The sequence below is a fragment of the Prosopis cineraria genome, unplaced genomic scaffold, assembly GCF_029017545.1.
Source record: "Prosopis cineraria cultivar Desert tree isolate PC_DT_omini unplaced genomic scaffold, ASM2901754v1 PC4, whole genome shotgun sequence".
NCBI classification, from domain to species: domain Eukaryota; kingdom Viridiplantae; phylum Streptophyta; class Magnoliopsida; order Fabales; family Fabaceae; genus Prosopis; species Prosopis cineraria.
The window spans coordinates 5067831-5135628 of NW_026555335.1; the positions used below are offsets into that span (position 1 = coordinate 5067831).

Below are 67798 nucleotides of genomic sequence, written 5' to 3' on the forward strand. Positions count from 1 at the left end.
GTTTGGTTCAAGGTTTTATGTCTAGAAACTTAACAAAACTAAAACAATTTTTATTATATACTCTCTCCATTAAAAAAAAATTTTAAGGGGTTAATGTTAAAAATATAAAAAAATTAATTTTTTTTATTTTTTAGGGTGTAATCATTATTTTGGTTTAAGTGCCGTATTAAATAAATCACTTTATATTTATGCTAGGATAAAACATTCTATTAATATATGAGTAAATATGAAAAGATAAGTTTAGTTTGAAAACAAATAAACTACTTTATTAGAGGTGAGATTCAATTAAAAACTATCTTATATTTTTAAATGAGGGAGTATATTATAGTATATTTTTATAAATTTGGCTAAGTTTAATTGGTTTCCCTTTTCTAAGCTTAGGCCTGTAAATTCTTAGCAAAAAATATAGGACAATTAGCTGATTGCTATCTATAATTGTTTATAATGATTTAATCATCAAGTATTTGAAGATGATATATTGCTTTTTAATAGTTTAAAATGCTAAGGAATTGTTAAAAATATTCTTTTGTATTGAAGAGATTTTTTTTCATACAAATAATAATTAATAGTTAAAAATTATCAATAAAATAAATAATATATTGATGATCATGAATAATATCTCATAAAAAAATTCATACTTAACCCAAATCTTAACTAAATTGAACCAAATTGATTAAAAGAAAAAACTGAATAGCACTCAAGTTACAGCGAATCGATTGGTTTAATTTGGATTGATTCTTTTTCAAAGCCAAACCAATCAAACGTATAAATACCCTTATTTACAACGTCAATATTAATGTATGAAGTTAGACGTCTCCCATGCTAGCAAAATGGCTCTCATCGTCAAGTCAGTACTCAGTAGTACCTCGTTCTTCATATTACAAATCGTTTGTATATAATAAAAATATCATAATTAAATTTTATTATTTTTCAAATTATTTTATATTTTGGAACCATAAAATAATTCTAAGTTTTTATTTTTAATTACATATATCTTTTATTGAAAGTAATTCTTTTCAAGATATTTTGGTCCACTGATTTGTAGACATTTCAAAACTCTCTGTAATTTATGATTCACTAGGCCTGTTTTCTAGTCAGAGAATTATGTCCTGGGGTATTCACTTCCCCATCGATCGCGATATGCCAAAAAACGAAAAACGTTTACTGACACATCACCTCTCCAACGAGAAATCTAGAATCTTAGTTTTTTTAGTTCCTCCCGCAACAATTATCAGCCCGTATCAGCATTGATTGGGCCTTTAATGGGCTTGTTGTCAAGTGAAACAACCCTTTCATTTCCAAAAACATTTATTATGTCTAAAACGAAAAAAACAAAAACACTACACTCACATGTGTGACATGGGGAAAAAATCTACAATAAGTCGTTCCAACATATTCTAGCTATAATCATAAATCATGATATACTTTTATCAATATTGTTTCCATCTAATTTTCAGTGATTCACTATCATTATATTTTGTCTGTATTTCGCAAAGTATGCTATTAATCTTACAATATTATTCATGTTTGTAGCTTTTTTGTGGGCATGAATCGTATTTATATTCATCGCAGCAAAGCAACATAAATCTGTCTAGCACAGTTTAACAAGTAGGTTAAAATCACAATTTGACAAAACTAGAATAGTTAGGTTCGTAAAGGACCTTTTTGCGCCTAATCGACATATTGAAGTTTTGATGTCATTAACTGTGCTCTTGCTAAAACTTTTGCGACTATCATTTCCCCAAAAGTTCCCATACCTTCAAAAAAGAATATACTCCAATAAATAAATAAGATTGTATAAGATCTAACCATTAAAAATTCAAATAATCATCATCTGTGTCCAATATTAATAGTCATCATTAATGTTAATTAAATAAAACAATATAAAAAACTGCATTAAATGCTGTAATTGGTTCTCCTTGCACATGAGCTTTTATTATTTAGCCCATCTAAATTTGTTTAGTAAAAGGTATGATTTGTTTTCATTAAAAAAAGGGTATGGTTTGTTCTTCAAAGTGTCTAGAACTAGAATACGCGGTAGCACTTTAATATTGCATTAAAAATGGAGAGAAAAATACATTGATGTTGTTTACTTTTATTAAGATTAGTTAGAATTCTTTTTTATTTTCAATTTTTATATTTTATTCTAAATAAAATAAAGAGAAAATTAATTTAATGGCCTCAAAAAATATAACTTTCATTAATTATGGATGAGGTTTTTAAATATTTCAGAATATGATACTAATTAGACGTGTTTTTCCTTTTTTATCCTCAAAATAAATTTATTATTAAAATATAATATATCTGATTTAACTATTCTTTAACTGATTAAATCTCTTATTTTTTAGCATAAAAAATCATATTGTACATGTTTCCTATCTAATTTATCATCTTTGAATTTTTTATCACCTTTTTTAATTTGATTTTTCTATATTTTTATATTCATCTTTTGTACAGTACTTTTCTTTATCAAAATTTTTGATATGATTGCTCAGATCACCATCTTTATTTTAGAGCTTTTCCTCTCTCTCCCTCTTTGTTTTTCTTATATATTACGAAGAGAAACTCCATTATTAATCCATGATACAACATCATTAATATATGATTATATATCAATGATAAATAAATTAACAAATTTTCGCTGATATGACTTATATATCAATGATATACATAGTATATCACTAATATACTATCATAAATCAATATAACTAGACAATCAGATATAAACTTATTTATAATTGATATATAGTCATATATCAATAATATAGTTGTGTAGATTAGTAACACAAAAAATATATAATCATTTACTTAAAACAGATTAAATATAGTCCATAAAAAATTTTAAACTCTTAACTTATCGCAGAGAATCAAACACTTAAATTGATAAAATAAAAAATTATGAATCCGTAGCCTTGTTTTCTCGCCGACATGCACAATTCTGTTGAGCACCGCCGATGTATCTCTCCTCAAATTTTGTCTCTTGCCATCATAATTGTGGCTCATTCACACTGTTCTACTATCTCGCTTTCGTCTCTCTCAAGTCGAGTTCAGTCTTCTCTTTCACTTGTCTCTTTCGTTCTATAGATTTTTTACATTTTGACTCTCTTGATATTTGAAAAAAGTAGATATTAAAAAGGACACATTTTTAATTAATTATAATATAAATATTAAAAAAGTTATTTTTAAAATTTAAAAAAATAAATTATTTTTTATTTAATTTTATAATATGAGTTATTTGTGTAAAAGTTTTTAAAATAAAATATCAAAAAGTTCAAGTAAAAAAGAAACGTACAAATATAAGAGCACACGTGGACGCTTGACAGCGATGGCCTCAGTGTGATGAAACGAGTCGGTACTACCTGGGGTGACCTGAATTTGGCACCAGACGATCCGCAGTAGGGATAGGGGCGGTCCAACCTCTTTATCAGAAAAAACAAAACGACGCTCCTCTCCCTTCCGTCTCACTCCTCTCCTCTCCTTCCTTTCCTCTTTTTCTACTCCTCTCATTATTCTCTCCTCCAATGTTTTTTCCTTTTTTTTTTTATCTCAATAATTTCTCTCTCTTATTTTGATTTTTAATCTTCTATCATTCTCTTCTCGCTGGTTGTTAACTCGCTGGTGGTCTCTGTAGCTATGGCGTTCCGAGGAGGGGTATGCTTCCTTTGCTTTTTTGCTCTTCTGATTCTCGTTCTTCTAATTTTGATGAAGATCTTGAAATGCGCTTCCATTATTTTAGTTTGCCTTAAGTTATTGTGCTTTCCGCTTGATTTCCGATTTCCTCTTGTGTGGATTTGTTTTTCCTTTCTTGGTCTCATATAGACATGTTCGCTGACTGATTTTCATGAACTTACTACCGGAATTTCCGGTCTCAATTTTTGTTTCTTCTAGCTCAGTAGTTCTGACACGATTCTTGTACTGGAGTGAAGTTTTCCCTTTCTTCGTGATACTTGCTTAATTAAATACATAGCTCTCCGCGCTAGCTGACTTGGCTTCAAATCGATGTTGGTCTTAGTAGAAAACTTCAAATATATCGCAGAAACTGGATTTATCGATGCTTCTTGTAGGCTTTGATAGCACGCTGTGACTGACAAGCTTTCTACAAATTTTATTATTGATATCGGGCTATGGGGGTAGTGGATTTTCTGGTTTTCACTATCTGGTCTGGCTGCCTTTTTCTCTGCAACTTCATTTCAGTTTTCCTGATGCAATTCTAATGTAAGCTGCTGGAATTTGTTGGCTTTTATTCACGCGCTGGAGCTGGGATCTGCTCATGGTTTGGTGTTCTCCTTGTTAAAATTGAAATATTTTGGTTGGTTCATATCTAAGTGGGTTCACGACGCTGAAGTTTTAAGAAATCATTTGAATATTGTATCAGATTTAGTTGTATCCTATCACATGAAAGATTGGTGCTGCTGTATGCTTTATTCCTACCTAATGCACTACAACGATTTTTTTCCCGTTGAGTTGCAATTAAGTTTGGTTATATCTTGATGCGATTACTATGAATTAACAGAAAGAACCTTCAGTTTCATTTTCTAATTCCCTTGATTTTCATATTTGGTTTTAATAAAAAAAATTCTGCCCTTAATGGGATACAGTATTTAACACTTGACTTCATTTTAGGGAAATGCCTCTTCTGGCATGGGGGTTGCTGAGCATAGTGTAAGCACATACTTGGAACTGCAGAGGAAGAAAGTTCACCGCTACGTCATTTTTAAGATTGATGAGAAAAAGAAAGAAGTTGTGGTTGAGAAGACAGGGGGCCCTGCTGAGAGCTATGATGATTTCACTGCTTCCTTACCTGAGAATGATTGCCGATATGCCGTCTATGACTTCGATTTTGTAACTTCTGAGAACTGTCAAAAGAGCAAAATCTTTTTTATCGCATGGTTAGTTACTTGATTTCTTCAAAAATAATGGAAAACGCATTTTTATTCACCTGGAGAAAAAATATTAACCTTGATTTGGATATATACTGCTTTAAATCAGTGCGTTTTTCTATTTCATGACTCGCGTTGAAGACTTATAATACAGATGTCTCTTAAAAAGAAAGCAAGAGACAAAAATATTTGAGAATGAAAGGGCAAGCGTCAAAATCACTTTAGTCACCTGAAAGATGGTTTGATGGGTAATGGGTGGAAGATGACAGTATCGAACTCCTCTATGAAGCTCCTATTATGTCATGTCATTACTTGCTCACTATCTCATCATCAGTAATATTCTAATCTTAGAAATACAACTTAATCTAGTTTTCCAATGGTGAAGGATGAACTGATGAAAAGTTTTGACAAATCTGAATTACAAATTGTTTGATGCATTTCAGATCCTGCTTACTTCATCCTGATATGTTTGTTTTACTTATTGTCTTTGGTTAGCATCTAAAGTTGAATTAGGTAAAGATGTTCATATTCTCTGTCAATGAGGCAATTGAGTTCATGTGGACGGGTGATGTCTATACGAATTATTATATTATTATATTCTTGCTATTTCCAGTACTTTTTATATTCCTTTGCTGCAAGGTTATAAAAGACTTTCTGTACAATTTTCTGTTGCTATGCTATGAATGCTCCCTTTCTAGATTATGGTTTATTTAGTGCATAAATGTTAGACCTTTATCATTCACAAATTCTTACGCGCGGAGAATAGTGCATGAGTTTGACTGGCTGAACCATTATTTTGTGACACTGAAATTACAAAATTTTGCTCAATTCACAGAATCTGGAGTGTCACTATGGCATAGCTATTATGGTTCTACTTGTTTACGATTTGGACACAAAGTATATAGTGTAAATAACAAGTAGAGTGATTGGTGGATTCAATATGCGATTTACTAATTTTGAAGAGGAATGCTGAAGCACGGATTGTAATTTTCTTGTTTGCTGTGTGACTTGTATTTGAATTGGAAAGACGATCTGCATTTATTCTAAAGGCAGCTTATTGTATGTGCTAATTTCACTAGATGAAATAAATATATTGCTCTGATGTATACCAAGTAGAATTTTCATATTGAGTGGAAGCAAGTTGATGGAATCATATGATCAAGCAAAATTAAATTTGATTGTATTTATAGTAAATTTTATTAGATACAGCAATTCTAAGATAGATAAATGGTATGGAAGTTCTTTTCTCAATACTATCTACTGTATTAATTAATGAAGATTCCAAGTTTCTGACTCTGTTGTTGAACTCTAATAGCTCTCATTTCACATCCATATTTGATAAAGATGCTCAATTTTAATTTGAAGCACCCTTTCTATCTGGGTGCTCAATATTGGACTGACAAGTGTATTGGAAACAGTGATTTTGCTCTATTGACCAACCGTTCTGTTCCCCTCGTGTTTCAGACCCTTTTGTTTGGTTAGTAGAGTCTTTTCTCATCTTCCCACTACTTGAATCCTGCTTTTTTTTAAAAATTTTTTATTCAACCTTCTTTTGATTGAATGCTAATCCTGAAATGCAATATGTATCGGAAACAGATTTAACAGCTGGTATGTGCCTCTTTTGTGCTTGAGATTTCTTGTTTTATTTGTTTGTTGTTTTCTCCTCTTCCCACAGCCTGAGTCCTGATTCGTGTTACAGTTTTTTCACCCTTCCCTGCACGTTAACTGTTGTGTCATGTTTTCATTTAAGATCACAAACCATCTTATCAATCACATCTCAATTTGGCATTTGAGTCGTCCTTTGGTAATGTGAATATTTTGGGTTTTATTCACTAGGTACTGCTGTTATAGTAATACAAATTTTAGATCTTGCACTTGTTGCTGTTGTTTAGGGAAGAGGGAAAACAAATGTTTGAGTTTGAATCTTCATTATTGACTGACAATCTAGGAATGTTGCCCCTCGCAGTAGTTTTTGTTGGTTTTTACTATTTCTTTCGTTTAATGTTTGGGGAAGTAGGGAGGGCGTGGTTTATTACTTGCAGATGGCAAGTTAATCTCATGATGGAATATTTTGGTGCAAGCTTCCATGCATGTTGGCAATGGCATAATTTTATGTTTAAACCAGAGCAGGTTAAAGCCTTATATAAGTTGGCTCATTCATGATCTATTTGTTGCCTTGGTTGTGGGTTTTTTTTAATTCAATTTTTACAGGTCTCCTTCTGTATCCCGAATTCGTGCAAAAATGCTGTATGCAACATCCAAGGACAGGTTCAGACGGGAGCTGGAGGGTATCCATTATGAGATTCAGGCAACAGACCCTACAGAGATGGATCTTGAAGTCCTCAGGGACCGTGCAAACTGAGAATAACTTCGCTTTAAAGGCTTTCTAGATGATGTCCTTAGGATATTTCTGAAAAGACCTGAAGGAATGCCTCTTTACTCGGCTAATTCCTTGAACTTTTAGTTTACTGTGTTCTCTGTTTGTTTTTAATGCATTAATGAATAGCTTACGTATCAAGTAAATAACCTACACCTGTGAAGGCTGATTAGGGGCTCCTGGGCCTACTAACCCCACAGCTGGGGAATGGGAGCTCTTCCTTACTGTGATGCTTCTCAGGTGCACATTCGTATTTTGAATATTGAAAATTTGACTTTTATTCTATGGAATCAATGTTACGTTGATGAAGACTGCGAGCTGCGAGAGTAGGTGGAAGCTTGATGCTGCATTTGTTTTTTTTTTTTTTGGGGGGGGGGGGTGGGTATAGAGCTTGATGCTAAATTTGATATTGTGGAGTGTTAGATAGATAAAGGGGGAAAGGGTGGCGAGCACCTAAATCAGCCTGTGATGGGGCAGCTGGTACGTGCTTTGTTAAGTTGTTCATGGGTACAATGATTAGAAATTTTTTTTTTTTTTGGGATTAAAACTGAATACCATTTATAAAAGAAAACTTGGAAAAGACAAACAGACTACAAGAGAGTCCAAATCAATCATCATACACCCCTTACAAAAGTTTAAGGTGGTGGATTATTGAAGGGGCAAAAATAACTCTTCTCAAAATGAGCTTTCTTAGCTGGCTGATGAGCTGCGCTAATAATATCTCTATAAATAAAGCTAATGGAAACGGGCCAATTTTCATTCAAAATGCTAATAGCATAGGATAAAATATCATGGAAGGGGTGCTTATCATTATGGTCTCTATTTATGATGTTAATGGTTTCCACACAATCAGAATAGACTTCTACCGTTTTGAATCCTTTCAACTAGCAAATTTCTAAACTTGTTATGATTCCCATAATTTTCGCTAACAGAAGGGAGTTGCCCAATTCTACTACAAAACCTTGTAGCCCAGTTGCCATTCTCATCTATTACCATTCCACTATAAGTGGTAAGACTGTTTACGTATATTGATCCATCGACATCAAGTCTGACAAAATTTTTTGTTGGAGGGTGCCACTTGTCAATTGGCTTGAGAGTGGATTTTTCCATCTTCATTCTTCCTATCAGATTAAAATTTGTTACAACTTTCCAGATGCATTTATTTGTATCAATTTGCATTTTTGGCTCTTCATTTCCAAATAAATTTGTGTATTTGTTGGTCCATAGTTCCCAACATACATGTGTAAAGGTAGTGGAACATGGTACCTTTTTTGCAAAATCTATTCCAAGATCATTCTTAGCATTCCATTGAATCCAATCAAGACAGTGTTGTTGCATAACATTGCTCTGGTGTTCTATTTTAATAATTTGTCTCCATGCATCCCTGGCAACTCTACAGTCTCTAACAATGTGCATTGCTGTCTCCTCCTCGTTGCATCCAAAAGGACATGTGCTCAAGTTTGAAAGACCTCTTCTTTCTCTAAGTTTTTCTGAATGCACTCTGTTGTTTCCCAAGAGGCAAATGAAATTTTTCATCTTCTTCGATATGCTCCATCTCCAGATTTTTGTCCAAAGTTTTTCTCTATAATCTCTAATACCTACAAAAAGAAAATCATACGCAGATTTAATTTTAAAAACACCATCAGTAGATGGCTTCTGCACAAATTTCTCACTCCTTATTATTATGAGTGGGCTAAAGCTAGTAATTTGATTAATAATGAAGGAAGTAAGCCAGTTCACCATTTTATCTTTGTCCCATGCACCACTAGGAGTAATAAAGTCTTCAACAGTGGCTTCTATATCTAGTAGGAGAGTATTACTCATAGCATACTTGATTAATGGTTCATTCATTAAGGACCAGTTATCATACCAGAATTTAGAGGATTTACCCGACGGGTATCTTTTCTCTAGGCCCTCTTTGAAGGTATCCCATACTTTAATGATACTTTTTAAAGTTTTTGAGGCATTTTTCCTTTTAGAGATTGAAGGCATATTAGCTTCACCACACTTGTATTTAGATCTTAGGACTTGAACCCATAATGCTTCCTGATTAGTGACCATGTTCCAGTATAGTTTCAAGATGAAGGCATGATTTTAAGTTTGTAGATCCTTTACCCCTAAATCACTCGACTCCTTCTTATGTTTCATATTATCCCAAGAGACAAGGTGGAGTATCTTCTCGCCATCTCTGCTGCCCTATAGAAAAGCATTACTTTCTTTTTCAATTTCCTGCAATATTTTCTTTGGAAGGAGCATGGTTTGCATATGGTAGTTTAAGATCATTGTGAGCACTGATTGAATGAAGACTAATCTTCTTGCAAATGAGAGTAATTTGCCCTTCCATCCAAATAGCTTTGTTTTAACCCTACCCAAGATGGGTCTGAAATTTGAGTAACTAGCTCTTTTGTGCAGTAGTGGGATACCTAGATATTTTCCAAGCTCTCCCATGAGGCTAACTCCCAGTTGTTTGCTTAAAGCCATAGCTCTGGAGAAATGAATTGAATTAGAAACAGACATTTTGGGTTTGCTCTTATTAACCATCTGAGTTGAACATTTGTAAAACATCTCCAAGCAACTATTTATAACTTCTATTTGGTCCAATGAAGCTTCGCCAAAAAGATAAGATCATCAGTAAAGAAAAGATGAGAAATTGATGGTCCATTCTTGTTCAAATAAATTGGTTTCCAATTGCCTAGATTAATATCATCCTCAATCATGTGGCTGAGTTTTTTCATGCGAAGTGTAAAGATGTAAGGAGAGATAAGGTCTTCTTAACGAACCCTTCTCGAAGGCTTGAATTCTTTTGTTAGTTCCCCATTCCAAATGATTTTCATTGTTGGGCTCTTAATGCAAAATTGTATTAGTTTAAGAACTTTACCTTTGAATCCCACCTATTTTAGGCATCATTTGACAAATCTCTAATTCAACCTGTCATAGGCTTTTTCAAGATCCACCTTGATGGTTATTAGGCCCTTTCTTGATTTGTTGTTTATCATAGTATTCAATACTTCTTGGGCAATAATAACATGATTAGAAACTTGACTCCTTTTAAGGCTATTTTTTTGACTTCCTCCACTTTTTCTATTGAGGATGAGGGAGGAGCTCGTTCGATTGAAGAAGAGGATGTCCTTGCACGTAGCACCAAAAAACTTGATAATGACATAGTAATGCATAATACAGATATGATGAATGACACTAATATGAAGGAGAAAGAGCAGCCACTTGGAGAAAAACAAGGTCTGAAAGGAAAAAACTCTTCAGAAAGCCATCAACCTGAGATTGCTTCTTGTGCCAAATAGATATCTTACAAGGTAAAATTAATTAGAAGAGAGGAGACAAAATCGATACGAGACTTTGAAGAACAATTCAAAGAATGGATGAAACAGGAAACTTTATGTACACCATAGTGGATTGCCAAACAACAGAAGATTGTGGACTCTCTACCTACAATTAAAGTACTGGATGATAGACTCAATGAGCTTTGTGGTCCATGGAAAGAGGCTTTGATCATAACATTGATGGGGAAGAAGATTCAACTTGCAAAACTTAGGTCCAAATTCGCTAGGATTTAGGGTACGTATAACTTTGAACTTATAGATTTTAAGAACAATTACTTCATGTTCAGGATAGAGAATGTTGAATTATACCAAAAGGTCCTTAGTGATGGTCTATGGGTAATCTCGACACATTTCCTTGTGGTGCAATGATAGAGCCTGAACTTCAATCCTTTCACTAATCAGATAAAAAAGATTGCTCTATGGATTTGAGTTTATCCTTATTCTTCCTATGCACTGTTATAATGAGGAGTTCATGTAGGAAATTGGCAACATGATAGGGAAAGCCCTAAAAGTTGATATGTATAGCCTTGCCCAAGTTAATCAAAAGAACATGTGGAGAGAGGAAGATATGCTCGTGTGAGTGTAAAAGTTGACTTGACGAAACCTCTTTACTCTCATTTTGTTATTAGAAGGAGGATATTTACTATGATGTATGAAGGAATTAATGTCATTTGCTTCAATTATGGCAAGGTCGAACACAAGAGTGAAGACTGTCTCATGAAGATTCTAGAAGTCAAAACAGAAGCAGGAGGAGGAAAACATTCAGACAAACCCTAAGGATAGAAGCAAGCAACATCCCCTTCAACATTAAATCCTAATAATATACTACTGGATGAACATTATGGAGAATGGATGATTAACCAAAAGCCTTACAAACTAAGAGTATGGTGAAATGACACTAGAAAATCAAGCTACGGTGGATTCGCTGGCCAAAAGACAAACTACCAAGGCATCAATATCACAAATGCTACGTCCAAATTCGTAGTACTGTCTAAAGATCTGGACTTAGAGCAGGAGCAGACCCAAGAGAGAGTGGCTCAGAAAAAAAATGTATGAAGGAAGAAAAAGAATGAAAATAGTATGAAAAATGGGATGATCAAACAGAAGGACATGAAAATGGCAGCTCAATAGCTTATGTGTCTGATCAAGAAAAATGAAAGTTTAAAAAGGACAAGCCTACTAACTAAAACTCACAGCCTAGCATGAAGCTTACAAAAGAAGACACCAAGAGAGTTTTCTCTTTCTCAACTAAAAACATAAGGAAGAGAAGGGTAGAAAAGGTAATGTAAAGAGAAAAGGCCAAGTGGAAGGATCAGGCCATATTATGACTAGCAAATTAGCTAGTGGACTAAAAAGAAGTCTTGCAACGAGGCCCAAAATATTATCACTAGTTTTGAAAAGAAAATAATCCAAAAGGCTACATAATGTTACTATGGGAAACTTGTCCTTCAAGGGCCCATTGGCTTTAGATCAATTAATCCAGCCCAACACCAACACTGATCATCAACAGGATTCAAAACTAGTAGAGACCCATGAGTATATCAATGAAGGAATTAGACTAATGACGATAGAGATAAGGGAAATCATTTTCCCTCATTCCAATGACCCTCCTAGTTAACAAATTCTCGAGAAGAATAAGGATTCATTGGATAACGGCATTAAAGAAGTATAAGAAAATTTCTATGAAATGGAAGGTAAAGAAGAAGAAAGTGACTTAGAGGGAGTGCTTGCAACCCCTTAGGTGACTCAATAATGATCTTCAGGTCTTTTACCCCTCTTTGTTTTTATGAATATATTAGTGTGGAATTGTAGGGGCTCTGCCTCAAAAAACTTCCCTATCCAAGTTCATGACTTAACTAGAGATAAGAAGATTAATGTGTTGGTTTTATTAGAAACACATTCTAGTAGTGTCAAAGCTGGTGGTATTTCTTAAAAAATGGGTTTTTCAAATTGGATTAGAGTTGAAGCCATGGGTCATGTTGGGGGGATCTGGATGTTTTTGGAATGAATTTAAAGTTATAGTTTAATATGTTAAATCATCCACTCAATTCCTTCATGTTTACATTGAAGATGTTTAGAGAAATAATAGATTCTGGTTCACTTGTGTATACACTGAGCTAAATGTCCTTATGAGAAGACCTTTGTGGAATGACCTTATTGAAATTAATACTTCTATCTCTGAACCATGGCTGATTATGGGGGATTTTAATGCTTATTTGTCACTTGAAGATAAGTTTGGAGGTGCCCATGCAAACAACATCTCAATGCAACAATTCAATAACTGCATTCAGAGATTACAGATGATAAAGTTTGAAATAGTAGGTAAAAAATTCACTTGGGAAAAGCTACCACTAAAGGAAAACATTGACTAGGGTTTTGCAAATTATCAGTGGCATATGCAATTTTCTGACTATAAAATCCATCATTTACTAAAATTCAAATCAGACCATAGACCTCTCTTGTTAAAATCTCGCTGTGTTCAAGTTCAAGCTAAAAAAAAAATTATTCTGGGTTGAGGCAGCGTGATTTCTTGAAGATGATTTTGCTAATGTTGTCAAGAATGCTTGGTTAGAGGAGGAATGGAACTCAAGTGTTAAACTTTTTCAAGAGAGAGCTATTAAGTGGAACCAAAGCAAGATAGGTAACATCCCTTTCAAAAAGAGGGGTTTGTTAAGAAGACTATAAGGGGTAGAAAAAAGTGAGGTGCAGAAGGGACAATCAGTATGTCCAAAAAATTAAAGCTAGCTTATGGAATGAATATAACAAAACCATTGCCCTAAAGGAACTTATGTGGTACTAGAAGTCAATATGCAATTGGCTAAGATATGGAGACCGAAACAACAATTTTTACCATGCCTCCACCAAACTGAGAAGAAAGAGGAACAATATTGAAGCACTCGAGGATGAATAGGGAAATTGGATTGATAATTAAAAAGAGCTAAGGTCTGTGGCAGTCAACTTCTACAAGACTCTATTTATGTTAGAGGGAGGTAGGCTACCATACTCCAATACTCAAAAATCTTATTCAGAATTGAGTTAAGCAGAAATGGAGTCAATTCATAGGGAAGTGTTCGAATTGGAAATAAAAAATGCAATCTTTGACATGGGAGCTTTGAAGGCATCGGGACCCGATGGCACCCAAGTTTTCATATACCAACATTTTTCGGAAATGATAGGGAATGATGTTACATGGATGGTGAAAGGTATCTTCAATCAACCACATGATATTATAAAGCTTAATCAAACAAATCTGGTGCTAATTCCTAAAGTTGAACATCCGAAATGTATGAAAGAATTTAAGCCTATTTCCTCATGCAATGTGAGCTACAAAGTGGTGTCTACGGTGCTAACCAACAGAATTAAAGGAGTAATCAACAAGTTAGTAGGTAAACGTCAAAGTAGCTTCATCCAAGGGAGATAAGGCAGTGATAATGTTATGATTAGAAATTTTATTTCAGCTTAGTGACATATGGACACTACCTTCTTTAGAAATGTAGGTTATATTTTGACCTTTTGATTTTTAATGATCATTCTCATTACTGCCGTCATTGCAATTGGGATAAGATAACTGCTCGGTTTTCATTAGGTGTCCATTTGCTTGCAAATAGTCTTCCCCCCTTCCCACTCTCACTCTCTCTCTCGCTCGCTCGCTGCTTCGTTACTGCTTTTAAAATGATCTTTAAATTATGACACACAGTGCTTGCACGAAATAAACAAGGCAATTTGACTGCAATACTACAGCAAAAAAAAAAAAAAATTTCCCCATTTGTTACATTTTAAAAAGTATTTCTTCATATATTACAAATTTAAAAATTGGTTTGATGCCTATCGAGTTCCAAAATTTTTTTTAATATATGAGTATGGAACTTGGCTTCAATATTTTATTAAAAAAAATTGATGTGACAAGCCATGGGAAAATATATTTTTTTTTCTGTAGTATTGCACTCAAATTGCCAATAAACAATTCCACCAACGTCAAGAAGTCGGATAAAGCTCGAAATGGGGCATGAAAACTGAGTTATACTAGTTTTTTTTCCCCCTTACTAATGATATTATATATCTTCTCATCAATTCTGGAAGTACATGTATTTTCTTTAAAAACATAAAATGATTTCATATTTTAGTTTTTTTTTAATCTTTTACTGAAATAATATTTATTAAATTAATAAATTTAAAAACAAAACAAGGCGTTTAAATTGGTATTTGGACAAAAATTAATCAGGTTAAGTGAGGAGTAACTATTTGTTTTAGGAGAGATTCACGTATATCAATACAAATATTTACATACATTGATTCCAAAAATTTGTTGGTATGTCTCTTGCACTATTTGTTTTTGTTATGAGTTGCGGAGTTTATTTTAAGACTGTAATATACAAATCTTATATACTATATATTTAATTTCAAAAGATGAAAAAGAATAATCCCTCCTGTCTTAAAGATGGGAGCTAATTGAAATTTTATTTTTGGTTCCTAATGTAAGGCTTCAATTCATTTTGTTTCTCGAATTTATAATTTTTTTTTTCAAATTATCCTTATTGATTACAGATATTAAAGGAGGGTTTTCATCCATGTGGTAGTTTCAGTGCAAATGATTAAAGGGGATATTTTAAAGAAATCAAGCACATTTTTATAAATAAGTAATTTAGCTAATTTTTTTACTCTCTATAGATTATTTATATAACTCGTATATCCAGGACTGATGGAGTATTTATATAATTTATTCAAAAAAAAATAAAAAAGAAGAAAGATGACAACTACTCTCTCTATTAAAAAATATAAAGCATTTTTAATCAAGTATTACTCCCAATAATGTAGATTTGTCTTCAAACTAATTTTATTTTTTTATATTTACTTCTATTTAATAAAATATTTTACTTTAAAATAAATATAAAGTAATTTATTGAATAAAAATATTTTTTTAAAAATAATTATAAATTAAAAGATTAAAAAAAATATTTATTCAATAGGAACGTTATTTAACAAGTAAGTCATTCAAACATAAAAAGTAACTGTATTGAAAAGCACAAAACCAAAACACAAGAGCATGAGGAGCAAAAACCTCAGCCTATCACTTTCTAAATTGCATGGATAGAAGTCTGCATCAAAGAGCCTTCATTTGATCAATGATTCTTACCCAAAACAGGAAGGGGCACATCTCCCTTGGCAACAGCTGGATTACCTTGCATGCACATTTCCTCATCAAAAACAATATCTCAGACAAAAACATCGAAAGGTGCCTTTTTGTTTCACCCACAAAAGCAAGGCTTAGCCACCCTTTTCAACAAAGCCACACAGTTCTTGTTTTTTTTTTTTTTCCTCTCCCGGAATGATGATAAAATATATTGCAGAAAAAATATTACAAAATTAAGTAGTTAACATTAGTAAAGGAGCCTGCTATCAACATGCATTAATCCAAGAAGAAAAGGTTATAATCGCTTTAGTACGGATCAACATTTAAGAGAATTACCTGGCAAGCGGGGTGACTAACAAAGCCTGGTTCCTCGTGACCTATAATCCACTGCGCTCAGCTAACAGGAATCAAGTTTTAAAAGCCCACCTTCAAGAAAATTCCCCTAATTTTTTTTATTGCTCAAAAATTAGATTTTGTTTCAATTTCATTCTTTTGAAAGTCGTAAAAATGATAGTATACCATCACGAGGAGCACAAAATTAAACTTACACGTTATAGAGTGATCTCTCAAACTGGAAAGGAGTGAGTTGATCCGCAAGAGGCATCACATTGCTAATTAAAATTAAAAAGCTGTCTCAAAAATGAGTTCTACAAGGGGAAACCGGGGGGGGGGGGATGGAAAATTGAGGCCATGTTTTATTTCCATTTTTTAAAAATGGGCAAAAAGTTATTTAAGTAGGTGTTTTGCAGTTAAATGATTTATGAAATTGTTCTTATTTTTTTAAAAGGAAAATAAACATTTTAAAGTTATTTCCTTTTTGAAAAATATACGCTACATTTTTAAAACATCGATCGTTGTTGCCAGCCACCTCTGCTGCCACAGCTCACCATTACCCACAAAGTCATGTATAAAAGTATGCAAAATCAATCTAGATCAATTATACCATGACACAAACTAATTATAAATAAAATTCAGTTTTTTTTTTTAGGCAAAACTAATTAGTTTAATTCGGCTCAAGTTTTTGTTTCTTGACGCTCAAACCAAACAGAAACAAGTCTCATGATATTTATTATATATTCTTATAAATTTTTAGAATTGTTTTCTCTTTCATAAATTTAATTGTCTGTATTTTACTTGTAAAAAATATGTTAAAATTAACTAAATCTTGTCTATAATCAAGTAATTTACAAATAAGTAGATAACATATTGGTTTTTAATAGATAAATGTGCTAATTAATTATTAAAAAATATTCTTCTTCTTCAAGGTTTTTTGTTGAAAATAGTAATTAATGGTTAAAAATTATTGGTAAATATGTAGGTGAATTGATTGTGAAAATATTTTATAGAAAAAAAATTTAAAACCTAATTCAAACCTAAATCAATATGAATTGAATAGTTCAAAAATTGAATGAAGCTGATTATTTAAAAAATTGAATAGGTCTCAGACTTTGGCAAACTGATGAATTTGGTTTAGTTTTATTTTTTTTTTCCTCAAAACTAGATCAAACCAAATTTGTAAACACCATTTGTCACAGATATCAACTCTTATTACCAGCTATTGTCACAGGCTATTGTTGTCAACCTTTATTAATCATTATTATTGATTGTTATGATTGACGATCACTACTACCATCAATTACTACCACTTATTGCTATTATTAACCACCACCAACATCCATTGTTAGTTTTAGAGTTTAGACACCATCTTTAATTGCCATTGTTAATCATTACCAACCATCATGTTATGTTTGTTGCTGATGATAAATTTGATTGTTACTATCAAATATCAACTGATCGTTGGCAACCTTGTGGAGCAATTATAACAAATTATAGCTAACCATTATCATTTATTATTATTGGTCGTTACTATTGATTGATCTTGTTTTCTAACTCTAAAACTATTTTAAAATTAACATAAATACAAATACTTTTTATTTTTTAAAAAATAAAAAATGGGAACAAAACAAAAAAAAGCCCTTAAATATAATTAATTTTTCCAAACAAAAGCTTAAAGATTTATTATTAAATCCTTAGAATAATTCATTCCCACACAATGTTTAGATTGGAAACAAACACGAAAAGAACTACAGGTGAACCTTATCCTTGATGAGATAATGTTTATACTAAAGAGAAATCATTTCATTAATCTTCTTTATAAATGACAAATATTTTATAATTAATTAATTATATTCGACCTTGATGTTGATGCTGCGCCGGATTCTTTTGCTTCTGGACTCCTCTAGTCAGATTCAGACCACGGTTGATCCAAAATCCCACAATTCAAGACCCCCGCCACTTGCACGATAATGGTGTCTACTGCGGTAAAAACTGTCCTTTCATGTGAAAGTGAAGCCAAGAAACTGCTGCTCCGCTTGCGCCTAGATGCGTTCTTATCTTCCCCCTCTCCATTTTTTTTTTTTTTGGCAGGATTCCCCTCTCCATTTTATTTACCCTTTTGTCCACTATTACAAAGTTATGTGTGACTGTCACCCACTATCTTCCACCACGTGATCTCTCACTAATTGTATCCACACAATTCTCGCAAAACGACATTTCATGACTGTGTCTCATCTGACTTTGATGCCAACAAAACATACAGTGTAGGTTAACTTCGCCTATAATCCACGATTATCCAATATGATTTGGCGCTTCCTAATATCATCTTCAGCCATACTTTCATGACCTTCTATCTAATTGGCTTTATGGGTATGTGTAATTGGCCTTCTGTGTAGCAGGAGCTAGAATCGGCCTTGTGGGTAGACTTGAGAACTCCCCAGCTGTCATCTTTTATCATCAAGGTTTTTTTGGCCTACTGTTTGACGTAATCTCCAGCACAAGTTGCTGATTGATAACGTTCTTTATTGAGTAAAATCTTTTAATAATCGTGGTATTTAGCAGAATCTTATTCTTTAGGTTAGTGTTTGTTGGATCTTGGAGAATCTTTTCTGAAATTTGATAATTGGAGATTTTCTCTTCCTTCATCTACTTTTTTGCCCCAACTTGTGGGATTTGAATTGGTGAGATTGGGACATGTGGGGAAGATGTCCCTCTGTTAGATTGAGATTGGATGCCTTATGGAGGACAAATTGACATAGAAGTTTAATGTCCAGATAAGATCTTCGTTGGTCTCATATCTGCTTGCAAAGTCTATTCGGCAGTGATTTGATTTTCAGTGCTACATATCTATATTTTTTTTCTCGCACAATGTCAGATTCAACGTTCAGTAGCCAGCGGCTGAGCTATCCATTTTAATATGCTTTCAGCTCGTGGCGATATCAAAATGGATCTCTGAGTGAAACTTGTGCCTGTTGCTGGGTGACAGAAAACTTGTGGACAAGCTGCTCAGAGAATTATGTTATTTAAAGCTTTGGTTTGCCATGAGAATCTTGATTAGCCAATATGGGATGTAACAGGACTATAGTCTGGTTTAGGAGGGACCTAAGGATTGAGGATAATCCTGCATTAGCTGCCGCTGCCAGGGAGGGTTCTGTTCTTCCTGTCTATATATGGTGCCCTACGGAGGAAGGACAGTTTTATCCAGGTCGAGTGTCAAGATGGTGGCTGAAACATTCACTTGCCCACCTAAGTCAGTCGCTTAAATCTCTTGGAGCTGAACTTGTGCTGATCAAGACCGACAGTACTCTTGCGGCTCTTTTGGAGTGTATAAATGCTATTCAAGCAACAAAAGTAGTATTTAATCATCTCTACGGTAAGTATTGGTGTTTAAGAGGTAGATGAACCTTGCGTTTCAACTTCTTTTGCCTGGTTTGAATTGCTTCCTAACATATACCTGAAACCATTAAAATTTTGGATTTCCGAAAGTTAAAGATTAAAGAAGGAGCATTTCATATTAACAATTTGGAGATTGAGGATAGAGATTCTAGGTGGGATAGTGCTTGAAGACAATCCCTAGACCTGAATTCTGAATGTCATGATGATTTTTTTTTTTTTTGTCATTATCTTTTTGCTTATAACAATTTCTTGAATGTATGATTAATATAACGACATTGTGGTATAAACTAAGACATTCCCCCTCCTCTCTCCGATTGTTTTGTTTTTCTCTTCAATTTCCAATGGAGGGCAAAATTTAATCTAAGGTATTGAAATCCAGTGGAAATATAGATGTGGTTCCTAAGGCATATTAATCAGGACTTAACAACTTTGCTTTGTATACAACTTATTAGTGACATTTGATCAAGGATGGCAAATGACTTGGAGATGTATTGTGATGAGATGTTAGAGAAGCACTAAGTTTATGAGTCTCCAAAACTGGAAACAACACATCTTTAAACGTTGAATTTAAAAAATAATTGGTAAGTGCTTGCTTGAAGTGGAAAATTATCCGAGGCTGGTTGGAGTTTCCTAAAGCAGAACTTAATTTTGCTGCCTGTCAGCATGATTAGTGATTACAGCTACACCATAGCCTGAACCATTTCTCTACTGTCACATCTGGCTATATATTTATGTCAAAATTGCTAAATTGCAAAATGAACAGTGCATGTTTGTTCAATGTGTGCTTGGAGGATTCTACTTCGATACTCTTAATAGTTCCCTACTGTGCATCAAGTAACATATATGATAAACTATTAGTTAATGTTCTGGTTTGTTCATTCCAATAAGGTGTACATGTTGCAAGGGTTGCTGTCATGCTTAGTAAATTAGTGAGTGCAACTCCAAGCTAGACGAGGAGGAAATATTGTTTCATCGTTTAAATGCCCGGGCATTTCATTACCGTACATCATATAGCAGATAAACATTTCTTTTTTCTTCCCCCCAAAGAGCCACTTTACTTGAAAAAAATTATCTGAAGCAATTTAGAGTAGTGCTTTGTTACGACCTAATAGTGTTATATCCTATTTCTGCACCAGAATGTGTAAGATATCTGATATCTATTCCTTGGCTTAATTATTTTATCAGATCCTGTTTCACTTGTCCGCGATCACAATATCAAAGAAAAACTAGTGGAACTTGGTCTATCTGTGCAAAGCTACAATGGGGATTTGTTGTATGAACCATGGGAGATATATGATGAGATGGGTCATGCTTTTACAACCTTTGAACCTTTTTGGAACAGATGCTTATGCAAGCAAGTAGCAGCTGCTTCGCTTATTCCACCTTGGCAATTAATTCCAGCTGAAGGTATCACTATAAATGCAAGTTCATATGAATCGGTCCTTCTTTATATAATACGATGGTTGACAAGGTTATTGTTAAACATTTAAGATTTGTTTCAACCAATTTAGGCTAGAAAACTTTATAACATGCAATATCTTCTTTTGGTGTGAAAATTAGAAGTGAGGTCTTGCTTTTTTAGACAGTACTACTATGAGATTTGACACTGAAGTGATCATACTATTCTCTTCATATATCAGTCTGCTTTCAAATTGAGATATAAATTTGGGAGAGAAATATCTAGTGTAATGGAAATTATGTCTGGTGAAATTTGTTTTCTCTTCGTTTGTTGATGGCAGGAACAGTTAAGAAATGTTCAGTTGAGGAACTAGAACTTGAAGACGAATCAGAAAAGTCCAGCAATGCATTATTAGGGAGAGCATGGTCTCCAGGTTGGAGCAATGCTGACAAGGCTTTAACTGAATTTGTTGAACATCACCTACTTGACTACTCAAAGAATAGGCTTAAGGTTGGTGGAGACTCCACTTCGCTCCTGTCTCCATATCTTCATTTTGGAGAATTGAGTGCAAGGAAAGTATTTCAACTCGCACGCATGAAGCAGATATTATGGGCAAACGAAAGAAACATTGCTGGTGAACAGAGTGTTACACTTTTCCTCAGGGCCCTTGGACTTAGAGAGTACTCACGTTATCTTTGTTTTAATTTCCCATTCACTCATGAGAGACCATTGCTTGGGAACTTGAGGTTTTTTCCTTGGAATTCTGATCTGGCCAATTTTAAGGCTTGGAGACAGGGCAGGACTGGCTACCCTTTAGTTGATGCAGGAATGAGAGAACTCTGGGCAACAGGATGGATACACAATAGAATACGAGTGATAGTTTCTAGTTTTGCCGTGAAGTTTCTGCTTCTTCCCTGGAGATGGGGAATGAAATATTTCTGGGACACACTTTTGGATGCAGACCTTGAATGTGATATCCTGGGCTGGCAGTATATCTCTGGGAGCTTACCAGATGGTCATGAGCTTGAGCGCATGGACAATCCAGAGGTCTGTCATGTTTTCTTGTATTAAAATGTTATACAGATGGCTCTATGACATTTAAGAGAAGATTATCCCATGCTCATAATTGTTCCTCATTTTTAAGCTTCGATAGTTAGCATATTATGCATGACCATATCAAATCATATGCTTTGGCATCTTTTTTTGCCATATTTTACTTTTGGGCAAAAGAATGTTGTTAAAGCATATGATTTGATATAGTCATGCACACTATGCTGACTACCGATGCTTAAAAATGAGAAACAACTATGGACAATGGTGTAAGACAATTTATGTAGCCAACCTCACCTAATGGGATAGGGCTCATTGTTGTTGTTTGGGCAAAAATACCCAAGAAGTCGTCAGCTATGAGCATCTAGTAGCCTGAAATGAGGAAAAATGCACGAGTATCCATAAAGTTATTTTCTTAGTGCATTTGTGACTAAATCATTAAAATTCAAAGACATTGAATATTATGCTGTGGATTTGAAATTTTATGGTTTGGTTACAGATACACCGAAAAAATAACTTCATGTGCACTCGTCCACTTTCCTCATTTTAGGCTATTCGATGTTCTTGGCCAACGACTTTTTGAGTATTTTTGTCTACTTTGCCCTTTATTTTTTTCACTATGTGTTTGATTATTGACAAGCTAAACACGATCTGAAGGATGTGTTGAGAGTTGAGACACAGTCCATTAGTACACTTATTTAATGTCTTGATGACCGTCAAAAGAAAAAGAGAGTGAAAGAAAATAGGCTTTACATGTCTGCTTCAAGGCACTGGTAAATGTAACTGTTAATCTGTATTTATGCATAAGTTCTTATTCATGTAGTACAGGGGATATCTGAGAAATATTAGTGGTTGGATCTACTAAGGCTGTAATGTATAGGGAACAAAGCAACGCTAAAATTCTGTCCTTGATTCTTAAGACTATTATTAGCTTTTTATGTTTAAAGGAATGTAACTGGCTGCATGTCCAAGGAGTAAATTCTGGTCTTTCAGAGCCAAAAAGCTTCCAAAAGATTAAATTCTGACACAAAGCATATCTAATTAAAATTCTGACTTATCCATTCCTCTTTTTTTTTTTTTTTTGCTCTTTTCTGGGGACAGATTCAGGGAGTTAAATTTGATCCAGAAGGCGAATATGTAAGGCACTGGCTGCCTGAGTTGGCAAGAATGCCAACTGAATGGATCCATCATCCTTGGGATGCGCCACTTATTGTGCTCAGAGCAGCAGGTGTAGAGTTGGGCCTAAATTATCCAAAACCAATAATCGAGGTTGATTTGGCCAGACAACGGCTGACAGAAGCAATATTCAAGATGTGGGAAACTGAGGCAGGGAGCTCAGGTGAGACAAGTGAAGTAGTTGTTGACAACACCAATGGTGTTCAAAACTCGGCCATTCCGAAAGTTGTCTTGAAGGAGAAGACTCTATGTGCTGCTACTTCATCAAATGATCAGAAGGTGCCAACCCTACAGAATCCCAAGAATGTTGTTTCTCTTGATAAGAAAAGATCAAAAGGCAGGGAAGAAGGGGGAGAAAACCATAATGGTTTATGCAATCATAAAAATGGCACAGAGGTATCCAGCATTGATCAAGAGATGTGCTCGACGGGTGAATCTTCTTCCAGTAAGAGGCAGAAGAGTACTTCTTGTGCCAGTACGTATGCATTTTCTGTTCCCCAACAGTGTTCCTCATCTTCTGAATTGAAGCGATCATGGCAAGAACAGATTGACATGGAGCAGAGTTCAAGTAAAGATGGTATGCTACCTCTCTTCTCATTTTCTGAAAAAATAGGGAGGTAGAGATGAAAGATAGTATTTTGGCATGGTTAGAAGTCTTAAAAAGCATCTCTAGGACTTTTAACAGTTGCTTGGTTCAATTAATCATACTTGGGAAGTTCCTAAGAAATATCTTCTTGGAAAGTTAATTTCTGAGTAAGTTCATGCATGATTTGCTTGTTAGACCTACTTAGCTGCAGTCTTTTAAAAATACTAGGGACATCAGTGAATCCCTGAAAATAAAACTTGTTGCATGTTAGTTTTTTGGTCAAGTGGTCTGGGGACGTTGGAAAGATTGAAGGACGACGAATATTTAATTATTGAGAATCAACTTGCACGCTTAATTTTCAGAGACTGAAACTAAAAACTCCTAACAATTTAGAATCACAATGTTATTGTTAGTTTAATTTTCTTTTAGTTAACCTTCACACGACCGTTTGTTTTCCAGACCATTGGGATTAAAATTTTTAATTTCTTACTGATAAAAAAATTGATCTTTATTTGCAGAATCAGAATGTGGTTTCTTTCCTTCCATTTTGTTGGCTTTGGTGTAAGATCCTAATACTCCATAATTGCGATGCAGGAACCATCGGAGGTTAATGCTTTTCACATAAATTTCACTAGAAGCTTCATGGCGGACTGGGAGAGAATCATCTTTTTCTGTATTCAAGTGCTGCAGTGCAGCAGTATGTTCTGTCGGATAACATCAAGTTTTGTGTTTCGATTGTGTATATTCTGAAGTTGACGTGTGTATATATATACATGTAAGTATATTCATAGGTTAGGGGTTAGATCTTGAGATCAAAAAACCCAAAAGACCTATGAAATATCTATGCTATGAAGAAAGAACTGTGTTAAGTACATATATTCTAATGCCACGGCTGTATTGGAAGTTTAAACATACTTTGAGTTGCACTAACTCTACGAGCTTTTTTGAGTGTGGGACGAAACAATAAGATCCTTGCATTATATTGCCGAGCAGGTCACTATTTGCTAAGTAGTTGGACAATCTTCTATTATGCAAATCTAAACATAAACTGGATATTAACTATAATCCTATTGAATCAAAGTAACTCATGTTGCAGTATATTTAGATGCAACTTTATTTTTTATTTTAATGCTTTTCAATGTGATTAAAATGTAACATGTTCGATTAAAGTTTGAATGTTAATTAAAAAAAGTGTTTATATTTAGTGTTCAATAATATTTTAAACAAGATTGTCTTTAAGCTACCTAGGGGGAAAAATTAGTCCGAGAGCCACCTCAATCTATCATCAGAATTAAAGCGACAAATCGACAATGCGCCAATTGGAAAATGAGCCAAAATTGAAGGTTACAAATCAAATGGTATATTAAAAAAGTTACTATAAATAAAGAGAACATATAGAAAAGATGACTATTTTGCTCATCTTAAATCGAGCAAGCCTTTCTTCTGGAAGAGTTGGTTTCCTTGAGAAAGTAACTGTCAAGAATGACACGATGATAGCAGCATCATGCAATGTTTTATACCAAATAAATACTGAAAAGTTATTTAAATCATCTAATTAAATAAAAAATAGCCTATAGTCGATCGCTTAAGCCCCAACAATGAGAAAGAAGACGTAAAAAATACTCTCTCTGTCTTAAATTATAAAATATTTTTAAATAAAATTTTAAATATTCATAAATTTTATTAAATATATTTAACAACTTTATCTTTTCAAAATAAAAACATAAATTTTTTAAAATATCTATCATTTAATACAATGAAGAGAAAAGTAATAAAAATTAATTATATAAAAATAAAAATTAATATTAAAATTATTGCATTTAATAAAATTTTAATATATTTAAATATGTTATATTTTAGAATAAAATTTTTTATAAAAATTAAATATGGATTTGTTATTGTCTGACAAACAGAAATTTTCACACTCGGCAACTGGCTGGCTTTAGGAATGCTAATGTGAATATTCGTGCAAGACAAATCGGTCACCTCTCAGCACATCATTCTTCTCCATCGCTTGCATCATTTGAAATGGACTACTTTACCAATATTTTATGAATAATAAATTATATAATTTTTTCTTGGAATTCACAATAAGTATACAAATTAACATGTTTTGTGAAATAAAAAATAATTACACAATTTTAATAAATTTTATTAATTTTTAAAATACATATACATATCTCTTATAATAAAAGAATAAATTACACATATCTCAATTAAATCGCATTTTTTGAAGATATTTTTTTATTTACAAAAGTGAAAAATATTTGTGCCATTTTGACAAAATTAAAAGAATCTAATTTTTAAATATGCATGCGTTTTAATTATAAATGAAAATTTTATATATTTTTTAATTTTTTTAAGAAAATATAAGTTCAAAGAATAAAAAATATATATAATTGAACATTATTAAAAATGGCTATGTGATTTTCTTGTATTTTATAGTCACCTCACCAAATCACATCTCAATCAGAAAGATAGATCATTTATGTCAGAAACTAGAAAAATGAACTGAATTCAATTCAAATCTGCAGCAATAAATTAATCCTAGCTAATGACCTAATACATATTGTATCATATTATCTTACGGTTTCTGCTCTTTGCTTCCCCCAAAAGTCATGAAAGTGAAGAAGGTCACTCAACTGAAAATGAGCTCCCTTATATTAACGAATTGAGCGCATAGTTTTGGTCCCCTTTCAATGATAAATAGATAAAAAAGTAAAAATCATATAGAAAGAAATACGTGACGATTCTCCACATCTAATTATCTCGTCTTTATCCAATAATACATGCATTATATTTGAATATTTTCATTATTTTAATATTTAAATATATTATGAAAACACATATAAATAAGGCTAGCGAGACATCCTCGTTAACTAACTCGGATCACCGAGAAAATACCTGGTTATGGTGCGCCAGTTTAAGAAGAAGAAGGAAAGATGAGCAAAGCCCTGCAGCGAGACTTTGTCGTATTAACGGAGCTGGAACGGGGCCGATTCGGCACCGTCTATAAGTGCGCTTCCCGGAGCAACGCCGACGATTACTTCGCCGTGAAATCCATCGACAAACGTGTGGTCGGGGCCGGCGACTTTCTGGACGCCCAATGCCTGTCCAACGAGGTCAAGATCGCCCAGCTCCTCCACCCTCACCCCAACATCGTCACCCTCCACAAGGTCTACGAAGACGAAACCCACCTCCACATGATTTTCGAACTCTGCGACGGCGCCGATCTCCACCGCCGGCTCCGACGCTTTCCCCAGGGCTCCGTCGCCGTGCCCGAATCAGAGGCCTCTCGGATAATGCGTCAGCTAATGCAAGCGGTTTCCCACTGCCACCGCCTTGGCGTGGCTCACCGTGATATCAAGCCGGAGAATATACTGTTCATGGGCCAGCATGGCCGGCTCAAGCTGGCCGACTTCGGGTCGGCCGAGATATTCAAGGAGCGGGAGTTGATGAGCGGGGTGGTGGGGACGCCGTACTACGTAGCGCCGGAGGTGGTGGGCGGCAGGGAGTACAGTGAGAAAGTGGACGTGTGGAGCAGCGGTGTGATATTGTACATGATGTTATCTGGGGCTCCGCCGTTCGACGGCGAAACCGAGGTGGAGATTTTCGAGGCTGTGCTTAGAGGTAACTTGAGATTCCCTAGACAGTATTTTCAGTCGGTGTCGCGAGAGGCCAAGGATCTGCTCAGAAGAATGGTCTGTAAAGATGTCTGCAGAAGGTTATCGGCCGAGGAAGCTCTGGGTATGCCTTTTTTTTTTTTTTCTTCATAAGATTAAGATTAATTCTCTGATGAGAAATACTATAACTTATTCATTTATAATTATTATTTCGGATGATTTTATAGCTAGTGAGGTGTTTTTTTGGGATGGTTTTAAACAGGGCATCCGTGGTTCACGATTGCAGAGAAGGCACCAAGGACGCAACGTGAGTGAGACGAGAAAACAGGCTCCCCCAACTTTTCACTCTACTTATGACTGTTGTACATATTTGAAAACAGGCTTTTAAAACCTTCGAGATATGAATTGCTGTTTTGTGAAATAAAGCGGCTTTCATTTTTCCGCAGAACATAACGTTATATATATATATATATATATATAGCTGTCTTCTCCATGGTAAATGCTTTTTGTTTGTATAAAGCACAGACTTGATGTTGGTGAATAATGTTCCATGCATCGGCCAAAGAGGGAGTGACAGAATACAATTCGAGTTACTATAAATATATGATATTTCACGCTTGTTATCTGTTATAATTAGTCTTTACTATGCCATTCATTTTTAATTATCTCGTTATAATTTTGGTACAGATGTTTGAATATTAGTTGTTAATTATGGTTAAGTGTCAGTCAATCATGATTAGTTGCTAAAAAGAGATAAGGGTTGGGCATTTAGGTATGAGGATTTAATCCTATATAAGAAAGGGAGGTTAGCACGATCTTCACCTCATTGTCCCCATGTTTGGGGTTTGCTTATCACCCAAGTGAATTGATTTGATCTATGATCTTTCAAGAACAGAAATGTTGTATTGTTTATAATCATCATTCGAGTTAGTTAATAGAAAGGTTCTTATCAAACATGGCATAGTGCAAGTTGTCTTTTGGGCCTTGTGGTTGTTCAAGGGATGAGTTGGGAGAAATGGGCTGAAAATCAATAAGTCAGACCCATCAAGCTCAAGATCCAGTGAGCCTCCCCGGTTTTGACAGTGCGTTTCTTGATTTGTCGCCGAACTCTGCGTTTCCCGTGTCTACGCGAAACGACAGCGAGAAGAAGATTCTTTGATTCACGCAAAGACGGCGCAAACCCCCGATCACCGATGAGGATCCAGCGGCAACGACAAGAAGGTTTCCGCGCCGAGAACTATCGTTTTCTCAGCGCACGACGCCTCCATTCACCCTTTTGTTGATCAAGTGCTTGGATGAATATAGAGTCACTGAACTTGGAGGTTTGATTTAAATAAAGGTTCGAGTTTTAAAAATTAAATTTTTTTTTAAAGTAATTGAACTTAAAGGCCTGACCGTGATAAGCTCTATAAAAAAAACTCAAGTCTCGATGATCCTTCAAGCCCTATTATATTATTATTATTATTATTATTTTGTGAAACAAGCATTTGAAGCCAAGAAGGATCTGCTTATCTAAAACCTTGCTCCTACATGCATTACATTATTATTAATTTTAATTTATTTTAAAACTAATTTAATATAATTTAATAAATATTAATGTACAATATAAAATTTTTAATATTTTTTATTTTTCTATAATTATTATATTTATGTATTTATAAAAAATGAACTATTTTTTAATCAATATTTAAATTTTTTTACTAGACTTTAAATGTATATTATTTAATTTTTAAAAGCTTGTGAGTATTTTAATTTTTTTAATTTAAAAATATTTTAATTAATTTATAGTGTTTAATTTTATTTTAATTTTTTTAAAACAAAGTTTACGGGCTTAATTTTAAACCCTTTAAATAAAAGTCAAGCTTTAAAAAAAATAAAAAATAAAAACTTAAATTTAAGTTTTAAGTCGGTTAGGCTTTTAATAATTAGGTCCATAAAGATCAAGCTCGTTCATTTTTCAGTTCTAGATGGATCTTTGGATGACTACGGAGCCAAGCAAGAATCATTGCATAATGAGACTGGCGACGATTGCGGCGGAGGTGTTGGAAGAGTACACTGTGGTGCTGGTGAGGGTCAATTTTGTCGTGTTGCTATGGCTGCTCGCTCATGAATTTCGAACGGTTTCTTCAAGGTGTCAGCCTTGTGGTTCCTTCGAAAAAGGATGTTACGCAGATGAAGCTATTCTCCCTCACCGCCTCCTTTCCAAAACTCGTCGTATTTGCCAAAATCATTATCTTCTTGTTAAGATATCACCGACCAACTCTCTCCCTCTCTCTAGAATTTTCTAGGCTATGTTAAAATATTTAAGCTTGTAGCAGATTCTTGGTTATGGCGGTGAAAAAAGAGAAGAAAAATTCCACCAACATTGGAGTAGCATAAATGTGTCTGTGTGTGTGTGTCATTTTTATGTGTGTAATGTAGTGAACAAAGGATAGAAGGCAAGAAAGAGAGGGAAAAGAGAGCCGTGCGTGCGTGTGTGACGTGAGGTGAGAAGAAAGGAATGGCGTGCATGTGAGAGTGTATCAATGACCCTGGGAAAAAGAAAAGAGTGAGGAAAAAATATAAGACGAGTAATGGGTGTTTGTGCAAATTATAGTTTGAGTAATTAATAAAAATATATTTTTAGTTTAGTCCCTCTCTTCTTCCATCATCAAATCCCAACATTTGGTATCAGAACCGAAGCTATTGAGGCATAGCTGGGATGCTCAGGAATAGCTGGTAGAGTTAGAGTATTCAGGCGAAAGACTCTATGAGTTTGAATTTGCTTAAAGTTTTGCTAATATATAGTTAAGGATTGTGAAGTAATTCGGTCAGGGAGCAGATCAATTTGGTGCAAGTGAAAGGCATTGCTAAGGTCATCATGATTGATTTGATGTCAAATACTTATTTAGTGGAGAAGTTAAATGATGAGAATTATCAAGTATAGGGTACAATGGTCGAACTCTAACTTGGAGGTCAAAATCTTTGGAATCTCATTGATGGAGATAATGCTACATCTCCAATAAATCCAAGTGAATTGAAGAAGTGGCAGGTAAGGGCTAAGAAAGCTTTTTACATACTGGCTGTTATTATTAAGCCATAATTTCTTAGATATGTCAAAGAAGTGAAGATGTCGAGGGAAGCATAAGATACATTAGCCTCGCTATTTGCAAGAGCAAATGATGCGAAGTTGCAATTATTGGAGAATGAGCTTGCTTCAATTCAACAAAATGATATATGGGTGAGTGAGTGTTTTTCAAAAGCTAAATATATTTGTAATGAGATTTCAAAGTTAGATGAAAGAAACCCCATCACTGATACAAAGATGAGGAGAATTATTATTATGGTATTGAATAAACCCACAATATCATCATAGTTATGGCAACAAGAGATTGGTTTAAGGAACCAATTATAGTTGAGTTAGAAGGTATCCTATTAATCAGGAAGCTTTGGATACACAAATCTCTGAAAGATGAGGAAAATGCTCTCTTTTGCAAAAAGAGAGATCACCGAGAAGATTTCAACTCAAAGAAGCATGAAAATGATGGAAGGCGACAAAATGATTGGCATGGAAGATGCCACAACAAAAAGCTCACATCAAGGGAGAGCTTGTAAAGATTGAGGCAAGCCTCAAGAGAGGAAAAATCATTAAAAGAAAGGTCAATGCTATAATTGCAAGAAGATCGGCCATTTTGCCAGAGATTGTTGGCAGAGAAGGGCTAAAGGAAATGTTGTCACCTCTAACAATAAATATCACAACAAGGAAGAATGGGATTTTCAAGCTTCGAGTGCCATTAAAGAAGAATAGCACTCTACATCAAGAAAGAAGTAGATGAAGTCAAGGAAGAGAATGCTAAAGTGAATGAAGACCAAGATGTAGATAAGGATGAGGACGGCATGGAAGAGCTTAGTTTGAAGAAAGTGATTGAATCATATTTTTGCATTCACAGTTTAATAAATTAAGAAGATAAAGAAGAAGATCAACCTCTACCATCACAAAAGGTATGAGAAGCACAAAGCGAAGCTGGTCAAGTACAAGTATCTTTAACAAGAGAGAGTTGATTGTGACAAGTTTAATAAATTGTTCAAAAGACTAAAGAAAAGAAGAAGTAATGTGAAATGACAGAGCTAGAGAGAGTTGTCATTGAGGGGGAGTGTTATGATATCACCGACCAACTCTCTCCCTCTCTTTAGAATTTTTTAGGTTATATTAAAACATTTAGCTTCTAGCAGATTCTTGGTTATGTCGATGAAAGAAGAGAAACAGAGAAGGCTGATGAGAAAAACTCCACTGACATTCGAGTGGTATAAATATGTGTGTGTCATTTATATGTGTGTGGTGTAGCCAACAAAGGAGAGAAGAGAAGAAAGAAATAGAGAGAAAAGAGAGGCGCACGTGTGCGGCTGGGAAGAAAGGAATGGTATGTGTATGTGAGAGTGTATTATCTATGTGTTAGTGACATTGAGAAAAATATAAGAAGAGTAATATAAAAAGAGTGAGGGAAAATATAAGAAGAGTAATGAGTGTTTGTGTAAATTATAGTTTAAGTGATTAATAAAAATATATTTTCCATTCAGTCCCTCTCTTCTTCCATCATCAAACCCTAATAGTTCTTTCCTCTTTGATTATGAAATGTCCATCACCATAATTTAGAACAAGATAGCATAAGAGGATGAAAAGAAAATGAAGGCATGCAATTAGCAAATCAAGCCTGATGGTGACTAAAAGAAAGAAAATCAAGATTTAAGTCATCAAGTTTCCTTGTTCCCACTACCTCTAGTTAACCAAGCTTGACACCAGTCAAGACCGCTTTGGGTCTCCACCTTTCTTGATCTGGTTCTACGGATTCTCCTTCTCTGTAAAAGCTTTTCTTTTTTAGGTCTTCCTTAGCATTCTTGGCAACCAAGGCAATGTATCTGGTAGTCTTGGGCATCTTCATTCGCCAATTGTATGTGAGCAGAGCAAGCAAGGCACCAAATATCAAAATTATCCTCCAAGCATAATCAACTTGCTGTGGATAACAATAGGTTTTCACAATATGAAGGTGCAAGGTATCTAACTTCAAAAGCAGCTGAAACTATAATAGCAACCATGCCATACACCAGCTAAAATACTAAAACCTTACATGGAAAAAGCTACGACAATGAAAGCCCCTCCAGTCTTCTTGTTGGTGTACTCAGACATGATGGTGGCAGAGAGAGAGTAGTCCCCACCAATGCCGAGCCCAAGCCAAAAACATGTGGTCATGATAGCTTTTTGTTCATTGCAAAAGAGAGGCCCGAGGCAATCGAACATATACCACCGTGAACATCAAAATCATCCCATAGATTCGCTTCCTTCCCATTTTGTCTCCGAGCCAACTAAAAAGAGTAGGCTTGAAAGGGTGCCACATGATGCCTACTTTATTGATAGCAGAAGAAATGTTGGAAGAAAGTGAGCCAGGGGTTAAATTGGATTAAAGTGATAGAGGCGACTGATCAGTTTGGTCATGAGAGAGATGCAAAAAAGATCGTAGGCATCGGTGAAGAAACCCATGCCAACAATCACAAAAGTTGTGAAATGGTACTGTTGTGTTTTTGCAACATCAAGTACGTTAAGCACTTCAACTGATCTCTTGCTATAATTGCCTAGCTTTTCTCACCAAGCTTCCCTTCCAAGGATGTATCTGCGTTTAAGGGAATGGTGGCAGCCGCCCCACTAAAATAATAGCACCTCTTAGTCATAAGGAGGGAGAAATTCTTACTTGCCCCCTTCAAAAATTATCACTCCCCCCCTAAAATATTGTTCAAGCATCATTTAAGTTTTTTTATTATTATTATTTTAGTCTTTACTCCCTAGCACTCTTTTAATCATTCAGTCAATGAAATTAATGTTATTTGTATTGTTAATTTTTAGATGGTAGATTGATTCATGTGAAAAATTATTTTGTTACATATATAAAATTATGCTAAAATTTATAAAACTCTCTTGAATTTTTATATAATTGTGTATAACTCTTCCCTCCTTTAAACCTTTAAAATTAACCTCTTTAATTTTTTTTTCTTATCAAAGCCCCATACTATTAATAACTCTATTATCTTATTAACAAAATTTACCACATCAGATTAATGAGATACATGTGGCATCTAAAATTGAAAAAATATTTAATTTTTTTAATACAAGTGAAGAAAGAATGATACAATAAAAAGTTATCCTTCCTTTAAAATGGGACAGATATGCACACATAATAATAGAAAAACATAGATAAAATTTTTGTCAAGTTATTATTAGCATATATAGGATTTCACATAAGGTGCTATATATCTTTTTTTAATATGAGTGACAACTTTTGATAGTAAGGGAATTTTAAAGGTGAGGGAAGTTCTACTGCCTCAAAGTTTAAGGGAATTTTGTGTATTTTAACCAGATAAAATTATAATAAAATATTTTTTCAACTTCTCAAATAAAATATTAATTTTTTATTTTGTAAATAATAATAAAGTTAGGTTCTTTCATTGTTTATATTGAAAACACTTATTTTAAAAGAGTATGGTGCTTTTCATAAAAAAAGAGTATTAGCATATGATTTTAATAGTTACTACTTATTCTATCATTTTCAACACAAATTTTGTTCATGTTAAGATAATTTTATTTTTTAACTTATTATAATTTTACATATTTTTTTCTTATGTATTTAATTTTAATGAACTTATTTTTTATTAATTAAATAAATATTTATAATTATATTTCAAAAATATTTATCTGGAAAAAAAGTATGTCAAAGACATTAATATTTATTTATATATGTTTCGCCCCCATTAACAAAATTTCTTAGGGCCGTCACTGGATTCCCTTCACTTGTGTGCCCTCACCTGAATATCTAAAGGGGAAGATAAATAAATACACAAAGCTGTGGCAGAAAACTCAAACCACGGTGGGACCAAAAAAGATGGTAATGGAATTCAGATTTGAGGTTAAGGAATGAAGTAATGACGAGAAGAAAAGATGAGTAATTATGTTCACTTTACGGAATAAGAACAAGAGAGGTCTCCTCCTTTAGGGACATCGATAAAATGAGAACTATCGGCTAGAATGACACGTATAAATTCAGAAACCAACGCAATATTCAGATCTTGTACGAAAAAATTAATTATGCCAACATCTATCAACAATTAAATCAAGGTCATTGATAACAACGTAATTCTTTTGTGTGAAACTTTCAGCGAAATTCTCTCGTCTTAAAATGACCAAACGAGTCACAGCTAAGTCTTCAGCTGGCTTAATGAAGAAAACAACACCGCGGGAGTGGAAATTATTATTATTATTATTGGAAATTATTACTATTATTATTAAAGCGATGGCAGTACGATAAAAATCAAAAGATTATCTGAATTCAAGGACGCACATGGCCAGGGACTGACCCAGCATGAATATCCAGGGGCCCAAAATTTTTAATGTATATACATATATTTATTTACTATTATCATTATAATAAAACAAAATATAAGAGAAAATATTAAGACAAATATCGGTATGATAAAGAAATGACGAACATATGAAAGACTAAAGGCCTGTTTGACTAACTTCAAAAACACATCTCAACCACATTTGAAATGTGATTTTGTTAAATTTAATAAATGGTTGAATCCTTTAAATATATTTTTATTATAGATAAACTGAAATTTAAACGAATACTTGATGAGAAAACAAGAAATGATTCCCATTCACTTAGGTGTATAAAACAGTAAATAGCTTATATTCATAAGTATCTATATCTAAAAGTTTATCAAAATAAATAACAACATTAATCAATATAAATATATTATATGTAACTGTTGAGTGTATGATATGTAACCATTGAGTTTTTGGATATCAAACATGATTAAAAAAAATTGCTAAAAACCATTTATCAAAGAGATAATGGAGTATGGCATAGCAAAATTTAAGAGTTGGGAGAAGCTATGAGCATATACATAACACATAACACAACTCTTTAACTACACATAACAAATATTATATATGTATCATTAAAATTTATTAGAAAAAACATGGTAAGACAAAATACTAGTAAATGAAAAGGAGTATATTACATATTAAAATTGTTTTATTAAAAACCTCATGAAGAAAATGATGACAACATCATTCATGTTAATTTATCTCAATAGAGTATTATTATTTCTTTTTAAATATATTAATAAAAGATATAAACATATATGTGCATGCATAACTAGAAAAATTTCATTTAAGATTTCTTGACCACACTTAATGAAAAAAAGGCCCCTTAAATTCTAAAAATTCACTTCAGACTAAAGATACTTAAGCAAAATTAAAATGTAGAGTAAAATTACCTCATTGTCCCTCATCCCTTTTGATTTTTTATTGAAGCTGTTCATTTCTTTACATAAAATTGTTCATTAACCTACAAAAATTATTTATGTCATTACTAAATCTCAATTTTATTCCAATTGTTGTAATTATAATAAAACGAGTTTTTCATTATTCGTACTAAAATTGTTCATTTTTTTACATGAAGTTGTTTATTGACCTATAAGAGTTATTTGTACTGTTACTGAATCTTGATTTTCTTTGGTGTTCTAATCATGGCAAAATGAGTTAGTCATCTCTTTTGATAAAGTTATTCATTGACCTATAAGAGTTATTTGTGCCATTATTGAATCTTAATTTTCTTACAAATGTTATAATAATGATAAAACGAGTTGCTCATTGCCAATATTAAAATTGTTTATTGATCTATAGAAATTATTTGTGTGCATATGTTCACTTGATTTTATTTAATGATCTTATCATGATAAAACAAGTTGTTAATTGCCCATAAAAGAGTTGTCAACTTTTCTACAAAAGCTGTTTATGTATTTATAGGAGTTGTTTATACCCCTATTTGCACTTGTTAATATTTAGAGTTTATTTTTTATTGTGAAACATTGCAAATGAACTATAAATTAGTTATTCATTCACATCCAAGGACTTGTTCATATATATATATATATAATAACATTGTAAACATAACAAAAATCATGGTAACATTGACATTGTTAATATTGCAACAAAAGTCATTCATCTTTGGTTGTTCTTGGGCTTATCACTTCCAAGGACCCAATGAACTTCCCTCTATAAGTCCCTCTTCTTTTGAGCCTTGTAGCACACTTTGCAAGGGTAAATGAGCATTTGTTGTTACCAAATTGGGAGGACTCAATAATCTTTTTTTGGCAAGTCCTAGCAACTCCAATATGTTGTATTAACAAGTGTACAAGGAAAATAAACAACTTAATGCATATCAACTAACAAGTTTATTAATCTGACCAAACTATACATCACTCTTGCCTTATAAAGATTGGAGAATAATGCTGTATTGGTTTGCTGGAAGTTGCTAAACAATAGTTCTCCATCTGTATTCTATCTTTGTAAAATCTAATCCAAAATTGTTCCTCAAAAAAAAAATGTACTCAAATATGATAACAGATTATAGAACCTTTACAATGACCATCTTACATTTTTTGTCAACGGTAGCCAACATATTGTATAGCAATTTATTTCGTAAAGGTCAAAAAACCTTTGCGCGTATGCAAACCAATAGGCTTGCAATTTTTCCCTTTGTAATAACCTTGGGGAGCACATTTTGATGATAGAATTTGAAGGGACAATGTTCACTTCCTTCAAAATACCCTTCCTTTTCCAAGAATTAGTTCCAAAAGTACCGTGTCCTCTGTTCAAGATGAGAAATCAAATTCAATGGTCACCGGATTTTGGGAGAAGACAAAGCTCATACCTTCTTCAATACTTGCCGGAGAACAACCATGCACAGAGAGGGCATCCGACAGCTAACTTGACCAAAGGTGAAATGATAAACCACGGCAATTTGTGGAGCTCGCTTGACTACCTTTGAAGAGAGAAGTGGAAAGGGAGAATGTTTTATTTTTTAAATTTAAAAGAGAATTAATTTTGTCATTTCCCTCGACATTTTCATTTCACTTCATTATCCTTGAACTGAAGTGAAGTTTCAAAGTTTAAGGAGCTCTTTTTTTAATTAATTGTGGTTAATAGATCTTAAACCAAATTTTCCCTGCATAATTTGTTTCAAAACTTTTTTGTTCAAAAAAAAAAACTTGGAGTTACCTAAATATAAAAAGAAGAAGATGGAGAATTACCCAGGTTTCAAATACTCTCTCTCTCTCTCTCTATATATATATATATATATATATTTAGTGGGTGGACTTGGCAAAAAAAATTTGGAATGCAAATATATATATCTACATGTATCTGAAAGGGTGGAACCTTGGGGAGATGTCAACGTGGTTCCGCCCCCGCACGTAGCTGATCACTATTATTAGCACCGAATTGATTTCGGGAGCACACGAGCTCACTATTGCTTTCTGTTTTCCCGAGCATGTAAAAATATTTGACGCAGATTTTGAATTTTTTTTTTTTTAACAAATCCATGCTTCAGATAATAAAATATGATGACTCGAAGAATAGATAGACCAAGTTAGAGCAAAATCAGAGGATACACGTAACATGACAGAAGGAAAGGTATGTAAATCTTTCAGATATTACGGAAGATATCTTCGCATGGTTAAACAGAAGTGGATAATGTCATCCAAATTGAAAATTAGTTTCTGAGAGTCATATGAAAACGAAAAGGAAAGCCAGATAAACCCAGAAATTGAAGAGCCTAACAATAAAGAGTGAGAAGCATTTCCGGATCCCGAATACTCAATCAAACGGGAAAAGATTGTCCATTTAACAGATGTTTTATTTTGTATTTCGCGTCCTTGACAGAAAAACAAAGGGAAGTTTTGAGCTAAGATGGAGTCAGAAACTAGAGAGAAGGGAACAGAAATTTGTGTAGGCATCAGTGGGAAGACGAGGGGGGAAAGGTTCCGTATTTAATGCCAACAAAATATTGTTCTATTTAAAGTTGTCAAAATAAATAAGGGCATAGTGACAAAGATTTTAATGAAGTTGTCAAATAGTTAGTGGTGGACTGGTAGGGGAGAGGGTAGACGCGGCATCTGAGAAAGAACACCAACGCAGTCATACTGTCATGTAGTTGCTTCCTTGCCTGCTGGTTTATTTCATGCCTCACTTTTATTTAGAAATCACTTTAAATATTTATTTGAAATTAAAAATTTTTAAAATTTATTAATTGTATTTTAAAATTTAATAATTTTATAAATTTTATTTTTATTAGATATACATATTTTAATAATATACATTCTCCTACAAATATTTAATGAAAAAAATAGTAAATTTGCGATGAAAAATTTATAGCACGACTTCTAAACAATAAAAGAAACTTTTTTTTTTCCCTTACAAGCATGACTAGTAAGAGTACTCCATATTTTTTGGATTGCCTTTCTAGTTGGATTTCAAGTACTCTTTGAAGCGGGAAAAAAAAAAAAATCTCAAGATAGCCAATAGCCTTGGGGCTTTGTGGCATGAAGTTAACTGTTCAGCTTCAGCCATTTACATTGCCTTCACTTATTGCTCTTCATCCTCCAAACGGACCATACCTACTCTTAACTAAGAGCAATCAAAGGTGTGATTTAATTTAGTTTTAATCAAAATATGAACCAAACCAAACAAATCAATTTACATAAAAAATGACATTTGATCCATTTTTAATTGAAATTGGTTTGGTTTGATTTTTAGGTAGGTTGATTCAGTTTGACTTATACGTGGATTAAGTTTTTATTTTTTTTTCACATATAAAATCATATATCAAAGTTAAGCATAATTTGTTATTCTTTTTTTCCTTTTATATTTCAATTTCAAGTTACATTCTCAATTTTATCATTCATGAATGAAAATAAATATTATATCTACAATAAAAATATTCAAATTTTATAATCAATAAATACTAGGTCTTATATGCATTTGAAAGTAATACTAGTTAAATTTCAATACAAATTATCTTGCAGATTATAATAAAAAATAACTCATTTTAAATCAAAAGAAAGGAATTCTTGAAGTGATAAAAGTACACTATGGATTTGACTCTCTAATAACAAAATTGAGAAGGGAAGGGGTTAATGATTCTATTAAAGTATTTTGAGTTTGGGTTAAGCTTCAGTTAAAGTTAATTTTTTTATATAAAAAAGAACACTAATAATCTAATATTAATTATAAAAAATATACTTAAAAATATAATAGATATGGTTCAAGTTTGGTTAAGGTTTCAAAGAAAAAATCAAAACCTGAATCAAACCATTTAATTTTTAAATTTATAAAATCAAATCAAGCCCTTCTAATGATCGGTTTATTTAATTTTTATTGAATTGACTTGCTGCATGTGACCGATTTTGCTCACCCTTGCTCTTAACTTAGCCAAATGAGGACTAGCGTTTGTTGTTAAGGATGTTCTCTGCTTCTCTATCCTTCACTTATTCGACACTTGCCAGCTAAAATGCCCCGTAGCTTTTCTGAATTTTGGTAATTTGGTTGCTTATCACTCCCTCCCTTGAATAAAAGTTTGAAATTTTTTGTCATCTCTCCCCGATATTATCTTGATCAAATAATTATTTAACAATACCCGTATCAATAGCACTATTAAAATTGTTGCATAGATTTTACAAAATGGCTTATAAACAAGAATATGAAAAACTAGTAGATGATGAACTACAATAAATATAGGAAAGGAGTGAGTAATTGTTTTGGACTTTTTGGTGTAGGAATCTATGTATATTTATCTGCTGATGTTGGAAGGTTGATATGGTGCAGATCAATGGCCATGATTATATGGTCACCTACGGCGTTGAAGTTAGATTTCATGGATTCATGGGAAGCGTCGCGTCGCGTGCGAGGTCGCCATTTTCATTTACTTGCCTCCTTAAATACATTCATTTTCATCAAGGCAGATACATCACTCATATAAATGCCCTTCTCGTACTGTGTAATATGGACCCACAAGGTTTTCCTAAATCTCTTCTGCGCCTTCCTTTTCGGCTCCCAATGGTAAGCACCTCAAGATAAACCATACTACATTCGAGAGTCTAAAATAATTTAAATATCTATTTTGATTAAAATAATATTTCAAAATATGCTTATACAAAAAATTTAAAGAATCAAGAATTGAATATAAATGAGAGATGAATTAGTCAATATAATTTATTTTACTTTGTGTTTTATTCTTTTAGTATAATTTATGTTTGTTAATTTTAATATCTTGTCAAAAATATTTAAATATTACCATAACTATTTAAGATTCTTTTAACTGGGAGGAGACTGGCGAGTGAGGGTAAACAAGTAGATAATGAGAACAAATTTACAATTTTGATCTTTTTTGGAATGATTTCAATTAATAAAATTAAATATTTTGAAATCTTTAATGAAATATTTTTAAGATACATTACGACGACGACGACGACGACGACGACGACGAGGGAGGAGGATGACAAAAGTTGTCGGTCAGGAGCAGGGAGAGGAGGGAGTGTAAATGAAAACGATGAACAGTTTTTAATCATGTCACTTGCAGCTTTTTCATCATTGACCCCACTCAATTCCTGATGGTTAAATAAGATTGCAATCAAGCCCAGTTCAGGGTCTTTTAGGCCCAATGCCTACTGGCCTTATAGTTTCGGCCTTTAGTTAACTATGCTGCTTTCACTCAAGCCCAATAATACATTCTGAATTTTTGAGCCAGTATGTCAAAAGAAAACATAATCAATTTTATTTGGTAGGAATATATTTTCTTTACAAAGAAAAGTTTAGGTAAGTTTAATCTCAGAAACTCATCAGGATCAAAGCATGTTTCTGAACTCAAAAAACACTTATACATATACTTATAAATCGTCTACTAATAAGATCCAGATCCTGTATTGTTAATAAAATTTGATCCTACGACCTTTTGAATTATAGACCAACAAAAAATTAATTTTATTTTGTAGGATATAAATTGAAAATTGTGAGATATTTTCCAGCAAAGCCCATTCCTCATTTAGGAACTCAACTTCAGTGTTCATCATGCTCATTAAATGATGGGATTTGGATTATCTAGATTTTGATTTAAATTGTCCAGATTCAAAGCATTATTTTATATTTTTTAAAATAAAAATTATAAAAAAAATTATTACAATTTTTTATAAATTTTTATTTTGATAAATAGAATATTAAAAAATTGAAATATATAAAACTGGAATTTTTAAAAAAATATTTTTAAAATAATTACAAGTTAAAAATTTTAAGCATTGTTCCCAATGCACTATCCATGTCAAAATCAAAATAATCCAGATATCATTGCAGTCGTTAGCACATCACACTTATGAACACGTGGGTGATGAGCACGAAGATGGACTGGACCCCCATTTGGGTGGGGAGTCACAATCTGTTGGGGTCCATTTGCTTGATTTTGACTCCCACGCATCCAAATCTAATGGAACCCAATTCACCCGAAGATGCCCCAACTTTTTCATTCAATCCAAAGAAAAAACGAAACTATTTTTCAAGTGCTCAATTCATTTGCATTTTCTCCTACTTTTCATTTCACCAGTAATATAAAGTTTCGCCTCCCATTGTGCCCCTTGCACGTTGCTTAATGCCTGCCTGCGTGAGTCTCAGATTGCCAATTATTTGATGAATTTGGGGTAATAATTGACGGTGGCCATCAACGCGGCTGTAATGATTGGCATGTGTAATTACTGTCCGTGACAGCAAGTCCTGTAAAATGTAGGAATACAATTCAATATGAAAGGGCCCCTCTTACTTTACTCTAAAGCAAACCACCCCTTCTTTTTTTTTTTTTTTTGGCCAAAAAACCACCCCTTCTAGGACACAAACATGCTTGAATTTACTAAACGCCGCTGAAAAATATCTCGTTCACACGTGTACCTCAATTTGGAAACAAAGGCATGCCAACTGTGAAATGACTCGCATTCTTCCCCCCTTCCTCAGATTCCTCACAACCTCATACAGAAATCACACGGCAAGCTCAACAATTTTATCATGCATTATCAGAAACTATGTGCACAAAATCGACAGAAAACGCAGTAAATTTTGTAACGTTTCTTTTATAAATATATATTAAAGGCCTGAACTTTGCAAGAGCAAGACGAGGAACTGAAACAGCTCAAACTGTATCTACTTATCTCAAGATGGTTTGCATCAGAGACAGCAACATGGGGCAGTATCAAAACAGATTATTCCTCCCAAGCAGCAAGTGAAGGCAGAAATCTATAATAAAAATAGCAAAATACTATTGAACCTATGGTTATACTAGGAAACTGGACTGTTGAGTAATTAGAAGGGAACAGTTCTAGCATCAGGACCAGTGGTAGTGGAAGCCTCTTCCTCGCCTTCCCCAGACATGTCTTCGAGTGATCTTCCTTTAGTTTCTGGCACCAAGAACGTAAACAGCAACCCCAAGAGGTTCACCACGCCTAAAGCTATTAGAGTTTTCCTCACCCCATACTCCTTTGCGGCATAAACAAAGCCAAAAGTACCTACTATAGCCCCGGCCTTCCCGGCTGCCGCCGAGATGCCATGGCAGGTTGACCTTAGCCTCGCCGGGAAAATCTCGGCCGGAACCACGAAAGTGGTGGCATTTGGACCGAAATTGGCGAAGAAGAAGGTCAATGAGTACATCACAACAAACCCAATCCTGTTGTTCCGCAAGGTCCAGTGATGGTAAGGAATGGCCAGGGCAAACATGAACACGGTCATGAAGAAAAAGCCCATCAGTTGGATGGCAAACCTTCCAATCCTGTCTATGAGAGCCACTGTGAACCAGTAGCCAGGGACGGTGCTGCACAGAGCTATGAGAGTCTGAGCTCTGCCAATTCTGTAAACTTCTTCCAAGGCACTCATGGTATTAGCTTCTGGAATCCAGCCTATGGCAGAGAAAATGTCTTTCTGGAACAGGTTCTGGCTGTAGAACGCTATGTCCAGAAGAAACCAAGTGCTGGTGGTTCCAAGCAAGTGAAGGCCGTGCCGGCGAAGGAACTTTTTCGAGAACAGCCCAAAATCATTCCCTCTCTGTCTCTCAAACTCCTCAATTTTCTCCTGTTCAGCTTCAATCTGAACCTGCAACACCTTTGACATGTCTGAAGCAGCCTGCTTGGCATTCTTGGCAACCAAGGCAGTGTATCTGGCAGTCTCGGGCATCTTCATCCGCCAATAGTATGTGAGCACAGCAGGCAAGGCACCGAACATCAAAATTATCCTCCAGGCATAATCAGCTTGCGGGACTGTGGATAAAGATGGGTTGTCACGATATGATGGTGCAGGGTATATAGCTTTGAAAGCCGCTGAAACTATAATAGCAACCATGCCCCCAGCTAAAATACCAAAACCTTGCATGGCAAAGACCGCAGCAATGAAAGCCCCTCGAGTCTTCTTGTTGGCGTACTCAGACATGATGGTGGCCGAGAGAGGGTAGTCCCCACCAATGCCGAATCCAAGCCAGAAACGGAAGAAGCAAAGTGTGGCCATGACAGCTTTTCGTTCTTTACCAAAAGAGAGGCCCGAGGCAATCGAACAAATCACCATGAGCATGAGAGTCATCCCGTAGACTCGTTTCCTTCCCATTTTGTCTCCGAGCCACCCGAAAAAGAGCTGGCCTGAAAGGGTACCACAGAATGCCACTCCATTGATGGCAGAAGAAACGTTGGAAGGAAGTGAGCCAGGGCTTTTGGAGTTTGGATCAAAGTAATAGAGGCGACCGATCAGTTTGGTCACGAGAGAGATGCAGAAAAGATCATAGGCGTCGGTGAAGAAACCCATCCCCGCAATCACAATTGCTGTGAAATGGTACCATTGTGTTTTTGCAACATCAAGTGCATTAAGAACCTTAAGCTGATCTCCTGCCATGATTGCCTAGCTTTTCTCACCAAGTTTCTCTTCACTTGCGTGCCTTCACCTGAAATATCCGACAGAAGGGAAGATGGATAAATAATAAAAAAAGAAAGTAGGCTTTGAGAGAAAAGTCAAAGCACGGGTTAAACCATAAAAAGATGTGAATGGAATTCAGCTTTGAGGTTAAGGATTGACGTAATAACAAGAAGAAAAAGACATGCAGCTATATTATCCACAGTGAATCAGAATAAGAGAGGTTTCAAACTTGGGGGACCACACAACAGGGTCTGAAATGACCAAACGAGGCACAGCAAGTCTTCCGCTGAGTCAATGAAGGAAACAACCACTCGCGGGGAATAGAAATTATTATCATTATTATTTCAAAATGAATGACGGAACCACAATCCACAAAGATCAAATGGAAGATTTAAGCGGGTAGCTTGACCCAATTTAATTTTAATTTAAATCTTTAAAATTTTAAAATTTCACTACACACGTCTTGTCGACACTTAAATAAGATTAAGAAACTGACTGAAATATTGTCTTTGTGTGAAAAATGATTAAATAAAGTTAGATGTATAAATAATTCGTGTAAAAAAAATAAATTAAGGTGAAATTTATAATAATGTTATAGGATCAAAGAAAGTAAATCTTACATTATGTAAATCAAAGAAATTTATAAAGAAGAATGAAGAGAGAAGAAACGTAGGAACAAAGAAAGTAAAACGATAGACTATAGGATCACCACACTTGTAATTGTACTAGAGAGAAGAGTCAGAGGATACAAGACACACAAAAAATAAATAAATCTTACAGAAGATATCTTCACATGGTAAAACAGGACTGGATATCATCATAAAAATGCAAATTGAAATTCAGATTCTGGGAGTTCAATGATAACGAAGAAGGAAGGCTAACTAAACGCAGAAGTTGAAAAGCATAACAATAAACTACAAATTGTGAGAGGCATTTCACGAAGAATCAATCAAACAGAAAAGACTGTCTATTCAACAAATCTTTGAACCTTGTATTTCATAATGAATCCGTATTCTTGAAAAAGAAAACCGGAACCTTGGAACTTTGGGAGAATAATTAAGAAGAACATGACAGAGGCATCAAATTGAGGACGAAATATCCATCCAACCCACCGTCAAGAAGCAGCAAATGAAGTGGGACCAAAAAAAGAAGCAAGCACAGATATGAAGCTACATGTACCTGAGAGAGGCCAGAGCGATTTTCTCGGTCTTGACGTTCAGAAGCTTATGGAGAACATGAAGAAACAGAGTCGCAGAGCACAGGAGAGGAAATTACGCGTAGCAATTGAGGGAGAAAATCATATCATATTGATGGTGAACAGGTGAAGCTTGCGGGATTTCGCGTATATGACAGAAAAAGAAGGAAACAGAAGAGCGCGGTGAGAGGGAGAGAAGAGAGATGTTGGGGATGGAGGGGACGGGAGGGGCAGAGACTCCGTATTTAATGCGAGCATTGGACTGCCCGTGTGGAGTAAAAATCTGTGGGAAGAGAATCTCCTTTTTAACTGCGGAATATTCTTGTTTTTCACGTGCCTCCCTTTCCTTTTATATCTCCGCGTTAAGATTTTCCTTTTCTTCTCCGGTTCCTTTTTCTTTCACCATGATTCCCGCTGGGTTTTAACCAGGCTCCTTGAATATTCAAGTGTATTCCTTACGCGGCGTATTCACTATTCAGACCTTGCTGTTGTCGATGTGTTCTGGAAACATGAGTTGTTGGGTTGCGTATTTTGAGAGAGGAGACAATCGCTACAGACTTCGTTTATTTTTCATGTTGCAATTTCCTTGCATAATTGCTTGACAACATTGATCGGTAAATATTTAAGAACATGGGTCATCAGGTTCGGTACATTAAAAATGTCATGAGATTAGAGGTAAAATTTAGTCCTCGTTTGTTATGACGAGAGAATTTTTAATAAAATTAAAATTAAAATTGAATTTGAATTTAAAATAGAATTGAGTGTTAAAGGTGTATTTGATATAAAAATAAAATTTTAATATAATATTAATTTACATATGTACTTAAAATAAAAAAAATCAAATTGCTCTTTTTTCTTAAAATTAAAAAGACCTACCTTATCATAAATGAACAAAAAAGATGAGGGTAATGGGGTTCACAAAATGAATTCAAAAAAATTAAAGCAATTCTATGATCAATATGATGAAATTAAATTTTAACATTTTTGGTGAAATTAAAATTTTTAAGAATTGCAACTCCTGCATACCAATTATGCATACCAATCATGCTTAAATTAAAATTTCATCTTTTAATTTTATTTTTAACTTGTCAATTCAGTGATACCAAATATGACTTTAAGGAATAATACGAGGGCTCCTTTGTAGCATGATATACGAGTCCTCATTGAAAATACTCCCTTTCTTTTTAAATATAAGAAAAAATTTTATATGATTTCTTGTTTGTTATAAGTAAAATAACAACTTTTAAGAAGTATTTATAATTATAATTTATAATATCTTTTCTTAATCATCATTTATTAGGAAAAAAATAAGGATTAATCACAAAGACATGTAATTTTTAAAATTTTAAATATAATTTGAAAAAAGGATATTTTAATATTTAAAATATAAAAATAAAATAAAAATTAAAAGATAAAAAATAATTTATCTGAGTCTACTTAGAATTAAATTTTTTTACTTATTTAAATTAAATCTAAATAAAAACTTATTTTATTTTAAATTTTATGCTGCTTGTACATATTAAAGATATAAATAATAACTTATTTTATTTTAAATAACATTCTATTCTTTCTTACTTGTATTCTTCTTTTAACCAATATGAGGAAAATTTTGAAATTAAATTAAAAAATAATTTTACTATTAAATTCTGTCTGTATAATTAATTTTAATTTTTTTACCGTCCCTCTATAATTGATCTTTCAAAATTTAGAAACTTTAAAAAAATTACCGTTGATCCCACTGTAGATTTATGGTGGGACAAGCACTTTCTAGTTTTTACATTATTATCTTATACATATAAAATTTATAAGGACCAAAGGATAGGATTTCGCACATAATATTTTTATTACGGGTCTCACATTTATTATTATTTTTTTACTATAAACCTTACGTTATTGCAAGCGCCCCCTAATAATATCTAAAAGTATAAAATATTTTGAAAAAAATAAGCTAATGTGCATCCCACCACATATCTACATTGGATGAGATATTTTACAATATACTCACTTTAATTTTATTTATAAATTATTTTTATCAATATTATTAATATTTTTATAATAAAAGTAAGTAAAATTTTAAATATAACCTTCAACTAAAATTTAAAAGTTAGATTAAATTATACTTTTAGAAGATGACTAATATACAACAGTAAAGGGATAGGTCACTATAAAGTCTTTTCACTATTGTGGGTTCCATATAATAACCTCTACAAGTATAAAAAAATAAAAAAAAAAAAGTAAGTTACTGGTCATCCCATGCTAGATATATTTTATAATATATAATCATAATGATGATTATTAAGATTAACAAACTTTTTAAAGGCGTATATAATAATAATTTTGTTTGCGCGTAGGTTGATAGGGAAGGAATTGTCAAGTACGGTTTGAATTTTTGATGGGGAAATGGCTGGGCTTGACTCGTGAGTATAGAATGGAGGGGGGCATTGAAATTGAGAGAAGAAGTGAATGTCAAAGGAGATGAGGTGAATGGCGACCGTCGTCGGGGCTTCATTGGACTTGGGACGTACAATTTTAGATTTGCATGGTCGAACCAATTTAGATCAATGATCAAATTAATAATATAATAATTAAATAAAAATAATATTAAATGTTTATATAAAAAGAATATATGAAAAAAAATTTTATAATATGCTAATAAAATAAATGTGAATTAATAACACTATAAATTATAATTTTATAACTTATCAAATATAAATAAATATTAATTAAATTAAATATAAATATATATATATATACTCAAATATATCTATATTTATATTTATAATTGTTAATATCGTTACAAAATATGGTCTTAAAATATATTTTATACATATGAATTGTTTAAAAATAAAGTTAGTTTTTAGGATGATTTAACTTTTAAATTTTTTAAATATTTTTATATTATGTTTAAAATTGTTTTGTTTTTTGGTTCAACTTCAGTTTCTCACTCAACAATAGGTCAACTTTAATTTAATCTAACTCAATTGTGAAAATATTTTTTTGAGTCCACGACTTTGGTCAAAGCTCTAATTGTTTGATTGGATCAGGCTTGTAAATCATTGATGTTAAGGTGAGAAATGAGAGATGAAGCAAATGCCAAAATCAATGAACATGACCCTCCAGCCGGTGTTACTTCATTTCTTCACTTCCTTCCACGTTTTCTCTAGCCTCATTTGTTTTGAGGATTCACACAAAGGGGTCCCAAGATATTGACGCACCTTTTGTAATTAAACTGGAATAGATACAAGGCCCGGATTCGAATAGTTGACCACCTGCTTAAAAGATGAATTATTTATTATTTCATATAATTTAGCAATTAAATAATAGTTTTGTAAGAAATGGATTTTGCACAGTCCAAATCTCGAACTAATTGTTAAAAGAGAAAAAGAATAGAAGAGGATGAGATAAAAGAGGTAAGAATCCTCTACCCACTCACGAATTCAGTTCTAGTGTTTATCACTCTTGATGGTATCTAGAACATTCAGATTAAATCAAATAGTCTCCTTTTATTTTATTTTAAATTTATTAAAATAAAATTTTATAAAAATTATAAAAAAATTTATTAAATTTTCTTCATAATTTTTTACCATTTTTATGAAAAGTTTAGATTTAATTTAGATTATCAAAATTTAATATTAATTTTTTATAATTTTTATAAATCAACTATCCAAATTTACATTGAATAATTTAACCTCAACATCTTTAACTTATAATTTTTTTAACAAAAATATTCTTTTAGAAATTTCCTTTAGGAAATTATTTTTATTTTTAATATTATATTTATAAAATTTAAATTTAATTTTTTTAAAAAAAATTTAAACTATTCAGAGCATATATAAATAGTCTATTCATAAAAAATATAAATTTTTTGATATTCTTAATCCATCTAAATTAAATCTATGCTATTCAAATTAGTAATCAACGGCTTTAGTAGAAGTATTGATAAATTTAAAAATTTAATAAATATAACATGAAACTAAATAAAAGTTTTTGATCTAGACCAACTAAATTAAATTTATATAGTCCAAATCTTATAACAAATGATGAGCATCATGGTGCTTGTCCCCTTACTAATCATAGAAACTAGGTTCCCACACTCAATTAAAAATGCTTTATATTTTTAAGTAGAGAGAATATATTACTCTCTCTGTTAAAAAATATAAGACATTTTTTGAGGAGTTGAATATTAAAAATATAAGATATTTTTAATCTTTCGAGATGTAATCATTACTTTTTTTTAAAAGTGTCCTTATTGATAATAATTTTATATTTATTGTAGAGTATTTAATAGAGGTAAATATAAAAAGATAGGATTAGTTTGAAAGTGGATAACTACTTTATTGGGAGTGAGATTCAATTAAAAATATCTTAAATTTTTTAACAGAAGGAGTATATAGTATTAATTAATTCCTCAAGATTTAAATTATTTTATACTAAATTACTATATGAGCTTTTTATAATTAAATGAAGCTTGATCCAAGTTAACATTAGCTCAAATGCTAAATGACCCAATTCTGCCTTGATGAGATGTGGGTTCAATTTTCACGCTTATCTCAAAGATGAGCACCATCTACTCATTTTTTAGGTGAGATATAGACTATCTAAATTTTAATTTAGATGATCCACATTAAATTTGAATAAAAAATTATTATATATTATATTTATTAAAAAAATTTATAAAAATTATAAAATAATTTTAATAAATTTTTTATTTTTAATATAATCAAGATTTAATTTAGAGGATCCAATTTAATATTAAAATTTTTATAATTAATGTATATTGATTATTCAAATGTATTCTACATGGTCCTAAACTGTGCAGAGTATATCTGAATAATCAATATATATCAATTATAAAAATTTTAATATTAAATTAGACCCTTTAAATTAAATTTAAATCAAATTAAAAACAATAAAAAATAATATTTTAAATCTAGATTATTTAGATTAAAATTTAAATTGTCTAAATTTTATTTCAAGGATGATGCTAATTTTTGGGATGAGAAGGGGAAGTAATTCCCATGAGATATGACACACGATTATCCCTCAAAGCTCAAACTACAAGCAATATGCATGGTCCCGCATTCAATTTAATTTTATAATAAATGAAACGTAGAGAAAGGGAATGGTTTTGTGTGAAGAAGGCAATAAATTTGTGGGTAACTACAAACAGCAGCGTTTATGTTGCCCTGCAACGCAATTCACACGGCGCCGTTTTTCCTTTGACCGAATTCTGATCTGTCGTCGGTCACCACTGTCTTTAAAAGTTAAACCATACCGCCTTTGAGGTCACAAAAGGGCATGCCGCCTTTTATGTTTGAATGAACAAGCTAATCAAATTTAAAAGTTAAAATTATGATTTTGTAGAAATATATTCAAATAATTCTATCCTATGTTAAATTAATTTAATTTTAAATAAAAAATTATGATTTTTAAAAAAACTATTTATCTGGTTGTCCATTAAAAAACAGTTAGACCTCAAATTTATCATATTAAAATAAGTTTGAAATAAAACAGTTGAGTTGTAGAGCTTGTTTATTTATTTACGTGCATAAGTAACACCCGTTATATTTTCATTAGAAGATTAACGATAAAATTATGGAAATTATACTTGTTTTTTGTTATTTATTTTTCTCGTGAAAAGCAATGAAATTTAGTTGCCGAAATAAATAGTTCCAGTTTGGAAAACCGATGATGGACTAGTTTAAAAATAGTATGAGCAAATGCAATTATATATTTTTAAAAATATTTTTATATTTTTTGAAAAAACAGTATTCGAGAATGTATAATTTATGATTTCAATAATTTTTACTTTATTTATGATATCAATATTAATAACTACTAAAATTATTTTTTATAAGGTATATGATATTCAATGCTGTCGTATCAAAATTGAGTATTGCCGGTAATGAAAATGACTTACTATTTTTCTGACATGATTGCACATGTTTTCGACATTTTAAATAAAAACCAGCGTTATCCCCATGCCCATGCGTTGTGCAGGTGATGAGTGGTAAGTATAAAAAAATAATGTGAAGTAATAAAATGAAGCTCAATTACTTGCATTTTATTGGTGTTATATTAAATTACTTTCCACACGGAATACATATATGTTATTATTTAACTCTAATTAATTTCCAAAGAAGTATGTTATATATTCAGTGCATATGAATTAATCTTTATCCAGCCAAATTTACAATGTATTTCATTTCATTTAGATACCAGTGTTATTCATAATATAAATGATAAAAATTATTTTGTTCACATGTATGAAAAAAGGATTTTGAACTTGAAGGACTAACTTAGCAAATACACCATAACTACTGAAATTTATAAAATTTTAAAACCAGCACGTTAATTATTGTATTGGTAAAGATAGTGGTAATTAGATGGTTTTTTTTCTTACCTGATGGTTATACTTAGATGGTTTCGGTTTTGAAAGAAACATGAACTTTCTTTGGACAAATGGAAAAAAGAAAAACATAAAAATTTGACTAAATATAAAAATAAGATGGTCTCTTTTATAAAAAGAATTGAATTAGTCAACTCGTAATCTAATTTGATTCAAGCTAAGTTGAATGGAAATGGACTTGGTTCACATGATTAAGAAACTTGTCTCTCAGCAGTCCAACACTTCACTTTGTTTTCTCCCTTCTTTTAAAAAAGTAACAATTTATTTTAACATAATACATTCAACTAAGATGACAAAAATATTTATATTCATGTAAAATTGATCACAAAACATTAAATACTTATGAGACTTATTAAACCACTTTCCCCCAGCCTATATAATTCCGTAAGTGGTTAAGTACTCTCTAAGGAAACAAGCCAGGGACGTAGAGTAAAAATAAATGGGAACAATGAAAGGAAAAGAAATGCTAGACCCATTTCCGTTTATCGAAAAGTTGTTGCTTCACCCCTAACAGGTTTATGCTTTCTTATTGTGGGCTTTGAAGAAAGGTTTTAGAAGGAAGCTAATCTGGCCAGCATGGCGCATGCGAACTCAAATCAATGAAGAACACAAACAAGAATAAAAAAAGACGACAACTCCTTCAGACGGTGAAGGAGCAGCTTGGCGGACAATGAAGAAATCTTGATCGGTAGAGGTGAGAACTCGTTTCGATTGAGGGCACGAGGGAGGCTAGCTAGGGCTGGATTGCTGGTTATTGGCTTTTCGCATCTTGCGGTGTGAAGACGGAGGCTAAAGAGTGAATGAGAAAATACTAAGAAAATTAGAAGAGGAAGTGAGAAAATGCCATGTTCAACTCAACACTCAAGATTCACATTATAATTATAATTATATTAAAAATAACTATAATTATATTAAAATAATTTTATCGGATTAGACCAAACCATGCCAAATGATCCAAAAACCTAGTCCTCATCAAGTTCAACTTGAATATGAAGTTCAGTTGATCTTTTTAGTCATTTGAGTCAATTTTTGCATAAATTGGATTAGATTGGATTTGTCCAAGTTAGACTTCATTCTATAGAATTGAAGGACTTTTGTAGAGTCCTAAATAACCTTTAATTTTTGTTCAACTAAAAGTTATATTAAAAGAAAAAGAAAAAATCTTTTGATAAATGGTTAAAGTATAAATTTACCTCTCATTGAGTCTTTGAAGGACATCAAAGTTGCAGCTCCGTGTCTTTTAAACATGGTACTGATTATTTGCTTGTTTGTGTCGATGTAGTCATTCATCGATTTGATTTTGGTTTTTCTAACGTAAATTATGGAATTTTGGGATCACCCATATGAACTTTATTGGGGAACAATGTACTTTTTCCTTCTCTTTGCTTTATGTGCTACTAGGTATGTACTTTTCATGTGATTGAATTTTCTGTGACAGTGATAATTTATCTGGATGCCTCATCTATTGTTACGATTACGTTTTTTCTCCTTTTAATTTGGCGCGTTTGATACTACTCGTTCTAGTGTTTTGGGCTGATTTTGAGTGTTGTTTCTTTTCTTGTTGTTTGATTCATGTTGCTATGGATCATTTGTTGTTGACTTTTCTTTTTGGATTTGGATGTTGTGAGTTGTAGCTACATTTCTGTTATATGTTGAACAAGGAAGAAGAGCAAGAGACTAACGAGGAAGATAAGTCGAACATGTCTGTTTCTTCTTCTTCTTTTAGTTTTTAATTATTACAATATGTCATATAGCTTGCCAAAATGAGGTGGATGATACATGAACATGCCACCAAATATCAACGAGATCAACAAACGATCAAACACTTAAATCTATTAAAATTAAGTAGCATTATATTGATTTTAAAAATACAAGGAGAACATTATATTTTTTAAAACTTCAAAATATCAATTACACCTGATGAAAAGATTTAAGAGTAAATTTACACCAACCCATTGATAAAAGAGTAAAAGTCAGTGTGAAGGTTAAAACTTAAGGGTATATTTGGTTAGGAAGGAGGAAAAAAATTCCCTCCCCCTCACTTCCCCTCCCCTCCCCTCCCTCCAACTAAACATATTCTAAAATAAATTTGACTAATTGGTGTGCCGTGTGCGAGAATTGAGGTGTGAAGGAAATGCAACTTCCATACCTACAATTTATGTGTAACATGATGCTAGTGGCCTCCCACTACATGATCAATTTTTTTTGGCCTGACCCACTACATCATCACTACTCGTTATGATGTGGCTATATTGTTTTGTCTCTCCCTTCTCCCCTGTCATCTTTGTACTCTTCTATCTCATCTTATCAAAAATTCTTGCATGCATCTAACACATTATATAATTATTAACGTGTAATTTTAAATTCATTTAATTTTATGTAATACTCCATTCCTTAAAGAATTAAATATTAAAACATATAAAGTATTTTAATATTTCTAGATGTAATTATTATTATTTTTAAAAGTTTTTTATTGAATAAATAACTTTATATTTATTTTATGATAAAATACTTTGTTAAACAAAAATAAATATAAAAAAATATAGTTAATTTAAAGACAGGTAACAAAATCAGAGAGGCATTCTATTTCAAACAAATGTTATTGAAAATAATTGTATATAAAATTTGATTCGATTAAACTAGTAAATTTTTATTAGATAGATCATATAGAGTTGATAATATGAGCAAACCAGCTAATTGCAAGTGGGATTGTAGCGAGTTGTGGACTTGGCAGGGAGGGCTAACATAATCCATATCCCAACAAGTTATATTTCTACCAACCTACACAATTCATAGTGGGCTAACTTACTAGCAAAACATATTTTTCTATATTATTTTTAATTTTAAAAATTATGAATTCACTTCTTTTTATTATTATTTTGCAGTAAACAAATCATACTTTCTCCCTAAAAAAATTATCCAAATAAAAATAAAAGCCATTTTAAATCATTAAAAAGCACAACAAATTTAAAATACATTAATACAATCCAAAATAGATCTATACTCCATTACAAACAAACATAGTAAAAGGTTGAGATTACACTCCAAAACTTAAAGATAAATTTTGAAATGGAAAAATCAATAGCATAATGAGCTCTATAACACTCCATGATGAAATGGCCAGATTATCACAAAAATAAAAGAAAAATCATGGCAAGACTATCACAAAAATAAAAGAAAAAACAACGAAAGGAATATAAATTTTGTAATGAATTATATGATGAGTAGGGGAAGATAATCATGACCTAGGAATATATTGGATTTGGAGTATAAAACCAAAGATAATAGATCAACTTATTTTCAAATGTCTTACTACCGTACATGTATTTTTTTTTAAAAAAGAATTCCTTCCCACTCTCAAGCGCATGAAAAAGCAATTTTTTTTAAAATACGATTGAAAGGTTATAAAAAAAAAAAAGAGCTAGTACGTCAATGCATGGATTAGTTTGTTGCGAGTTTAAGTTTGACATATTCTTCAACCAAACGTGTTTAATTTTAATGAAAATTAACTTTCATCCATTTTTTTAATCTTAAAATTGATTATATATGTTAACATATGTTCATTTTGCCTAATAAGACAGCATTATTACTTCAATTAAAATTTTGCAAATGTTGTCATATTCTAAGCTATTTAGAATACCAATGTGGTAGTACCCTGTTTCATGCAGGAATTTCCCTACATCTTGTTGTCCCCAGTCATGTCCTCTCTCTCTATTTATATTTCCTCTTGAATAATTATAAATGTTTTTTTTATTTTTAAATTTAATATTTTACCGGTATGGCGGTAATAGCAAGTCTCTCTCCCCCATGCTTGTTTGGTGTTTCCAATTAGATAGGGTGGACTCAAATTAATTATTTCCCGTTGACCCGTTTGCCGACTGCTTTGACTTTGAATTCAATATCGTTGTGATGCGAGCAGCGGCAGCCTATCCTGAGGTAACCCTTTTCTCTTTTTTTTTTTTTAACAAATTATAACACACTTTTCAATAAATATTATATACCAATAAATTTTATTAAATATATTTAATAATTTTATTTTTTAAAATAAAATATAAATTTTTAAAAATGTTTATTATTTAATACATTAAAAAAAAAAGAACGAATATTAATTATAAAAAAATTAAAAATAATATATTTAATAAAATTTTAATTTATTTTAAATATTTTATATTTTATGATGAATTTTTTTTTTTTAAAAGTACCATATCATTTGGTAGAAAGGGAGTAGTAAATTAATCCTTGCTTTTCAGCGTAATTAAGTCCTGTTATCAATCTTGAAACCCTGCTATGATGTTAAAGGATTCGGCTTTACCCTACCTCTGAAGAGGCTCCATTACCGTTAGATTCAACTTAGATAGTTGAAATTTAATATTTTATTTTTTATTTTTATTTAAAAATTATAAAAAGTTTTAATAAAATTAATTGCCAATCTCAACGGTCTAAATTTAATACTTCCTCTATTTTAAATTATAAGATATTTTTAGATAAAATCTCATTTGCTAATAACCCTTATTAAATACACTTAACAATCTTATTTTTTTAAAAAAAATATAAACATTCAAAAATACCCTTCGTTTGATGACTTTAAATCCATACCTAATTAGTATTAAACAAAGACAAAGAAAGGATAATATTGAAATAAACCTATTTAATGAAACTTTATTTTTTTAAAGTGTCTTACATTTTAAGATGGCAAATATTTTCAAGAGTATCTTATAATTTGACACGGATGAAGTACTAATGATCCAAATTTAATATTATATTTTTTATAAATTAACTATTCAGATATTTTATAAATAGTGTGTAATATCTACTAACAAACATTTTTTAAAAAATAACAAGTTAAATATTTTAGAGAAAACTAGCTCAATAACATCAAAAAATACAGCTTGCATAAATTATGGATGAATTTTTTGAATATTTTGAAATATAGCTCATTCGTAAAATCAATCAAATGTGTTTTTTTTATCCTCATAGTAAATTTATTATTAAAATAGAATATATCTGTCTTAAATAATTTTTAATTGACTAGATCTTTCATTTTTATCATAAAAAATTGTATTGTGTGTGCTCCCTCTCTGATTTATCATCTCTGAATATTTTTTTATCAGATTTTTTGATCTAATTTTCCTGAATTATCATATTAATCTCTCATACAATTTTTTTCTCTATCATAATTTTTGATTTGATTTGCCTAGATCACCATCTTTATTGCAAAGCTTTTCCTCTCTCTCCTTCTTTATTTTTTTCCTAGATATTACAAATAGGACATTAGACATTGAAGAAGAAACTCAATAAACTCCGTTATTGATTTACAATACTACATCAATATCAATGATAAATAAATTGGTAAGTTTACCTGATATGGCTTATACATTAGTTATATATAATAATATATTATTGATATACTATCATAAATCAACATAACCAAATAATAAGATATAAATTTGTTTATAATTAATATACAGTCATATATTAATGATGTAATATTGTAGATTAGTAACACAAAAAATACAATTATTTGTCCAAAACAAATCAAATATGGTCCGCAAAAAATTTTAAATTTTTAGCTTATCACAAAGAATCAAATACCTAAACTAATAAAATAAAAAATTATGAATTTGTAGCTCCATTTCCCTGACGGCATGCTCCGTTCTGTCAAGTATCGTCAATGCATTTTACCTCACATATTTCTCTTGTTGTTGCGACTGTTACTCACTCACACTGCTCTGCTATCTCACATTCGTCTATCTCACGTCTGAGTTCCTTCTTTTCTCTCACATTGGTCTCTTTCATTCTAGAGATTTCTTGTGTTTTGAATCTTCTATATTTGAAAAGAAAACAGATATAAAAAAGGACAATTTTGCAAATTAATTATAATCGAAATATTAAAAAGGTTATTTTTAAAATTTAAAAAAAATAGGCTATTTCTTTTACATGGTCTCATAATATGAGTTATCCATGCAAAAGTCTCAATATTTTACATCTAAACTATACTCCCCTTCAAAAATATAAGACATTTTTAATTGAATCTCATCCTAATAAAGTAGTTATTTATTTTCAAACTAATCATATCTTTTCATATTTACCTCTATTAAACACCCTATAGTAAAAATAAAATCATTCATCAATAAGATACTTTTAAAAAAAAGACAATAATTATACCTCAAAAGACTAAAAATATCTTATATTTTTTAATATTTAACTCTTTAAAAAATATATTATATTTTTTAACAGGGGAGTATATTTTAATAGTGATTTTATAAAAATTAAACAAAATTTAAATATTAAATTTGTAATTTTAATATTAATTTTAGATTGTTTAAATTGATAAAAAATTTATAATTTTTTATTTTAATAAACAATAAAACTTTAAATCTGGATTATTCTTGAATTTAATTTAGACAGTTTCAAGAATGGGGCACCGGAGCCTCCTCCTACGAGAAGCACATGCGAGTCCGGTCTAGAAACCTGGGGGACACTGGCACAAGAAGCCACGAAAGCTTGTGTTTTTAAAATCATTTTTTTATTTTCATTGAAAAATTAATTTTCTCATTCACCAAATAACCCCACCCTGAAGATGATGGAACTGCCTTTTTTTTTCTTCGGTCTAGGATCATAAATTTACCTAGCACAATGCCTCGTAAAAAATATGAGAAAGAATTGGAAGAGTGTGTTTGGAATTGATTATAAAAAACATTGATTAAATGAATATAATGATGTTTGGATAATATTTTTGGGTTTATTGCCATTTCTTCCTAATGAAGTTTTAGAAATAATTAAAGTATATATTTAGTTTTTTAACTTTATACTACATTTCATTTGAGTTCCTTAATTTTATAAAATATATTTTCAGTTCTTTAACTTTAAATCATTAATTTTATCCTAATAAATTTTTATATTAAATTTTTAAATATTGACAAACTTAAATATTGATATGTTAAGTTTAATTTTTTTAAATTAACAATGATTGACAATAAAAAATTTAAAACTAACGATGTTATATAAAGTTAAAAAATTAAAAATATATTTTAATTTTAGAAAATTAAATTAAATTTGAAAAAATTATAGACATTTAGGTATCTCCCAAACTTTGGTTTTTATTAGGAATAATATTCAATGACATCGTTACACTCGTTGATTCTGATTCAGAGTCACTTATTGTCATGATTGGAAATGACCGTCGGTCACCACTATTTGATACTGATTTGCCATATTTATTATGATTGTATTCAATTCCATGTTTGTAGGGATACATGCGCGCCTCTGACTATGTCTACGGTCTATCTTGTACTTCCTTTATTTTTATTTTTACAAAAAAAAATTATATCATATAATTTAAAAAAATTAATTAATTATATTTAAAAATAAAAAAATAGAACTACAATATATTTTATTAATGATATTAATTAAGCTTTCATTAATTATTTTAAAGAAAAAAAGTTGAACACAGTTGTTTCTTTTTTTATTTTTAATTATTAAAATATGTCATGTGACTTGCCAGAATGAGGTAGATAACATGTGAACATGCCACCTAATATCAGTGAAGTCAACAAATGATCAAATGTTTGAATATGTTGAATTTAAATACCATTGCACTTATTTTAAAAGTACAAGGAGAATATTATACTTTTTAAAATTTTAAAATATCAATTACATCTATTAAAAAAGTTAAAGGATAGATTTATATTTTAACTCTTTAATAAAAGAGTGAAAGTCAACACAAAGGTTAAAACTTAAAGGAAGCTTAACTATTTAATGTGCGGGAATAGAGGTGTGAAGGCACGGCAATAGTGGCCTCCCACTACATCGTCATTATTTTTTTACTTTCATTAATTGTTTCTTATTATTATAGGTGATAAAATTATAAGAGGTAATTTAAAAATTTATAATAAATACTTATTAAAAAATATAACTTTATTTATATAAAAAATAAATTAAAACTAATAGTTTCTTCCATAATTAAAAACGGAGGGAGTATATATTTACTGTAGAATCAATGAGTAAAAGACAGCCATACTTATACTGTCATTCTCAATCCTCTCTGATTTCTTATTTTTGATTGTTTTGGATCTAGTATAATTAATTATTATGGGGGAGAATCACATCTAATGACCCTTCTAAGAAATTATTCACAAATAATAACTAACAATAAGCTTCATTTGAGAAAAACAAGTCATGTTTCTCTTTTAATAATAATTCATTTCATATTGATTATTGTTTGTGAATAATTTGGGTCTTTAGATGTGATTTTCCCATATTATGATGGGGTATCTAGTTAGAGAATTCTAAATATGATCTTCACTAATAGATCATGAGCACTCCATTCTAGAAAGAATTTGGTGTCATAGAGAATATATGTTACTTTTTTTTTGCGAGTATTAATTTTGAAATGTTTATATATTGAGCTTTATTTGTCAGATATGTTTTCTGTTTTTTTTAACATATTAGGGTAAGAAGTCTCATATCCTGTAATTAAAAAGTAGATTGAGAATATATAAAATTTAGGACTTGATTATCCAAATAGTTAAAGCTGTTTTTGTAAAGTAAGCAATTCTTGAACATGCTTAATGCAAAGAAGCAGACATTAGAAATTTTCTAATTAGGTCAATTATATACGTCTTTCTTGAACATGTATGTAATTTAAAAAGTGGTTTATATCTAGGATTAATATAATATATTTCTATTAAAGTAAACAATTTCATATACCTTCTACTTCCTAGTAAGAATGTAAATTAAACTATCATGATTAAAATTATCTTATACACAACGCTCTAAATAATTTTCTGTTCGAGGATAATAGATCTATATGTACGGACACTGGATTTTATCCACTTTATAGTGGAATGGAATGATATCGGAGGACACCATCAACATAGCCCACATTGAATGCGACACCCTATTATGTGCCAATACGTTATAATGCAAATTAATGCTCTCAAAACTACACATGAGATAATATATATATATATATATATATAGTTAGTTAGTTACACCAAACAATGCAAAGTAACCTAGCCAGAGTACCGCACTTTTTGTGGGTGGAGAATATATGGATATATATGCCCTACTCCACTTAATTCCCAATGTCAAGGGAAAAAATAGAAAAGAATCTGTAAAGTTAAAGAAGCTAAAGATTAAAGGATTAGCCTTTACTAAACCAGCAGCTTTCAGCTATTTTGTCAAATTGCATATATTTCTCCGTCTCCTTCACAACCACATGGTCATTTCACGGACTTCGGCAAGACATTAATGCACAATCCTGGGTTGGGTACAGATAGATAATCATTTTCTTATCGTAATTATTAGCATATAGCATGCAGGCACACAAATGAAAAGAATGATCATAAATAGCTGTAGTTTTTTTTTTTTTGGGAAAACAGAATACTTATTTTTTTATTGAAAAAAAGGATAGGTTTGCTGGATTTGGGAGCTCATCAACGCTAGACATGCCTATACAGATTTAAAATAATGCTTACAAAGATACTTACAAATTATCTATTAAAAAAGTACTCACATTTGCAGCAAAATTTAATTATGTGGTTTTGTCAATTATGAATCAAATTCTTATCAATTAAATTAATTTTTAATAGTAAAAACTCAGTTTTTTATTTGAGACTTTAGAGAGCAGATTAATAAATATAATTAGTATGTCAGGATTTATCTGAATTTTCTAATATGTTCATAAGTTGTTTTATTTAATTTCTCCTGCACTACGTCTCCCATACTTCATAATTAAATTTAGTGAAGATAAGGGCATCATCCTTGGCATTGGCGTGCAAGTCTGGATCCAGCTGAGACTGCAGGGTTGCATATTTTTCGTCCCACTTTTACAAAAGCTAGAAAGCAAAAGATTCAACACGGATTTGTTTGACACTAAAGCTTGGTTAACATTTCACGCAACAGTTCTTATCACCTCTCCTACGTACATTAATTTTGCTTTTCAACTTTAGTCCATTTGCTTGTGGGCGCTAAATTATGAGACCATCCCATTTGATCACTGACGCCACAAAACCATTTTTCATTATCTTTTTCGAATATACTCCAAAGCCAACCATGAAGCAAAATTCTACTATCTTACCCTCTTATGCCTGATGTCGACTCACCACTCAGAAACAAACTCATTCATATATACATTACCACGCAAATTTATAATTTTGTGTACTTATACCTTTAATGTATATTACACTTAATGCCGTGAGACTTGTTTTTGTTGTAATGCAATTAATATTATATAGTCACTAGGAAGGTGCCAAAGCTTTGTTACTTGCATGATTATTGTTATTTTTTATCTTTCTATTTTAGAATTTGGTGTGGAAAATTAACAAGCTGAGTATAAATATAATAGCTGGCTACTTTCCATAAAACAGTATAACTAAATAAAAATTCAAAATTTTATAAATATTTTAAACTTATTTAAGTTTTACACAAGTGCAGTTTTCATTAATCCATCATATTGATAAATAATATCACAAGGTATGCACTGAACCAAACTCATATCATTGTATATCATATCTCAAAAAGTCACATTTTGTTGCTGATTCCATCGAGCCTGTTCTTTAATATTACTAATTAATTAGAGAACAACAAAACTAAACTTATAATAAAATAAGCAATGGGAGTTAATTAAGGGTCCATTTGGATTACTCATGTTTAACTTTTTAAAAGCATATTTCTACATTTAAAAAGTCAAATGTTGTTTTATTATTTTAAAATTATTCAAAATGACTTTCTAAAAACACATTTAAAAGCAACCAGAATGTGAATTTGCCAACGTAACTCGGCAAAGCTTTTTAAAAGCACATTCACATTTCCTTTATCAAATTGCTTCGAGACATGTTAAAAAAATGAATTTTTTGCATGTGATTTGATGATTTGTTTTGTTCAACTACATGGCACTACACAAGCAACAATTATTTTGTAGCAATTTCCTTTTAGCGTGCATCCATTCCAAAAGTGGGTGAATTTTTTGTATCAAATTATTTTGGTTCCATTCCATTACTTTACTTTTATATCAAATTATTTTTGTATTTTCCTTTCTTTTTCTCTGGTTCAGTGTTTTTTTTTTTTTTGCATTTTCATCCTTTACTTCCTTTTACATTAATTTCTAATAGTTAAGTGATAAATTTTTATTAAAATTAATTAAATAAGTTATTAATAATTATTGTGTTATATATGTATATTACTCATTTATAATTGATACCTAACACCTAAGGGAATATGTTAATTAATACTCTCTCCATCCAAATTTACAAAACATTTTTTTTGGCAAAATTACACATATAAACAAAGTTCATTAAATACAATTTATAATCTTAATTTTTTTACAAGACATTTTAATCTAATATGAAGCATTTGTATAATAAAAATTATAACTAATAAAGATTAATGTCTTTTTTTATAATTATACATTCAAAAACATATTTTATTATATATAATTAAAACAATTGTCAGTTTGTTAAATTATTTTTTTAAAAAATATATTTAAATATAAATTTTGTTTTAATAATAAACTTTTATCAAATTAATTTTTATCAAACTGAAACCAAACACTCGCTAAATTGTGAATGAAGCAAAGAGAAACTAAGCATATATATACATATATCTGTGTGTGTGTGTGTGTGTGTGTGTGAATCAGTGAAGAGTGAAGTTGGCTCGATTGGAGTGTCCCACGTGCCGTGGGTCCAACCTCTGTGGGGACACCTCTTTCACACGGAATTAATATCCCTCGATGGATCACTTACTTGGTCAAGCCAGTCCGTACAAACAATTCTCATACCTGGCCCAGTTTCCGTGTTTTACCTTGATGATACTTTCTGTGAGGCCACGTGCTGTTTGTTACATTAATTTAAGGAGGCGTGTATTTGAACAGAGGAAAAGACAAAGTCTAGTACAAGTACAGTACAAGAGTTTTTGCTTTATGCATACTCGTGAAATGTAGGGTCTATTAAGTTTCTTAGAAATAAAAAGAGAGTGTATTGGAAAGTCAATCATGAGTCAATGGAGATGATGTGATGATCAGAATGTCTAATATTAAATAGAATTATATTAGATTGAAGAACATGCATGTTTAAATACAAATCATTTTTATTAACATTATCAATATCAATAAAAAATTATATAAAATAAACATATATAAAATTTTAAATATGTCACTATATAATAAATTTAAAAAGTGATATCATATTATTTTTTATCTCTCATGAATAGTAATTTTAAAAATATTTTTTAAACATTATCTAAAAAACTGTACTGTAAAATTATAAATATATAAAGCTTAGAACTTGCCTAATTAAATAGATTAAATTATTTTGGTAAGTATATTGTCTTTAAATATAATTAATAAGTTAAAGAATCTAACAAACTTGATAATTGAAGTTGGTTAAAAGTGGAATGCGTACTTCATCTGATGTCATCAAGAAGAAGGAAAGCAATATTATCATAGAATTTTAGGGAAGGAATAGGATAATGCCACATATTGAAAGGCAGTGAAAGGTTCAATTAATGAATAAAAATTAAAGGAGAAAGTGCATGCACAGGCCGGAAATATGAGGATTTGGGTGATGAGTCATGTGGCAACAGTGAGACACATATAGTGGAGAAAGGTGCCTGTGATTTCAAACACAAACCCAGAAGATAAAAAAGTTTCAGCTTTGGAAGCTCAAGAAGCAGAAGAAGTGGAGAGATAATGATGATAGCTGCAAATTAAACCCACCCACTCCAATTTCAATGTGTGTTTTTGTTCCGAATCCAATTTTGGTGGTGCCCTTCTTCCAGATAATTAGACACACTTGACAAAAGCCATACACTCCTACCATTATTAGGGTATTTACCTAATAACCAACTGCCACTACCTTCTTTTGCGATAAGCCCTAACTTCCAACATTAAAAATATATCTGCTGCACAAGTTAATTAGTGTCACAAACTATTAATATTAACTTCATGTGATCATACTACATCAGTAACAATTTGTAGCAGATATCTGAGGAATGGTACTTCAGTATCTAATATCTTGAAATGCACACCATTCGGTGCTTAGTGATTGATAAGTAGGCGCAACACCATTTTGTACGCCGTCCCAGTCGTTACGTGGTCCTCTACATAAGCAAAGGTAGTGGGTTCAATCCCTCACAGATTTAGCTTCTTTTTAATCAAAAAGAGAGAGAGAGAGAGAGACGCGACATAAGGTCGAATTGGATTTATTGAAACTCTCTCCTACTACCATCGCCATTCTACTCAATTATTTTTTATCGTGTTCTCTTTTCATAAATTCTTAAATTTGACTTGTAATTTCTTTCTGAGATCGGAGAGGCTTTGCCATTTATATTTGGGAAGTCTCATCATCATCTTCATCTCCCCGTCCGTCTAACTATCCTTGTAATATCTCTTCATTCATCTGTTTACGGTTTTCTTAAGGGCCCGTTTCGTTTGTAATGGGCCCTTTTTATTGGGCCACTTGACGTCCAAGAGTCTAAAATTAATTAATGACATATCTTGGCGTTCTTCCAAAACAAAAGTAATCGGCTAATGAGAAACATGAAATGAAAAGAATTAATGTTTTTATAAACAAACGATAACCGGCTACACCAATGAAAATGTTTTAATCTTCAGATTCATAAACTTCATACTAGTTAATACTCCCCCTGTCCCAATTTATAATGAGATAAATTTACATAAAATTATACATATCAATAAAATTTATTAAATATACTTTACAATCTTATTTCTTTAAAATAAAAATAAAAATAAAAATTTTAAAAATATTCATCATTTAATATAACATTAAATGATTGAAGAGAGAATAGTAAGGAAGAAATTGGGTAATGTTAAAAAAGTACATTTAATGAAACCTTATTTTTATTAAATTATCTTTTATTTTAAAACATCAAATTATCTCCAAAATTATTTTATAATTTGGGATGGAAGCAGTATTTAATATAAAAAAATACTTCCTCTCAAAAAAAATTTAGTGCCATTGAAAAAGCTCAATTCTCTCTAAGATTGATGTTTCGAATTTTATAGGTGGAAATAACTACACTGGGACTTGGAAGAGCTAGCTATCATTCTGTACGAGATTTATTTATAATTGTTTGATGTTTAATGTTTAAATCTAGTCCAACAGAACTGTCAAGTGACGATAACTTTGAAACAGTACAAGAAAAATAATAAATTTATCTTAAAAATGAAAAAAATGATGCAAACTTCAAGTTGGGATGCTGAGACAAACACGGTGCATTCACGAATGAGGTGCCCTCACCTCGAATTTACTTGTCGATGTGGTCCATCAATTCAAATATTTTAATAATTGTTGACTTGTCTGGCTGGCAGCGGGAATACGTCTGTACGGCTTAATCAAGGGACAAACTGTCCACACAAATGAGGAGCTGTTCCTTGGATGGGAGGCTTCATCTGCATGTGATTGTGTCCATCTCTTGGCTGCCAACTAAAATCCATAATAATTGCACATTAGCACTATTTCTTCATTTAATTATTTAGAATTTATTTATTCCGTCCACAAAGTTATTCCTAAACTTAACATTTTTTTGGCACCATGTACTTTAAAAAAATTTCAATTATTGTATCGAAAAAAGGTCGACGTGCTAAAAATCGCAATACCCCAATTAGGAGAAACAAAAATCAAATTGTAACAGTACATATGGGAAGCAACTTTTCTTGAATATGATGTAGTAACACCCATTACCCCAATTTACACAGATCAAACATGAAGGAGAAACAAGATACAAACTTGGAAATACATGGGCGCACACGGTAAATGCCCTGAGATCAGAGTCGTAGCGTCTCAAAGCAATTATGAAATATATCTACACCCATCATTATTGATCACATATTAACTAGCCAATCCAGCACTAAAAATTTTCACTTCTATTATAACTCGAACCTCTTTATTAACACGCATCACACTGGAACTGTTCTACCAGTCACTGGTTGCCCAGTTCCCCCCGCAGCTTGTTCACCATCGTTCTCCCCACTCAACTCCTCAAGCGATTTACCTTTGGATTCTGGAACCAAAAAGGTGAACAGCATCCCAACGAAGTTGATTACAGCAAGCATTATCAAAGAGTATCGAATTCCAATTCCTGTAGGGTACCCTTCATCGACCTTTGAAGGGTCCGTGCTCTGTGCAGCATATAAGAACCCAAAAGCACCCACAATGGCTCCAGCTTTTCCTGCAGCAGCTGAGATTCCATGACACGTAGACCTTAGCCTTGCTGGGAAAATCTCTGCTGGCACAACGAATGTGGTGGCATTTGGACCGAAGTTGGCGAAGAAGAAGGTGAGGGAGTACATCACAACGAACCCGATTCGGTTGGACTTCAAGGTCCAGTGATGGTATGGTATACCCAGGGCCAACATGAAGACTGTCATGAAGAAGAAACCCATCAATTGGATGGCGAACCGGCCCATGTAGTCTATTAATGCCACTGTGAACCAGTACCCTGGAACGGTACTGCACAGAGCTATCAGTGTTTGAGCTCTTGAAATCTTGTAAACTTCATGGATTGCATTCATTTCTTTTGCAGGAGGGATCCATCCAATTGCGGAGAAAATGTCCTTCTGGAAAAGGTTCTGGCTATAGAAGGCAATGTCCAATAAGAACCAAGTGCTAGTGGTTCCCAGCAAGTGCAGCCCATGGCGCCTGGCAAATTCCTTGCTGAACAAGCCAAATTTATTGGATTCTGTGTCAGTTAACCTGATCGCCTTCTCCTCTTCGACCTCAAGATCGACTTGTAAAACCTTGGACATATCCGCAGCTGCTTGTTTCACATTCCTGGCGACAAGAGCAGTGTAACGAGCTGTCTCTGGCATTCTCATTCGCCAATAATAGGTAAGACCAGCAGGCACGGCACCAAACATTAGAACAATACGCCAAACGTAGTCCAATTCAGGTACGATGGATCCTGCTGGGTTTTCCTCGTAGGTAGGAAGCTTGTACTTGCGGTCAAATGCAGATGAGACAATCAAAGCGACAATCCCTCCGGCCAAGATTCCAAAACCTTGCATCGCAAAGACGGCAGCTATAAAAGCCCCACGAGTCCTCTTGTTGGCATATTCAGACATGATTGTCGCTGAAAGAGGAT

At 32.2% G+C, this 67798-nt stretch overlaps 4 protein-coding genes and 2 pseudogenes across 7 annotated transcripts; 3 read left to right on the top strand and 3 right to left on the bottom strand.

Annotated features, from left to right (window-relative positions):
- Positions 1 to 3454: 3454 nt before the first annotated feature.
- On the top strand, positions 3455 to 7566 carry LOC129309332 (actin-depolymerizing factor-like). Of its 2 annotated transcripts, XM_054950877.1 has the most exons (5): positions 3455 to 3651; positions 4624 to 4889; positions 6299 to 6357; positions 6898 to 7010; positions 7092 to 7566. In XM_054950877.1, exons 1-5 carry the CDS (start codon positions 3634 to 3636, stop codon positions 7179 to 7181), a joined length of 546 nt encoding a protein of 181 aa, XP_054806852.1. In that variant the 5' UTR covers positions 3455 to 3633; the 3' UTR covers positions 7182 to 7566. The 2 variants fall into 2 exon arrangements, with proteins under 2 accessions (XP_054806852.1, XP_054806853.1); XM_054950878.1 differs by lacking the exons at positions 6299 to 6357; positions 6898 to 7010 and having other exon boundaries at positions 3494 to 3651.
- A 10777-nt stretch (positions 7567 to 18343) lies between these two features.
- On the top strand, positions 18344 to 24583 carry LOC129308739 (cryptochrome-1-like). 2 transcript variants are annotated; one of them, XM_054950074.1, is made up of 5 exons: positions 18344 to 19435; positions 20644 to 20865; positions 21198 to 21904; positions 23009 to 23660; positions 24264 to 24583. In XM_054950074.1, the coding sequence occupies exons 1-5, from the start codon at positions 19126 to 19128 to the stop codon at positions 24278 to 24280; spliced, it is 1908 nt and encodes a 635-aa protein (XP_054806049.1). In that variant the 5' UTR covers positions 18344 to 19125; the 3' UTR covers positions 24281 to 24583. The 2 variants fall into 2 exon arrangements, with proteins under 2 accessions (XP_054806049.1, XP_054806050.1); XM_054950075.1 differs by having other exon boundaries at positions 21204 to 21904.
- Positions 24584 to 26568: 1985 nt separating this feature from the next.
- LOC129307737 (phosphoenolpyruvate carboxylase kinase 2-like) lies at positions 26569 to 28582 on the top strand. Of its 2 annotated transcripts, none has more exons than XM_054948610.1 (2): positions 26569 to 27299; positions 27555 to 28582. In XM_054948610.1, exons 1-2 carry the CDS (start codon positions 26612 to 26614, stop codon positions 27605 to 27607), a joined length of 741 nt encoding a protein of 246 aa, XP_054804585.1. In that variant the 5' UTR covers positions 26569 to 26611; the 3' UTR covers positions 27608 to 28582. The 2 variants fall into 2 exon arrangements, with proteins under 2 accessions (XP_054804585.1, XP_054804584.1); XM_054948609.1 differs by having other exon boundaries at positions 26569 to 27416; positions 27555 to 28563.
- A 3470-nt stretch (positions 28583 to 32052) lies between these two features.
- LOC129308390 (low affinity inorganic phosphate transporter 1-like) lies at positions 32053 to 35604 on the bottom strand (annotated as a pseudogene).
- Positions 35605 to 42240: 6636 nt separating this feature from the next.
- On the bottom strand, positions 42241 to 45511 carry LOC129309298 (low affinity inorganic phosphate transporter 1-like). Its single transcript, XM_054950814.1, has 2 exons — positions 45273 to 45511; positions 42241 to 44121 (listed from the first exon to the last, which is right to left on the bottom strand). Exon 2 carries the CDS (start codon positions 44070 to 44072, stop codon positions 42504 to 42506), a length of 1569 nt encoding a protein of 522 aa, XP_054806789.1. The 5' UTR covers positions 44073 to 44121; positions 45273 to 45511; the 3' UTR covers positions 42241 to 42503.
- A 20808-nt stretch (positions 45512 to 66319) lies between these two features.
- Positions 66320 to 67798, bottom strand: part of LOC129309620 (probable inorganic phosphate transporter 1-3) — a 2754-nt pseudogene continuing 1275 nt past the window's right edge.

What these genes read in the sequence shown, in the direction of transcription:
- LOC129309332 (XM_054950877.1), top strand. An exon ending in GTTTCAGACCCTTTTGTTTG is followed by an intron (nt 6,358 to 6,897) that starts GTTAGTAGAGTC and finishes TTGGGGAAGTAG; the next exon opens with GGAGGGCGTGGTTTATTACT. An exon ending in TTATGTTTAAACCAGAGCAG is followed by an intron (nt 7,011 to 7,091) that starts GTTAAAGCCTTA and finishes CAATTTTTACAG; the next exon opens with GTCTCCTTCTGTATCCCGAA.
- LOC129308739 (XM_054950074.1), top strand. Translation starts at nt 19,126, where the DNA reads ATGGGATGTAACAGGACTATAGTCTGGTTTAGGAGGGACCTAAGGATT. An exon ending in GCAATTAATTCCAGCTGAAG is followed by an intron (nt 20,866 to 21,197) that starts GTATCACTATAA and finishes TGTTGATGGCAG; the next exon opens with GAACAGTTAAGAAATGTTCA. An exon ending in AGCGCATGGACAATCCAGAG is followed by an intron (nt 21,905 to 23,008) that starts GTCTGTCATGTT and finishes TTCTGGGGACAG; the next exon opens with ATTCAGGGAGTTAAATTTGA.
- LOC129307737 (XM_054948609.1), top strand. Translation starts at nt 26,612, where the DNA reads ATGAGCAAAGCCCTGCAGCGAGACTTTGTCGTATTAACGGAGCTGGAA. An exon ending in ATCGGCCGAGGAAGCTCTGG is followed by an intron (nt 27,417 to 27,554) that starts GTATGCCTTTTT and finishes GGTTTTAAACAG; the next exon opens with GGCATCCGTGGTTCACGATT.
- LOC129309298 (XM_054950814.1), bottom strand. Translation starts at nt 44,072, where the DNA reads ATGGCAGGAGATCAGCTTAAGGTTCTTAATGCACTTGATGTTGCAAAA.